Source organism: Pinus tabuliformis, chromosome 4_2, assembly GCF_031772625.1.
Source record: "Pinus tabuliformis cultivar Carrire ecotype Pingquan chromosome 4_2, CPIR1, whole genome shotgun sequence".
Taxonomy (NCBI): Eukaryota; Viridiplantae; Streptophyta; class Pinopsida; order Pinales; family Pinaceae; genus Pinus; species Pinus tabuliformis.
This window is the reverse complement of record NC_142304.1, coordinates 803894072-803966160: the sequence shown is the minus strand read 5'-3', so window position 1 is coordinate 803966160 and position 72089 is coordinate 803894072. Positions and strand designations below refer to the sequence as shown.

The 72089-nt window shown below is 36.1% G+C and overlaps 1 long non-coding RNA gene across 2 annotated transcripts; it reads right to left on the bottom strand.

Annotated features, from left to right (window-relative positions):
• Positions 1 to 46707: 46707 nt before the first annotated feature.
• LOC149172114 (uncharacterized) lies at positions 46708 to 65090 on the bottom strand. 2 transcript variants are annotated; one of them, XR_016259607.1, is made up of 2 exons: positions 64983 to 65090; positions 46708 to 47078 (listed from the first exon to the last, which is right to left on the bottom strand). It is a non-coding gene; the product is annotated as an uncharacterized LOC149172114 (long non-coding RNA). The 2 variants fall into 2 exon arrangements; XR_016259608.1 differs by lacking the exon at positions 64983 to 65090 and adding an exon at positions 47269 to 47311.
• Between the last annotated feature and the right edge of the window lie 6999 nt (positions 65091 to 72089).

Below are 72089 nucleotides of genomic sequence, written 5' to 3'. Positions count from 1 at the left end.
CTATTTGCAATTCTGGTAACTTGAACAGCTATGGAGACCCCTATTGCACTAAACATTAAGCCCATCAATGCACCTCACCAAGAACTAGCATGGAAAGCCCTGGGAGACATGGACTACCAAATGCTGGATTGGTTTCCCATGGGAACCAAGTATAATGTGCTAATGCTGAATGAACTAAAAGCCCAGCACCTCAGTGGAGCAGATATCTTGGGGATTTGGGAGTCAAATTTGCCCATATACAACCTTCCCCAAGTCAATCCAATGCCAGAGCTCATTTACAGCTGCCAGGAATGCTATGACCCCAGCCAAAGAGCAGTCATGAGCCCCACAGGCTTAGTTCTGTTCCAGATCACCCCAGAGAGCATAAACCAGATGCTGCGCTTCAATACAGCCAAGAAGTTGACCCCTCTATCTATGCAGAATCTGATAAACAGAGGGAGCAAGCTGTCCAGTGACCAGATTGTCAAAATCAACCAACTGTTTGTCACACCGGGCTCTGAAACAGTCAGAACCCCTCCTATTGGGTACCACTATCTAAATGAGTTGGGCAGAATGTTGGTGGACCTAATTAGCTATGTCCTAGGGTTCAGGGGGTTGGAAGATGTAGATGAAAGTATAATGGCAATGCTGTCTATATTTGCCCCTGGTAAGCCTCCAGCTGTGCAGTATGATTATGCAACTTACATAGCAGAGAAAATCCATGAGCAGTTCATGAATTTGAAAAGGGAGAGACTGTTCAGGTACACCTCCTATATATATCATTTATTCCTTTTCTACCAGCCAGCTACCTTCTCTGTTCCTTTGAGGCCACTCAATGCCCAGGGAATCCCAAGATCAGTTGTTTTCTGGACCTCTGTTTTTCATTCTACCTCAGTATCACCCTATACATACTGTGAGTTTATTGATTTATTTGTTCATCCAGCCCTAACAGTTCTGCAAGGTACTCCTCCTCCTAGATTAACCGATGATATGAAGAGGATTCTACATTTGAACAAATCTTATAATATTGGCAACTGGTACTTCTACCAGAACCACACAGTCATTAGGATATATGGCTGTGAATTGAACCCATTTAGGTTGCCAAGGTATGTCCCCATGAGGCTTTTTGCCTTAGAATATTTCAGGCAGTTTGGGAACTCAGATTACCTTCACTTTCAGAGTAGAAACAAGAAGTCACAATTGAAGGTAAGAAACCAGCTAGGTTCCTTCCTATATAACAGGAAAGAGGAAGGGTGGAAAGAGGCACACAGCATACTGGAAGGCCTCAGATTGCAGACCAGTTTTGAATGGATCCCCTATGACCCCAATCATTCTATCTCCCTCAGAAGAATTAGATACAAATTGGGCAACTATGCACATAAAAGACAACCTGAAATTGAACAGTATGCCAATGCACTAGATTGGAAAGAGGGTACACTAGTAGAACAAGTCACTGAGGTAGAATTACTTGAGAAAGAAGCTAGGAATGTGCAAAAAGAAGCTGACTTGGAAACTTGTGGACAGGTGCCCCTCTCCTACAGAAAGCAAATTGGAACAGCTGCTAAATCTTCAGCAGTACAGCAGCCAACTACTGAGAAGACACCCCAGGCAGCAAGCAAAGACAAAGGAAAACAGGTGGAACAGCCACCTATATTGACAGAAGAACAAGTTGACACCTTGCTACAGCAGCAAGAAGAAATGGAAGAGCAAGAACTGGGGCAGCAACAAGGAGAAGCACAGTCCAGTGAACAGCAGCCCTTGCAGCAGGAAAAGGGGACAGATTTACCTAGTAACACTGAGCAGCAGCCCCGAACAGAGGTGCCTCCCAGGACAGACACCAATATAGACACCTCAGTCCTCCAAACACCACAGAAGGAGGACTTGACCAGGAAAAGGGAGAGAGAGACCCCCCAGACCTCATCCTTCATCAGAGGAGAGAAGAGACAAAGACTGAATGACTCCCAAGAGGAGGACATAGCAGTAAGGCAAGCCATGGGCATGGGCCCACCCAGTGGAGAACTTTCGGCCAGCTCATCTCAGCGTGGACATGACATGACTATGGGAGGAGAGGTCAGCTCCTCCGGTCAACATAGAGAAGAGCAGTCAAGTATAAAGCAGCAGTTCATTGACATCAAGAGGAGGAGTGATCCCATAAAAGTGCAGCTCTATGATCACTTGTTAAAACTAGCTCCTAGCAACCAACAGAGACTCATGTCTGCTTTCGATGTGAGCGAAGGCAAAATGATAATGAGCCACTTCATGCCCACAACGTTGCATCCTCAGACCACCTCGGACTATCTAAGAACCAACATGGAGGTTCTTGCCAAAGACATACACCCTATGGACAAGATTGAATTACATAAGCAAACCGGTGAAATGGTGTATGCCTCCCTGGCAGATGAGACATTGGAGAATTATAAACTAAAGAGCAGCCTGGATAACACAGCTTCTCAGCTGGAGTTGGAAAGAGCATCATCACAAGCCAAGGACAATAGGATCAAGTCCTTGGAAGAGGTAATTATAGAGATAGGGCATGATCCTAAAGATGTCAAAGGCATCCAAGAACTTCTGAAGATAAGGGATGCAGACATGGCAGCCCTAAGAAAGAAAATCAAACTCCCGGCCACCATCCATCCACAAACAGATGAAGTTGCCCAGCAACGGCAAGAAAAGGATACTACAGACCTGCTGGTATCCCTATACAAAGAGCTGGTTAGGACTCAAGACCAGCTAGGACAAACTGAAGCTGCAAAGGCAGCACTACAAGAAGCACTGAAGCAAAGAGAACAGGGCCAACCCTCCCAGCCTCCTCCTGTGATAATAAATCTTGAGGAAGTCCCTCCAAAGACTACTCCTCCTCCTCAGCAAACAGAAGCTACAGCACCAACTACAGCGCCATCCACAGCAGCAACAACTACAACATCAGAACAGGCTGCTAGTTTAGACATGCAAAAGCTGCAAGCTGAGATCCAAGTCATGGAATCTCAAATGAAAGAGCTGGATGAGCTTAAGAAAACCTTGACTAAGGTAAATGAAAGGTTTGACAAAAGCAAACAGAATGAGGCAGCCAAGGACAGAGAGGTAAAAGCTCTTAAGAGGAGAATTGCTGAACTGGAGAAAGAGCTTGCACTAGAAAAAGTGACAGCTCAAATGAAAGCAGTGCTATGGAGCAACATTGGGCGGTCCATTGCCAACCAGTGGCAATATATTGAGACCATGGATGAGCAAATGGTGCTCATCACTAAGGCAAACAAAGAAATACAGAGAGCCAGGGCAAGCCTTGGACACATGCCAGAAGCTGCTACTAGGATGATCAATATTCTGAACCATAAGACTAGCTCTCAATTAACTGTCATGGGAATCACTAACAGGACAGAAGCAATTGCTGTAGCAAAGAGAGTCATTACATTGAGGAGCTTAGTTGGAACACTGGAGAGGAGGACACAGGATATGCAAACTGAAATCAATAGATTCCTGGAAAAATTCGTGACACTGCAGAACAGAGGCCTCCCCAGCATCTTAAGCAGTGTAGGAAGACTGCTCACCCTGGACAATTACAACAAGAGGATTGATGCCCATGCAGTGGCAGAGATTGCACAACCACCCAGCACTTCAGCAGAGCCAGGGCCAGCCACAGGGCAGAGTATGTATGACAGGGTAGAGAACCTGTTTTTCCTCATGAATGAAGTCGAGCATCTGTTTGATACACCACCTAACTTCTTCAAATACACAGAAGCAGATGAAACTCTAGGGGCAATCTTAGCACACCAACTACCCACACAGGATGTCTGGAGGAATTTGACACAGACAGTTTTGTCAAGCCAGAATCAGTAGCGCTAATTCTCCAGGCAAATGAGCATACATGCGCAAGCACAATTTTGAAGGAAAATATCTACAGGGAAGAGGCAGAAGCTGAGCCAACTCAGCAGGACCATTGATTCACCACAAGCAACAGTCACAATCTCAGGTGACAAGTCCAAGACACAGCGTACAAAGCATTGAAGACAGATTTTCCAGCATTTACTCAGAAAATCTTGACCGACTTAGCTGTCTCCAAAGGCTAAAATATCTTCTGACAGAGCATTAAAATGCCTGTACTCTGTAATCAATGCTGCATTAAATTTTGGCCATAATATCTTAAGTAGTTGGTAAGAAAGTAAAATCTGAGATAACTCAGGACTCAGATATTTTGTAAATGACCGCAAGTATATATTCACCCTTCACAGCAGTTGAAGGGGTTGTTGTTATTTTCTTTTGAAGAGCTCTAGCTCGTTGTAACATTTTCAGAGAATTAATACAAAGGAAGAATGGAATTTCCAAGGCTTGGTGTTCTTTGATGTATTGTGGTGAAAGATGAATGTTACAGGATTCCAGGGTGTTGCATAAAACAACAAGTATTCTCAAATCTCTTCATTATGTTTTTTTGAGTCTTTTGTTCTCTTTTGTTGTTCAAATGTTTTACACTTGATAGCAAGGTGAAAGGATAGTCCCAGGATTTAACCATGTTTACCCTGGACTCAAACTGAGCTATTATACATGTTTTCCTCAGATACAGTGACAGAATTGTACTTCTTAATTGCTGCATTTCGAAACTGTGTCTTCTACTGTGACAGTCATTCTCAGGGATTCAATCTTTGCCCCTAAGACCTCTGTTTTCTCCTCTTAAAGCTGTCTGTTGGGAACATGTAGATAAAAAGTGGAAATTCTTAAATGCTTTCACTGTTTGTGTTACCTGTTTCCAGTCATTTAATCAAAAAACCTGTTCTATTAAGCACTCGAATGGCCCTGTAAGTCCCATCTTTCATCTCAAAGTTTCAAACACATATAGCCACAGACTCCATTGCCCAATGGTACTCAACCTCTCTGAAAACTACATCACTGAAATCTGAAAGGAGTTTCATCAACCAAAAACATGAACATAACCTATGCCCAATACCTAGCCTAAAACACTATCATTGTAGATACAAACTCATAAAGAGAGAGCCCTCTCTGATCACAGTTTGGCTAGAAACAGTGATCCAAAGACTGGTTAGTGGTTACCCCGGCCGTATTCCCTTGGGAGTCATAGGGAACAACCTGGGTGATAACAAGATCAATCACTCCGTCAGTTGACGGTAGGTTGGGAGAAAGTTTACGGTAACCAGTTGGAAATTCTTGCTGTGGAACAGTAAGGTTTTCCAACAATGTTGAGGCTTCATCCATGTGAGGGCAAATGTGAGTTTGATGACTCCCTTTGCATAACTTACAAGGAAACCTAACTTTACCCTTTTTCCCAGGAACCTGACTATCACTGGTTGATGGATCAATGGAAAGTTGATGAGATTTTTCTGACCATACTTCCAAGACCTTTGGAATGCCAGGACAATTGACAAGGAAGTGGTCACCCTTACAAAGCCTGCAAGGGTATTTGGGTTTACGATGCATGTCGGAATTTTCCTCAACACAACTAACACTTACAACCGTGGTTGGTTGGTTGACTTCTTTCTTATCTTGCTTCTTCTTCTTCTTCTTCTTCTTCCCTTTCTTCTTCTTCTTAGCCTCCTGGTTACTAGCATCAAGGCTTTTACCAGGCGAAGAGGAAGAAATGGAGGAAGAAAAATTAGGCGAAGAAGGTAAAGGGTCAACAGAAGGTTGGTGATGTTGAGATGGTGAACTCTGTTGAGGTGAAGCATCCAGTTGAGGTGGAACAATTGGAGTATTCTGGGCCAACGAAGTTGAAAATAACCATATCGGTAAACCTATTGTAAATCCAGGTAATGACAAAGTAGCCATATAAGGAGGATCAACATTTCCAAAGTAAGGAAAAGTACTAGGATTCTCATTAGGAGGGGTTCCTAGGTTGATAAATTCCGGAACATTTGCCATTATATTCAACTTCAGTGAATTTTATTAACAATTTAAAACTAAAAATAACAATTCACAATTCACACCTAACAATTAAAATTCACAATTCACACCTATGGTCTCTAAAAGTAAAAACAAACAAATTAACACGCGCTATCAAATCTAGGGGTCAAACCACACACAAACAGTAAGCTCTCCGGACCGAAAACACTAGTTGGTGATTAAGCTCAACCTCGCAGAATCCAGTACAGAAATAGTGGGTGGAACAGTTACCCCGACAACCTGCTTAATGAATATACTAGACCAAGTTCCTCCACTTTAACCGTCTTGAGTGAAGTGAACCCCCCAGAAAATCCAAGTGAGTATAGCCGACGTCTGCTCAAGGTACAGTGGGATCTTCCCTCCACCGTCACCTTGGGTAGAATCCTAAGATAATGGTCACTAAGGTTACCAACAACAACAAATGCACCTGGGGGAACAGTCTACACTCCGACAGCATGCAAGGGGAGAGTATCAAGCTCAATCCCCTTGCCGGCTCCTTGACAATAATCCAAGGTTTACCGACAAGTGACCCCTGGCTCCTCGACAATGGTTAATCCGAGGTTTACCGTTTGTAATACGTGCGTGTCTGGCATCATTCCCAACGAGGGAGGATTGATCCCCTCACTGGTTCGGACACGAGCTCGTGCTTCTCCTTTAAGAGGAGCTTTCCCAGAGTACAAATGAGACAATTGGATTTATCCTACCACAAGATGAGCTACTTGTTTGGTTTTGCTGTCTTGGAGAGTTAATTACTCTCCTACTCCAAGACACTAGCCTAAGCTATGTTGGTGTTTCAGAGCCCTAGAAATGTAAAAATTACTAGATGAATTTTAATTAAGCGTTGTGTTATTAAGTCTGTTATTACTCAAATGGGTAAATGGATACGAAACCAATGGTGTTATGACCCGACTCAACTGAATGCAATCGAATATGATAATGTAATCTTTTCAATTCGATGAATCCTAACTAAAGTAAGGAGAGAGTTTCCATTCACTTCCAACAATGCAAAAAATTGATCACTAAGAGAAAATATAACAAATTCTCTAATGCACTAATTTTATCAAGAAAAACTAATGCAAATCAATTCCAAACCATTTTTTTATTTTTATTTTTGTGTAAATTCAAATCAAAGAAAACTGATCTAAATCTACGATTGATTTTTCAGAATGTAAACTATGCAATGGTAATCTAAGCACAATTCACTTGAAAAGTATGCAAATGTAATCTATGCACATTTTTCATTCATATTCTGAAAATGAGAATTCTAATTATGCAAATGTGATCTATGCAAGAGAATTCTCAAACACAAGACGATTCTAATGTGATCTAAGAACCAATCAAGTGCAAGTTGAGAAAATTGGGTGAGAGTTCCAAAGATCAAAACATAAAAACACTCAAAGGCGATTAACACTCATACACAATTTAGCCCCCCCCGGCGAATGAGGGGGAAATTTTTTTGCAAAAACGAAAGCAAAAAGATGCAAAATTGTGAAAGGACTGAGAGAAACCTCCAAGTAATGACCAAAGGAAATCAAATCAAGAATTTCTCAAAAAAGAGACTCAAAACACCCAATTGATGAAAGCTTAAAGCAGGAATGCCAATGAAACAAGCTTAGGTGAAGATCTTTGACAGGAGACTAATGGATCTGGGCAGTAAAAACTAAGAAAAAGCAAAATCTAAGAGAAAAAATGCAAAAAATGGAATTTTCTTAAATTTTAGCAGGGGACGCAGGCAACTGGTTAAGCCAGGTGCGAGCCCGCTCTGTGCACACAGAGGCAGTGCGTCCAGGGACGCACTGTGCAATACTCAGAGGGTGCGTCCTACTGGAAAATTCAAGAAAAACCAAAATAAATCTAATCCTAAGCTAACCCACCCAAAGACAAAGTCACAGAGCCAAAAACCAGAAAAATAAACCAATTTTCTCAGAGCAAAGTTCATACAAAGGAAAAGACTTTTCACATCAATGGAGTCCCCAGTGGAGTCGCCAATTTGTCACACGGAATCAGTCAAAAGTGCGGACACAAACGACCTTCCTAGAAGTCTAAGACATTCTAATGACAAACAAGACAAACTAGAACTATCCTTCTCTAAACATGCATTGTGATATGAGAAATCAAGTGTTTCGTTCTTACCTTTGTCCAAACGCTGTTGTAGAAGTCCAAGCTTTGTTGATCTGGATGAGTTCCTCCTTTTCTCCAAAACCTGCAATCACCAACAGTCAAACAATTAAATAGCACCTGATTATAACATAAAACAAAGCATATTCAACATATAGACCAAGGAGTACATGAAATAACCCATAAACAACAAGTTATTGAGAAGAATGGACCAATTTGCATTAAAGGTAATCAAAAGGAACCATTACAACCTGAGCCTTGGTGTTGTGCAAGCTCCTTCCAGGGTCCACAAGAGTCTTCCTCTACTTTGACAAAGCTCACCCACTTCCAAATAGAACAAGCAAAGATGGCAATCTCTCCTCACAAGCTTCTAAATGGGAGTCCTAATTCCTGCAGCATTTACCCTTAGAAATGTATAGCTTTCAACCTCCCCTCCTTCTGGCCCAATGCCTGTATTTATAGTACTCAAGAGGAGGTTAATCAGGTCCACCATCAATGGGATAGTCCCCTCTTTGGATGGGATCACTCCCTTATTGATGGGATAAGTTCCTCTTTGATAGGAGTGCATGAACCATCTGGAGGAGCCCAATACACGTCGAACAACCTTCTAGAATGCTCTAGAAATGACCACAAGTGACTTTTTAAAGATGAAACTTGCGCATTTTAACCTTTTCAGGGGGACGCACCTGCCCCTTTACATACAGAGCATCCAAAGACGCAGCTTTTGTGAACATTGGGTGCGTCCCCGCAGGTAAGGTTGAGAGAACCTGCGTCCCCAGAGATAAATACATTTAGAAAGACTTTCTCTCTTTTTGGGAGTTTGACATGGAGAGCAGAGGCATAAGACTTGCCTAAGAGGGTAGTATGACTATTGATAGAGCCATCCTAACTGTAAATAGTCATGGTGACATTTTTTAGTGTAACAGATTGCCCCCTAAAGTGCGAAGCCTGGAATAGATTAGGGTTTTGTATTATCTAGGAAGGGTGAAGCGCTTTATCATTTCAAGGATTATCTCGTGGAGAGCCTGGTCAGAACCTGCAATTTTCAACACAAAATACATGTATAAGATTATATCATCACTGAGGTAGGCATTCCCATACTCAGATCAAAACTTTAACTAACAGACTAACTACTCTGATACAGGAATGATCTTGCAGTACATCACAATCATAGACTTTTGTAGACACAGTATGGATGCAGCCATCTGTTTATGATTAGTCTACTTAGATAATGAATACAAAACTCCTCGCAGCCTGGATGGTGGAAACTAGATCCAGGGTCTTCATCTCTACTTCCCGAATTGGTACGACTCTAGCCATGCGAATAAATGAGTTGATGTCGAACATGGTAGAAACCACTTGATTACCAGTCGATGATGTAAACTGTTAACAAGCGTGAGAGAGACCACCAGTAATGTCAATGGTTCTCAAAGTACCCAGTACAATCCATGAGATGTGAATGAATGAGTTGATGTCGAACATTTCACGGAATCCTTCGATCGAAAGTCAATGATGTAAACTGACGTCAAAGGCGAGAAACCTGCCATTGATGCATGCAGACTTCAAGGTACTGACGATTTCTAAGTCATCTCTCTAGATAATGTGCTGATGTCGATAGAAAGTGACCCGTTGCAGGCAAGCCTGCAACACGAAATCATTGTTCAAGTTGAAGAAATGTTGCTGTAAGGACTGACTCAGGGATGGTCAAATGGATGACAAGTATTTTGCAGATGAAAGTTTTGCTTGCAGACCTCTTGAACACATAATGACACGACAGATGGCTTGGTGTTGAATAACTCAAAGTTAATCCCCGGAACCCGGTTAAAGACTTTCAAAGTGGTTTGATCAACTGTGAGGTAAAAGATTTCCCAACCCAGGTGAATGAAAAGTGTCGTGTTCAAGAGTGGTAATAAAGTTTCTTTTGAGACAAAAGGTAACAAACAGGCTCATTCTTCTCTCTTTTCCCCCACCATTTCTGGCAAGTACCTCTTTATTTTTAACAAGCTTGAGGAGGATAACATATGCTTGATTATAAGCTCATCCTTCGGATGAGTCCAACCTAGTTTTGATACGAACCCTAGGAAGGAGTGGTTCGTTCCTGTTTGTAATTGAACAGGTCCTTTACTGTGAAATGTTTAACGAGCCCAGTATAGGAGAAACTCGATGTTTTTCAATTTTTAGAGAGTCTGAAAAACTTAAGAAGACTCCAAGTTGAACTTTTTCGTAGATTTGTGTCCCTCAAGCCCGAAAAAGTATAAAATAATACCTGGGGGAACCGCTTGATCTTGCGACCAAGGAGTACTTTCATAGTTAGTGTCTTTGACCTGAAAAGTAAAAAGCGATCAAGGACACGTCGTTTTATTTCCAATATCGAATTTGAAACGACAAAAATCCGGTAATCTTTTCCTGTTTTTACGGTCAGAAAAGGGCTATAAGGGGACCGTCTTTTTAGTTCCGTTTTAACGAGTTTAAAAAGAAAAACTCGGCAATCTTTTCATGTTTTAGGAGTCTGAAAAGGGCTTAAAAGAGAACTCCAAGGTTTCACTTTTTCGTAAGTTTTAACAAGTTCGAAAAAATGATAAAAATGTACTCATGGTTTTCATTTTTTCGTAAGTTTTAACGAGTTCGAAAAAATGATAAAAATGTACTCATATGGCCGACTTTCAATTTAATTTACGAGCAGGACAAGACGGAAAGAACTCGGCATTTTCATTTGTTTTACGAGAATGAAAGATAGCAAAATAATCTTGGTATTTTCATGAGTTTAATGAGTCTTGAAAATAACTGAAATTGACTCGAAATAGGTTTCATTTTTACAAAAGCTTGAAACAGATAAAAACTATGCTTCAAAGTAGTTTCATTTTTACACAAGCTTGAAACAGAGAGAAAACTGTGCTTGATGCCCCGTAAGCATAACTGCTAGAGCGCATCCATCCAGGCTGCGAGGAGTTTTGTATTCATTATCTAAGTAGACTAATCATAAACAGATGGCTGCGTCCATACTGTGTCTACAAAAGTCTATGATTGTGATGTACTGCAAGATCATTCCTGTATCAGAGTAGTTAGTCTGTTAGTTAAAGTTTTGATATGAGTATGGGAATGCCTACCTCAGTGATGATATAATCTTATACATGTATTTTGTGTTGAAAATTGCAGGTTCTGACCAGGCTCTCCACGAGATAATCCTTGAAATGATAAAGCGCTTCACCCTTCCTAGATAATACAAAACCCTAATCTATTCCAGGCTTCGCACTTTAGGGGGTAATCTGTTACACTAAAAAATGTCACCATGACTATTTACAGTTAGGATGGCTCTATCAATAGTCATACTACCTTCTTAGGCAAGTCTTATGCCTCTGCTCTCCATGTCAAACTCCCAAAAAGAGAGAAAGTCTTTCTAAATGTATTTATCTCTGGGGACGCAGGTTCTCTCAACCTTACCTGCGGGGACGCACCTAATGTTCACAAAAGCTGCGTCTTTGGACGCTCTGTATGTAAAGGGGCAGGTGCGTCCCCCTGAAAAGGTTAAAATGCGCAAGTTTCATCTTTAGAAAGTCACTTGTGGTCATTTCTAGAGCATTCTAGAAGGTTGTTTGACGTGTATTGGGCGCCTCCAGATGGTTCATGCACTCCTATCGAAGAGGAACTTATCCCATCAATAAGGGAGTGATCCCATCCAAAGAGGGGACTATCCCATTGATGGTGGACCTGATTAACCTCCTCTTGAGTACTATAAATACAGGCATTGGGCCAGAAGGAGGGGAGGTTGAAAGCTATACATTTCTAAGGGTAAATGCTGCAGGAATTAGGACTCCCATTTAGAAGCTTGTGAGGAGAGATTGCCATCTTTGCTTGTTCTATTTGGAAGTGGGTGAGCTTTGTCAAAGTAGAGGAAGACTCTTGTGGACCCTGGAAGGAGCTTGCACAACACCAAGGCTCAGGTTGTAATGGTTCCTTTTGATTACCTTTAATGAAAATTGGTCCATTCTTCTCAATAACTTGTTGTTTATGGGTTATTTCATGTACTCCTTGGTCTATATGTTGAATATGCTTTGTTTTATGTTATAATCAGGTGCTATTTAATTGTTTGACTGTTGGTGATTGCAGGTTTTGGAGAAAAGGAGGAACTCATCCAGATCAACAAAGCTTGGACTTCTACAACAGCGTTTGGACAAAGGTAAGAACGAAACACTTGATTTCTCATATCACAATGCATGTTTAGAGAAGGATAGTTCTAGTTTGTCTTGTTTGTCATTAGAATGTCTTAGACTTCTAGGAAGGTCGTTTGTGTCCGCACTTTTGACTGATTCCGTGTGACAGTGGCTCGATTAACGCAACACTTACCAGTGCCGATTGCCGATGGCAATGCCTTTTTCGCATCGGAGGAATCGAGGATGGTTCAATTAACGCAACACTTACCAATGCCGATTGCCGATAGCGATGCCTTTATCGCATCAGAGGAATGGGGAATGCTTTATAGGTGATGTGCTTTGTCTTTCCCCGATATCCGATAGCGATTTCCCTTTTCGGATCGGAATTAGTCAATGTGCCTTTACTTATGTTTCTTTTGTTATTGCGATATGCGATCGCTTTATCGCAATAATAAAAGCTTTATAATTTTTTTTTTTTTTAAAGGCGCTTTTCTCATTGCTTTCAAAAGGGAAATCATATTTCAATTGGACTTTTATGAGGGTTTTTTCCTAATAATAAGTAAATACCAATTTATTCACATATCTAATCTTAAAAGGGACCCATTTCCTATTATGATTTCAAAAGAAAATTTTTATGAAATGGGGGGTTGTTGTACAACACAACACACCCATAGGCTTGAGTGTAATTTGTTGAGGCGATAGTATTGGAACTTGTTCTATGGAAAAAGACCAAGATGGAACTATATCCAAAGTTTTTCAACTTTCCCTCTCTTTCTTTAGACAACTGTTCTTTCATATTGACCAACACTCCCTCACTCCAATTGAAGAATGTTGGCTCCAAACACTCCACACCGTACTAAACGTATGATATGTTAGCTACATGAAGTGTTGAGCTACCTGCCAATATATAAATGATGAATAAGATTGTTCTTAAAGGAAAATGGGTTAAATATTTTATGCTAATATTTCCATCGCTAGTTGGCTTGGATCAATGTTTGCAGTAAGTAGTGATATAATATTTCATCGTTTCTCCACCCCTTCTCCAACCTAGGAGAGGGATGGGGTCACCCCTCCTGGATAAAACTATCAAAAAATATATGTCCTCTACTATTATCTCAAGCATATGTTCCCCAAATATTAATTCGTGTTCTTGAACATCCCATGCATGAACAAGATATGCCAGTAATTCCATCTTCTGCCCCATACCAAGAAGCCAAAAAAATTCAACAATCCATAGTTTTTTAATGCCTGGATGGTAGCAGGCTCATTAGCTGCATGTAAATCTTATTCTTCATGTTTTCTGTCTCTCCAGATAAATGCGATATTGTGCTAACGAATTCCTGAAACATCAAGAAGAGACACATTAGGATCCTTTCCGTGCAAGGAAACTCAAAATTTTTGAAGGGAAACTGGCAATTTTTTTTTTGGATTTGTAGCCAACCCACTGCCTGTGGTTTTTCTCCTACATGATAGAGATATAAAGCAACTATTGGTCAAACATGAAAAATATCTTCATGAAAAAATCAATAATTTATGTCTAGGAAACATCAAAAACACAAAAAAATTGTAAAACTTTCAAAAATTCAAATGGTCAAACTATCTCACCTATAACATCCCATTGCTCTCCTTCAGGAAGTAAGAGCTTAGGTTTGTCGCGGAAATCCATCCCTACATATAGATAATAATTGGTCATAATTAACTGTCTACGTAGTCATCCAAATAAGGATGGCGAGAAATTGATCACTGACGTACCTGCATGTCAAGACATATGATCTATACACCTCCTCATCCATGGTACCCTCGCATCCATCAGCTCGAGTGTAATCTGTTGAGGCAGTAGTAATGGAACTCGTTCTATGGAAAAAGAGACCAATATGGAACTATATCCAAAGTTTTTCAAATTTCCCTCTCTTTCTTTAGACAACTGTTCTTTCATATTGACCAACACTCCCTCACTCCAGTTGAAGAATGTTGGCTCCAAACACTCCACACCATACTACATGTATGATATGTTAGCTACATGAAGTGTTGAGCTACCCGCCAATCTGTAAATGATGAATAATATTGTTCTTAAAGCAAAATGGGTTAAATATTTTATTCTAATATTTCCATCTCTAGTTGGCTTGGATCGAGGTTTGCAGTAAGTAGTGATATAATATTTCATCATTTCTCCACCCCTTCTCCAACCTAGGAGAGAGATGGGGGAACCCCTCCTAGATAATCCTGTCAAAAAATATATGTCCTCTACTGTTATCTCGAGCATATGATCCCCAACTATGAATCATGTGCTTGAACATCCCATGCATCAACAAGATATGCTAGTAATTCCATTTGTTGCCTCCTACCAGGAAGCCAAAACAAATTCGACAATCCATAGTCTTTTAGTGCCTGGATGGTAGCACATGTAAATATTGTTCTTCATGCTATCTTTCTCTCTAGATAAAGGGAATATTTTGCTAAGGAATACCTGAAACATCAAGAAGAGACACATTAGGATCCTTTACATGCAAGGAAACTCAAAATTTTTGAAGGGAAACTGGCAATATTTTTTTTGATTTGGAGCCAACACACCACCTGTGGTTTTTTTCCTGCACGATAGATATATAAAGCACCTAGCGGTCGAACATGCCCAATATATTCATGAAAAAATAAAAAATTTAAGTCTTGGAAATATCAAAAACACAAAAATATTGTAAAACTTTCAAAAATTCAAATGGTCAAAATATCTCACCTATAACATCCCATTGCTCTCCCTCAGGAAGTGCAAGCTCAGGTTTGTGGTGGAAATGCATCCTTGCATATAGATAATCATTGATCATAATGAACTATCTATGTAGCCATCTAGAGAAGGATGGTGAGAAACTGATAACCGACGGACTTGCATGTCAGGACATATAATCTATACACCTCCTCATCCGTGGTACCATCACATCCATAGGCTCGAGTGTAATTTGTTGAGGCGGTAGTAATGGAACTTGTTCTATGGAAAAAGAGACCAAGATGGAACTATATCCAAAGTTTTTCAACTTTCCCTCTCTTGCTTTAGACAACTGTTCTTTCATATTGACCAAAACTCACTCACTCCAGTTGAGGAAGGCTCCAAACACTCCACACCGTACGACATGTATGATATGTTAGCTACATGAAGTGTTGAGCTACCTGCCAATCTGTAAATGATGAATAAGATCGTTCTTAAATGAAAATGGGTTAAATATTTTATTCAAATATTTCCATCTCTAGTTGCCTTGGATCGAGGTTTGTTGTAAGTAGTGATAGAATATTTCATCGTTTCTCCACCCCTTCTCCAACCTAGGAGAGAGATGAGGGCACCTGTCTTGGATAAACCTGTCAAAAAATATATGTCCTCTACTATTATCTCGAGCTTATTTTCCCCAAATATGAATTCATGTGCTTGAACATCCCATGCATGAACAAGATATGCTAGTAATTCCATCTACTGCATCATACCAGGAAACCAAAAAAAATTCGACAATCCATAATCTTTTAGTGCCTAGATGGTAGTAGGATCATTAGCTGCATGTAAATCTTGTTCTTCGCGTTCTCTTTATCTCCAGATGAAGGCCATATTGTGCTAATGAATACCTGAAACAACAAGAAGAGACTCATTAGGATCCTTTCCATGTAAGGAAAGTCAAAATTTTTGAAGGGAAATTGGATTTTATTTTTGGATTTGCAACCAACCAACCCCCAAGAGGAGAGATAGTGTGTTGCACCCCTCCCCTGCAGTATACCTTCACTTAGGTGAAACACACCTTTCAACCCTCTAGGCCCGTGTTGGTCCTAGGGTTAGTTTTCTAAACCCCATGGCCCTAAAAAAATTCCTAAAACTTGCATGAAAACACAAAATGGGATCGTGAATTGAAAGAGAAAGGTATTAGCTCTTACCTGTAATTGACAATGATTGAAATGATCCACTAGATTGAGCACAATCAACTGTAGAATATCGGGGGAAAAAGCTACTCAGAACTCTCATTATTGAAGTTAAATGTGAAATGGTAAATATGAATAGTCATTTTGAATATGTATGATTCTTTATTCCATTATTTTATTCACATTTAATGTTTTGACCTAGTAACAACCCATTTTTACCATGAAACATGTATTTTTAATCCTTTTTTTGATGTTTTAAGCCAATCGACAACTATTTGGTGGATTTTGTTGTGTTTTGAACATATTATTTTGACCGAGGAGCACAATTTTATCACTTTTTAGGGCTCCGTAAACCTATGAAAAAGGAACCCCCTGGAGTCATCTTTCAAATCTTTTTAGACTCCCAAATAATGAAAAAATTGTTGAGCACTTATCTTTTCAAACTCATTAAAGTAAATGAAAATATGTCTACTTATTATAATATTAACCCTTTTCCAAACTGAAATAAACTACTTAAAAAAACGAAATAACTTAGTCGAACATGGTTAAGAGGTTCTCTTGGGTATTATTTTTTGCCTTTTTTTACCTAAGACACTATCTATGAAAAGGAACATTTGGACTTTTCTTTTTCACCTCCTTTTCAAACTCTCTAAACATGAAAAAGATGTTGAGTTATGCCTTCACTGGAATCGTTAAAACATCAAACAATGATGTACTCATTGTTCATGATGGAACCAAACCACTCCTTCTATGGGTTCATTAAATATTCTCAGATGGATTCTCTTATGCAACCAACTCACAAAATAGAAGAAGAAATAAATCAATGACTTCAAAATCAACCTCTTTGAGGGGGAAACCTCCTTTACATTACACAAATGAACAATTCTTGGATGATACAAATGAAGAGACCTCCTTTCTAAATATAGGTGTATAAGGGGTCACACATTTATCAGAGCCTACATAACAATAATATTGTGAGGGCACAACAATAACAATAGTGGGCTACTATGGGGCACAATAATAACAATATGGGGACTACATGGTCCAACAATACAATAAGGGGGTTGCAATAATAACAAAAATGGGCTACACTAGTAGTATAGGGACCTAACATGCCCCTCTCCTTCAAAAAAAGTGTTGTACTCAATGCTTGAGTAGTTGTGGATGCTTCTGTATAAAATTCTCGTCCTCCCATGTGGAATCATCAGCGGGTAAGTTCTTCCACTTGATGAGATACTATGAAATTGACCGATTTCGTAACTATCAAGTTCTTGTTTCCATGACTACTTCAGGTTCCAATATGATTTTTCCTTCCTCGTCAAGTTCCAGAAATATTGTTTGAACTGGGAGCTTGTCACCTATAACCTTATTTAATCACGAAACATGGAAAATTGAGTGCACTCAGGAAGATGCAGGAAGCTCCAATTTGTATGCCATAGTACCAATCTTTTGCAATGCCTTGTAAGGACCATAATACTTTGGTGATAATGTATTATCCCTCTTAGCTTGCTTGAGGGACATTTTTTTGTATGGTTGTAGCCGTAAAAATACCTAGTTGCCTATAACAAAACTTCTTTCGCTCCGATGTTGATTTGCCTATTGTTTCATTTGATTCTGTACCAAACTGAGGTTATCCTTTAAGAGTTGGAGAACTTTTTGTTGATGCTTTATGTGATCTTCCATCGCTTGAAACTTAGAATTTTCTCTTAAAGATGACGTGATGGATGGTGTATGATATCCATAAAGTGCAAAAAATAGGGCAATTTTTGCTGAAGCGTTATACCACCATTTAACTAGATGTAACCACTTGACCCATTGTGTTTTTTTATCAGATACAAAGTAACAAAGATATCCTTCCAAACATTTGTTCACTATCTCTGTTTGTCCATCTATCTTGAGAGTTTGAGGAGTGGTAATTCTTGCCAATGCACTACAAGATATGGTCAGATTCATTTCTTCTTTCTTTGGGGTTGGTCCCTAGCGTATATCCTCTTCTTTTGACATTTCTTGATCCTTTTCTTCCTCCTCTTCACAATCTATGTAAAATAATTTCTTCTCAGCACACTTATGACCTTTAGTGTATTTTCTATCACAACTGCAACATAGCCCTTTTTCTCTTTCTTCTTCCAATTTTTGTGGTGTCAACCTTGTAGGTTGTGGAAGGCTAGGAGAAACAACACTTCCATATTTATAGTTGTGAGTGGTAGGAGTCCTTGTTGCCATAATTTTGCTTTCAATTTTTCTTGCGAGCCTAAATGCCTTCTCCAATGAATCACGTTCCCAAAGACGAACCTCATGTTGAATGCTATCCTTTAAAGTCCCTATGAAGACATCAATCCTCTTCTTCTCTGGAATATAATTTACCCTTATATTCAATTTTTGGATGTCCTCAATGTGATCTTCCATTGAACCATTTTGTTTGAGACTTATCAATTGGCTAAAGAAGGTGTTTCTCTTTGCATCCTCATAATGTGCTATCATTTCCTCCGTGAAAATTGACCAGGTGACAAGTGGTTTATGAGAACAAAGCCCTCTATACTATAAAAAATTATTCGGTTATAAAGATAAAGATTCCATAAATACATTTTGTAACAATTTCAGATCATGTAGATCAAAATATTGTTCCATTTGTAGTATCCAAGTTACCAGATCCTTGCCATCAAACTTCCTCATATCTCTTTTTCTTGTTTTTAGGATAAACGACCATAACTCTGTAATTTCATATCTCCATTTTTTAAAATTTTGTCTTGTGGTAGCCCCCCGAGTCCTCTTTCCAACCCCATAGGTCTTATCTAGATTGGATTCTTTAAGAAAGAGTTATGCCCAATCTCCCACGATGACGTGATTATAGACAAGTTTAGTAGAGTGAACTTGTATGAAGTGACACGTGTCATTGTTTCGAACTTAAGCCCTAAAAACAATACCCAACAAACTACAATCCATCCTCTTTCTATCAATTTTTACGAAATTTGAATCTGATTCTCAGAGAGAAAGTTATAATGTTTTTCCCAAGGTAACCAGTTTGAGATGGAATTCAGGATCCTGACAACACCCTAACTTCCTTGAATCATATCTTCGAAAAAATAGTGAGACAAGATCTTAAATTTGGACACAAGATTCATCACGATTTCAGATTAAATGGGTTTGAATTTCATATTTTGAAACTTCGTAGAAAACAAGTTATAGAAAAAATTACATGATGACCTGTTTTAAGCAACAAAACCCTAGAATCCAAAGCTTTGATACCAAATGTTATGCAACTAGCTCACAAAATAGAAGAAGAAATAGACCAACTACTTCAAAATTAACCTATTCAAGGGGGAAACCTACTTTACATTACACAATTGAACAATTCTTGGATGATACAAATGAAGATACCTCCTTTCTATATATATGAGTCTAAGGGGTCACAATATAATCAGAGCCTACATAACAATAATATTGTAAGGGCACAACAATAACAATATTGGGCTTCTACGGGGCACTATAATAAAAATATGGGGACTACATGGGCAAAAAAATACAATAAGGGGGTTGCACTAATAACAATAAGGGGCTATACTAGCAGCATGGGAGCTAACAGATTCATCCAAATAATGAACTCATAGATCAAGCATATGTTATCCTCCTCAAGCTTGTTAAAAAATAAAGAGGTACTGACCAGTATTTTTGGGGAAAATGGGAAAATAGGTTACTCCTGTTAGCGCTTGAAATTTTACCTCAGGCTGAGAAAGGTAAACCTCAAGGCAACATCAAACCACTTAGCCTCGTAGCTAGCCCTACGGGGCGGGAGAGGGCTCTCTCCGGTCTATCTCGATAAAGATCTTCAATGGGTGAGATAACCAATAGGGTAACACTGATTTTAGGCTAGTAAACTGATCAAAAGGGTTGATTTGGGATTTTTAGGGTTTTTGGTGGCAAATTGAGGAGTAGCAATTTTGGGTGCGGGGATAGGACACAGTTTCTGCAGGGGGTTCTTTGGGGCGAGATAGGATACAGTATTGATGCCTTAGATTGAGGTGAATGGATGAGAAAGGCAGGTGAGGAGCTAAGGAGAGCAAACAATAACTTTGAATTCTCCTTAAACAGTAGAAAACATTGAAATTAAACAAACTTAAAAGCAGAGCATGACAGTCATGAATTCTACTTTAACACTTCATTTGTTTAATGTGCAGAAGGAAAAGAAAGGAAATGATTCACATAACACACTTACAAGTACATAGAGAAACACACCATCAATACATGTAACCACAAGAATCCCAAAAAGGACTGCAAAACCCTGGTCATCCTTAGCCAAAAATTGCAGAGATACAGTGAATAATACAATGATAGCTTCTCCCTCAAGAGTCCAACCATGAAAATGAGCAAGAAAGTACATAATATAGATAATCTAACCTCTTTCCCTGCCTCCATGGGTCGAGCTCACTATCCTAGGATCTGTTTCAACCACTTCTAAACTAAGCACTACAAACTAGGCAGTCAAAACAACTTGCCTCTATAAGCTAGGAAACCAATTCATTCATTTAATTTTCACCTTTTTCATGAATGAATCTTCTAGAAGAGGTACATAAGAGTAAAAGTGTCAATAAAGTACATTAATTACATCAAATAGGACAATAATCTACCCCAAAAAGTCAAACAGGGTCAAACTGCGTTTTTCTGAGCTGTACACTGAAATCTGGAGAAGTTTGCCTGACGGGTCGCGCACATTTGGGACCACATTTGGGGAACTTCCAGGTGGCCAAATTGAGCAAGAGTAGGCTTGTTGGAAAGGTCTGTGAGTCTACTTTCCAAACCAACTAGAATTTCTGAATTTGGTGGTCATTTTCCCCTCCAAAATTGCAATCTCCCAAGACTGCTTTCTGCAACTAAAAAATGTGGCAGAAAGTCATTTTTTGCTCCTTTTTTGACCTTCTGGAGGCCCAAAACTTCATAAAATCTCAAGTCCATTGATGAGCATATGTAACTTCTCATGAAAAAACTGGAAATGCTGAGTTTTTGCAAAATGGAGTTGCCAGGATGAAGGGTCGCGCAGGGGGTGAGACCCGTTAATGGAGAAAACCTGTAATTGCCTGAAAAAACCAAAATTTACCCAAAATGCTCAAATTTTTTTGGGATTTGTGCTGTGGCTGGGCTATTTAGTGCCTTGGTCCTTTAGTGAAGCCTCGGCTAAGATATGGAGGGGATCGGGCCTCTTTCTCCTTTTTTGTGCCTTGGCCAACCGCCTTTGGAACATCTTCATCTTCGCCTTGCATACGTGAATCCGCGCCCAATAATGATTTTTGATGTTCCTGAGCAAGTTCTTATCTTGGTTGGCCTTAGCCAGCAACCTCTCCAAATGAGCATTGACCCGAAGAAGCATAGCCTCGCTCAAAAATCTGCTGTTTTAACTGTTTTGAAATGCTTGCAAAATTTAGCAACTTGTGGTTCCTTGGCAGCTTGCTGGTAACTTTCTGTGGAGGAAACCCTGATGGGTCGTGCGCCCTCAACGGGTCGCGCTTGTGTAATTTTTACACTATTGGAGGTGCCCTGACGGGTCGCGCGGCAGGCTCAACGGGTCGCGCTTTTGCAGGAGGCTTCTGGAGGCCTTCCCGGTGTCAGAATCAGGTGCAGGATAGCTCGTTGGAAAGGTATTTGAGTCTAATTTCCAAACAAACTGGAATTTTTAAATTTAGAGTTCATTTTCCCTATAAAAGATCAAATCTCCCAAGACTGGTCAAAAAGTGCCAAATGAGGTTGCCTCAAGGAAGAGTGCTGTTGCAGTCAACTTTTGAATGCCTTCCTCAACCCCAAATTTAGCTCATGATAGCTCATTGGAAAGAAATTTGTGTCTAGTTATCATTTTACCCGTAAAGAAAATAATTTGGCCAACCAATCTAGGAGAAAAATTGATTTTCCCAAGGTCACTTCAGAGGTGTCTTTGATTCTCCTGAGGCAACGATATTCTTGACATTTCTCTCAAAATATGACACCTGTGCAAAAAGTGAAAGAGGTTTTTCTTCCTTGGAATGTTTTGGATAGAAACCTCTCTCAGTTTCCCAAAATTCATCTTTTATTTCTCTAAAACATCTTTTGAGGGAAACTTATTTCGATGTGTGGAACAGGGGATTTTGCCGAAATGAAGCGGAATGAAGGGGATAAGAGGCTTCTAAATTCTTGGAGAAATTTTTGGAAGTAGGGTGGGATGTTAGGAATCAGGGGAAAGTGGAATATAAGAGATTGAGTGAGGGGAAGGGGTCCAAAAGGGCAAAACACAGGCCCAACCTAGAAAATTGCCAGGTTGTAGCTAGAAACTAGGGTTTGTGCAAAAATGAGGAATTTGGGGGATCTCAGTGATGGAAAGTGTTTGATAAGGTACTTTAAGGATAGGGGAAGGTGTATGAACATCTGGATACACGTTTTGCCGATGATTTGACTGTCCAAGAGAAATTGGCTTTCAAAACCCTAGGAGAGGGAAATGACCTTGCCTGGGCGCAACCGAAGCATAAACAAGATGTACAATGACTCATTAGACACTGAGATGATAATGAAAATCCTATGAATGATGATAGAATAAGCTGAATAGTGACATAGATGGGCATTTGGGCAACTTTGAAAAGAGTGGGAGCAAACCCTAGACCTAATGCCTAGTGACCAAATTTTGCTTGAAAACTCTTTGAAATGACAAAATTTGACTTGGAAACTCTGAGACCACTTTGCAAGAGCATATTTGATCACTGGAGGAAGGCTGGAAAGACTGAAACTAACATTGGCTCCAATGGGGATGGTAGCTCCTTGGAGGTGCCAAGAACCGCAGACCTTTGGGAGAGCAGACCAGTGCCTTTCAATCATTGGGCAATGGAGTCATTATTTGACAAACAATACAAGACTTTGACTCATTTATTGACTGAAACTTGATTCAAACCGACTCAATTATGAAACCTACATGACGGAAAACTGACTCACAAATGACTCATGACTGACTTAACTAAAACAAGAACTTACAAAGCTTATTGACGGGCAGCAGTCCATCAAGATTTGAAATCATGATGACAACCACCTGTGTTTCTTACAAGACAATATACATCAAACTATATCAAAATGCCAATGCAACCAATCAAGCAGATGCCTTCTTGACTGATTCTCCTGATTAGATCTTCTGGTCAAAAATACAAACCTATCACTGGGCATCCAAAAACATAGTTGACCATGATCTCCTTCATCACTGAATACTGCAATAATCACCTTCACTGCTGACTGTAACAAATCTGCCATTGGATCTTGAAAAACATGAAGATTTGCCACTATCACCTCCTGCTGAAAGATCAAGGTGTCCTTTGTTTCAAATTCTGATCTGCCTTCATCATATGCTTCAGTAAAAGTATGCTCATGGGCTTGAAAAAACTCCGAACAAATGGATGAGCAGATCTCTTCTTGGAAAAACATTTCAGCACATGAAACATATGAAGAATCTGAAAGGTAATCCTGTATGCTTGACAATATGGTAGGTCATCTTCATATGATATCACAACCAAATTATCAAGTTCCTTATTACATTCTTCAATATTATCAAGCACAATATTATCATTTACATCGTCTACCACAAATTCACTCAAAGAAACTTTTTCACTTGCTTGAGCAAAGATCTCACCTTGCTGTCCATAAGCAGACTGAATGACCTCCTCATGAAGACTCTGTTCTGATGAAATGGGAGCACTTAAATTTGTAACTTTGTTTTCTTCATGCCAAATGATCTCAACAGCCAAGTTTTTCTTTATAGGATTCGGCACAAGGTATTCTTGGTCATCACAATCTGAATGTAGTTCTGAAGTAGCTGACTTGACTGCATCACATGAACCTTAACTACCCTGCACGCTATCTTCTTCTGTGGGCAGATCTGAAATAGAACCCTCTCTTTCATCATTTTCAGCCATATGGCCATCTTCAAGCTACTGATCTTGATTCTGCTGCACAATTTCCTGATCATCTTGATGGGTATCCACTAGGTTCTCTTCATGTCGCTGAAATGGATTCTCATACAAAGCCTCCATGATCTCAACATCCATAAAATTATCATCTTCATAATATTTCTCAAGGCTTTCAATAAAACTATAAGCATGCTTACAACAATCATGAACCAAATTTAATGATGGATAAGAGTCCTTATATCGTTCAATGAACATAGCATGAAAATTCTTTAAACAGTAAATACAAGCAGGCGGAAAACTTTCATACCATGATTGGGCATCACCTTCCAGAGTGGCCAAGAATATCTTCATCAAGCAATCTTTAGGAAAAACAACCTTCAACTTGCGAATATGCATGTGAAATCTAACTAGATGTAATGAAGCATCCTTCTTACCATCATCATTAAATATAGGCAGATTCCTTGACCAATCCACCTTTGGAATTTTATTTGGAAAACCTGGAATGTGATCTCGGCTCAAGGGAGCATATCTTCTTGCGATCCGATCCATCTTGAAAAGCTCAAAGCTACTGATCTCTCTGCAGTGAAGTCACCATGAAGCATTGATCTCTGGAGTTTTCAGTGAAGGAGTCGCTAGTGAATGATTTCAGCCTTGTCAGTGTCTGATCGTTGTCCACTATCAATAATCAGATCTGAACGTGATACATGTACTGGGGTGAAATGCAAATGAAGTGCTGTATTCACAAGCTCACGGAGATGGACTGAAGCAGCGTTTATCTACTTCCGCTTATGCAAAGCAAAAGCATTTCAAAGGCTACCTGGCATAACTTCAGGCTCCGTCTAAGACTTATGAAGCAAACACATCAATCAACAGACAAATTGTTCTCCCCAGTATGGTCGCCAATATGTTAGCGCTTGAAATTTCACCTCAGGCTGAGAAAGGTAAACCTCAAGGCAACATCAAACCACTTAGCCTCGTAGCTAGCCCTACGGGGCGGGAGAGGGCTCTCTCCGGTCTATCTTGATAAAGATCTTCAATGGGCGAGATAACCAATAGGGTAACACTGATTTTAGGCTAGTAAACTGATCAAAAGGGTTGATTTGGGATTTTTAGGGTTTTTGGTGGCAAATTGAGGAGTAGCAATTTTGGGTGCGGGGATAGGACACAGTTTCTGCAGGGGGTTCTTTGGGGCGAGATAGGATACAATATTGATGCCTTAGATTGAGGTGAATGGATGAGAAAGATAGGTGAGGAGCTAAGGAGAGCAAACAATAACTTTGAATTCTCCTTAAACAGTAGAAAACATTGAAATTAAACAAACTTAAAAGCAGAGCATGACAGTCATGAATTCTACTTTAACACTTCATTTGTTTAATGTGCAGAAGGAAAAGAAAGGAAATGATTCACATAACACACTTACAAGTACATAGAGAAACACACCATCAATACATGTAACCACAAGAATCCCAAAAAGGACTGCAAAACCCTGGTCTTCCTTAGCAAAAAATTGCAGAGATACAGTGAATAATACAATGATAGCTTCTCCCTCAAGAGTCCAACCATGAAAATGAGCAAGAAAGTACATAATATAGATAATCTAACCTCTTTCCCTGCCTCCATGGGTCGAGCTCACTATCCTAGGAGCTGTTTCAACCACTTCTAAACTAAGCACTACAAACTAGGCAGTCAAAACAACTTGCCTCTATAAGTTAGGAAACCAATTCATTCATTTAATTTTCACCTTTTTCATGAATGAATCTTCTAGAAGAGGTACATAAGAGTAAAAGTGTCAATAAAGTACATTAATTACATCAAATAGGATGATAATCTACCCCAAAAAGTCAAACAGGGTCAAACTGCGTTTTTCTGAGTTGTACACTGAAATCTGGAGAAGTTTGCCTGACGGGTCGCGCGCCTTTGGGACCACATTTGGGGCACTTCCAGGTGGCCAAATTGAGCAAGAGTAGGCTTTTTGGAAAGGTCTGTGAGTCTACTTTCCAACCCAACTGGAATTTCTGAATTTGGTGGTCATGTGCCCCTCCAAAATTGCAATCTCCCAAGACTGCTTTCTGCAACTCAAAAATGTGGCAGAAAGTCATTTTTTGCTCCTTTTTTGACCTTCTGGAGGCCCAAAACTTCATAAAATCTCAAGTCCATTGATGAGCATATGTAACTTCTCATGAAAAAACTGGAAATGCTGAGTTTTTGCAAAATGGAGTTGCCAGGATGAAGGGTCGCGCAGGGGGTGAGACCCGTTAATGGAGAAAACCTGTAATTGCCTGAAAAAACCGAAATTTACCCAAAATGCTCAAATTTTTTTGGGATTTGTGCTGTGGCTGGGCTATTTAGTGCCTTGGTCCTTTAGTGAAGCCCCGGCCAAGATATGGAGGGGATCGGGCCTCTTTCTCCTTTTTTGTGCCTTGGCCAACGCCTTTGGAACATCTTCATCTTCGCCTTGCATACGTGAATCCGCGCCCAATAATGATTTTTGATGTTCCTGAGCAAGTTCTTATCTTGGTTGGCCTTAGCCAGCAACCTCTCCAAATGAGAATTGACCCGAAGAAGCATAGCCTCTCGCTCAAAAATCTGTTGTTTTAACTATTTTGAAATACTTGCAAAATTTAGCAACTTGTGGTTCCTTGGCAGCTTGCTGGTAACTTTCTGTGGAGGAAACCCTGATGGGTCGCGCGCACTGCCCAACGGGTCGTGCACCCTCAATGGGTTGCGCGCCCTCAACGGGTCGCGCGGCAGGCTCAACGGGTCGCGCTTTTGCAGGAGGCTTTTGGAGGCCTTCTCGGTGTCAGAATCAGGTGCAGGATAGCTCGTTGGAAAGGTCTTTGAGTCTACTTTCTAACCCAACTAGAATTTTTCAATTTGGAGTTCATTTTCCCTGTAAAAGATCAAATCTCCCAAGACTGGTCAAAAAGTGCCAAATGAGGCTGCCTCAAGGAAGAGTGCTGTTGCAGTCAACTTTTGAATGCCTTCCTCAACCCCAAATTTAGCTCATGATAGCTCATTGGAAAGATATTTGTGTCTAGTTATAATTTTACCCATAAAGAAAATCATTTGGCCAACCAATCTAGGAGAAAGCTTGATTTTCCCAAGGTCACTTCAGAGGTGTCTTTGATTCTCCTGAGGCAACGATATTCTTGACATTTCTCTCAAACCATGACACCTGTTCAAAAAGTGAAAGAGGTTTTTCTTCCTTGGAATTTTTTGGACAGAAACCTCTCTCAGTTTCCCAAAATCCATCTTTTATTTCTCTAAAACATCTTTTGAGTGAAACTTATTTCGATGTGTGGAACAGGGGATTTTGCCGAAATGAAGCGGAATGAAGGGGATAAGAGGCTTCTAAATTCTTGGGGAAATTTTTGGAAGTAGGGAGGGATGTTAGGAATCAGGGGAAAGTGGAATATAAGAGATTGAGTGAGGGGAAGGGGTCCAAAAGGGCAAAACACAGGCCCAACCTAGAAAATTGCCAGGTTGTAGCTAGAAACTAGGGTTTGTGCAAAAATGAGGAATTTGGGGGATCTCAGTGATGGAAAGTGTTTTATAAGGTACTTTAAGGATAGGGGAAGGTGTATGAACATCTGGATACATGTTTTGCCAAAGATTTGACTGTCCAAGAGAAATTGGCTTTCAAAACCCTAGGAGAGGGAAATGACCTTGCCTGGGTGCAACTGAAGCATGAACAAGATGTACAATGACTCATTAGACACTGAGATGATAATAAAAATCCTATGAATTATGATAGAATCAGCTGAATAGTGACATAGATGGGCATTTGGGCAACTTTGAAAAGAGTGGGAGCAAACCCTAGACCTAATGCCTAGTGACCAAATTTTGCTTGAAAACTCTTTGAAATGACAAAATTTGACTTGGAAACTCTGAGACCACTTTGCAAGAGCATATTTGATCACTGGAGGAAGGCTGGAAAGACTGACACTAACATTGGCTCCAATGGGGATGGTAGCTCCTTGGAGGTGCCAAGAACCGCAGACCTTTGGGAGAGCAGACCAGTGCCTTTCAATCATTGGGCAATGGAGTCATTATTTGACAAACAATACAAGACTTTGACTCATTTATTGACTGAAACTTGATTCAAACCGACTCAATTATGAAACCTACATGACGGAAAACTGACTCACAAATGACTCATGACTGACTTAACTAAAACAAGAACTTACAAAGCTTATTGACGGGCAGCAGTCCATCAAGATTTGAAATCATGATGACAACCACCTGTGTTTCTTACAAGACAATATACATCAAACTATATCAAAATGCCAATGCAACCAATCAAGCAAATGCCTTCTTGACTGATTCTCCTGATTAGATCTTCTGGTCAACAATACAAACCTATCACTGGGCATCCAAAAACATAGTTGACCATGGTCTCCTTCATCACTGAATACTGCAATAATCACCTTCACTGCTGACTGTAACAAATCTGCCATTGGATCTTGAAAAACATGAAGATTTTCCACTACCACCTCCTGCTGAAAGATCAAGGTGTCCTTTGTTTCAAATTCTGATCTGCCTTCATCATATGCTTCAGTAAAAGTATGCTCATGGGCTTGAAAAAACTCCGAACAAATGGATGAGCAGATCTCTTCTTGGAAAAACATTTCAGCACATGAAACATATGAAGAATCTGAAAGGTAATCCTGTATGCTTGACAATATGGTAGGTCATCTTCATATGATATCACAACCAAATTATCAAGTTCCTTATTACATTCTTCAATATTATCAAGCACAATATTATCATTTACATCGTCTACCACAAATTCACTCAAAGAAACTTTTTCACTTGCTTGAGCAAAGATCTCACCTTGCTGTCCATAAGCAGACTGAATGACCTCCTCATGAAGACTCCGTTCTGATGAAATGGGAGCACTTAAATTTGTAACTTTGTTTTCTTCATGCCAAATGTTCTCAACAGCCAAGTTTTTCTTTATAGGATTCGGCACAAGGTATTCTTGGTCATCACAATCTGAATGTAGTTTTGAAGTAGCTAACTTGAATGCATCACATGAATCTTAACTACCCTGCACGCTATCTTCTTCTGTGGGCAGATCTGAAATAGAACCCTCTCTTTCATCATTTTCAGCCATATGGCCATCTTCAAGCTGCTGATCTTGATTCTGTTGCACAATTTCCTGATCATCTTGATGGGTATCCACTAGGTTCTCTTCATGTCGCTGAAATGGATTCTCATACAAAGCCTCCATGATCTCAACATCCATAAAATTATCATCTTCATAATATTTCTCAAGGCTTTCAATAAAAATATAAGCATGCTTACAACAGTCATGAACCAAATTTAATGATGGATAAGAGTCCTTATATCGTTCAATGAACATAGCATGAAAATTCTTTAAATAGTAAATACAAGCAGGCAGCAAACTTTCATACCATGATTGGGCTTCACCTTCCAGAGTGGCCAAGAATATCTTCATCAAGCAATCTTCAGGAAAAACAACCTTCAACTTGCGAATATGCATGTGAAATCTAACTAGATGTAATGAAGCATCCTTCTTACCATCATCATTAAATATAGGCAGATTCCTTGACCAATCTACCTTTGGAATTTTATTTGGAAAACCTGGAATGTGATCTCGGCTCAAGGGAGCATATCTTCTTGCGATCCGATCCATCTTGAAAAGCTCAAAGCTACTGATCTCTCTGCAGTGAAGTCACCATGAAGCATTGATCTCTGGAGTTTTCAGTGAAGGAGTCGCTAGTGAATGATTTCAGCCTTGTCAGTGTTTGATCGTTGTCCACTATCAACAATCAGATCTGAACGTGATACATGTACTGGGGTGAAATGCAAATGAAGTGCTGTATTCACAAGCTCACGGAGATGGACTGAAGCAACGTTTATCTACTTCCGCTTATGCAAAGCAAAAGTGTTTCGAAGGCTACCTGGCATAACTTCAGGCTCCGTCTAAGACTTATGAAGCAAACACATCAATCAACAGACAATTTGTTCTCCCCAGTATGGTCGCCAATATGTTAGTGCTTGAAATTTCACCTCAGGCTGAGAAAGGTAAACCTCAAGGCAACATCAAACCACTTAGCCTCGTAGCTAGCCCTACGGGGCGGGAGAGGGCTCTCTCCGGTCTATCTCGATAAAGATCTTCAATGGGCGAGATAACCAATAGGGTAACACTGATTTTAGGCTAGTAAACTGATCAAAAGGGTTGATTTGGGATTTTTAGGGTTTTTGGTGGCAAATTGAGGAGTAGCAATTTTGGGTGCGGGGATAGGACACAGTTTCTGCAAGGGGTTCTTTGGGGCGAGATAGGATACAGTATTGATGCCTTAGATTGAGGTGAATGGATGAGAAAGACAGGTGAGGAGCTAAGGAGAGCAAACAATAACTTTGAATTCTCCTTAAACAGTAGAAAACATTGAAATTAAACAAACTTAAAAGCAGAGCATGACAGTCATGAATTCTACTTTAACACTTCATTTGTTTAATGTGCAGAAGGAAAAGAAAGGAAATGATTCACATAACACACTTACAAGTACATAGAGAAACACACCATCAATACATGTAACCACAAGAATCCCAAAAAGCACTGCAAAACCCTGGTCTTCCTTAGCCAAAAATTGCAGAGATACAGTGAATAATACAATGATAGCTTCTCCCTCAAGAGTCCAACCATGAAAATGAGCAAGAAAGTACATAATATAGATCATCTAACCTCTTTCCCTGCCTCCATGGGTCGAGCTCACTATCCTAGGAGCTGTTTCAACCACTTCTAAACTAAGCACTACAAACTAGGCAGTCAAAACAACTTGCCTCTATAAGTTAGGAAACCAATTCATTCATTTAATTTTCACCTTTTTCATGAATGAATCTTCTAGAAGAGGTACATAAGAGTAAAAGTGTCAATAAAGTACATTAATTACATCAAATAGGATAATAATCTACCCCAAAAAGTCAAACAGGGTCAAACTGCGTTTTTCTGAGCTGTACACTGAAATCTGGAGAAGTTTGCCCGACGGGTCGCGCGCCTTTGGGGCCACATTTGGGGCACTTCCAGGTGGCCAAATTGAGCAAGAGTAGGCTTGTTGGAAATTTCTGTGAGTCTACTTTCCAACCCAACTGGAATTTTTGAATTTGGTGGTCATTTGCCCCTCCAAAATTGCAATCTCCCAAGACTGCTTTCTGCAACTCAAAAATGTGGCAGAAAGTCATTTTTTGCTCCTTTTTTGACCTTCTGGAGGCCCAAAACTTCATAAAATCTCAAGTCCATTGATGAGCATATGTAACTTCTCATGAAAAACTGGAAATGCTGAGTTTTTGCAAAATGGAGTTGCCAGGATGAAGGGTCGCGCAGGGGGTGAGACCCGTTAATGGAGAAAACTTGTAATTGCCTGAAAAAACCAAAATTTACCCAAAATGCTCAAATTTTTTTGGGATTTGTGCTGTGGCTGGGCTATTTATTGCCTTGGTCCTTTAGTGAAGCCTCGGCCAAGATATGGAGGGGATCGGGCCTCTTTCTCCTTTTTTGTGCCTTGGCCAACCGCCTTTGGAACATCTTCATTTTCGCCTTGCATACGTGCATCCACGCCCAATAATGATTTTTGATGTTCCTAAGCAAGTTATTATCTTGGTTGGCCTTAACCAGCAACCTCTCCAAATGAGCATTGACCCGAAGAAGCATAGCCTCTTGCTCAAAAATCTGCTGTTTTAACTGTTTTGAAATACTTGCAAAATTTAGCAACTTGTGGTTCCTTGGCAGCTTGCTGGTAACTTTTTGTGGAGGAAACCCTGATGGGTTGTGCGCACTGCGCGCACCCTCAACGGGTCGCGCCTGTGTAATTTTTACACTGCTGGAGGTGCCCTGACGGGTCGCGCGCCCTCAACGGGTCGCGCGCTAGGCTCAACGGGTCACGCTTTTGCAGGAGGATTCTGGAGGCCTTCCCGGTGTCAGAATCAGGTGCAGGATATCTCGTTGGAAAGGTATTTGAGTCTAATTTCCAACACAACTGGAAGTTTTCAATTTGGAGTTCATTTACCCTGTCAAAAATGAAATCTCCCAAGACTGGTCAAAAAGTTCCAAATGAGGCTGCCTCAAGGAAGAGTGCTGTTGCAGTCAATTTTTGAATGCCTTCCTCAACCCAAAATTTAGCTCATGATAGCTCATTGGAAAGATATTTGTGTCTAGTTAGCATTTTACCCATCAAGAAAATCATTTGGCCAACCAATCTAGGAGAAAACTTGATTTTCCCAAGGTCACTTTAGAGGTGTCTTTGATTCTCCTGAGGCAACGATATTATTGACATTTCTCTCAAACCATGCCACCTGTGAAAAAAGTGAAAGAGGTTTTTCTTCCTTGGCATGGTTTGGACAGAAACCTCTCTCAGTTTCAAAAAATGCATCTTTTAGTTCTCTAAAACATCTTTTGAGTGAAACTTATTTCGATGTGTTGAACAGGGGATTTTGCCGAAATGAAGCGGAATGAAGGGGATAAGAGGCTTCTAAATTCTTGGGGAAATTTTTGGAAGTAGGGTGGGATGTTAGGAATTAGGGGAAAGTGGAATATCAGAGATTGAGTGAGGGGAAGGGGTCCAAAAGGGCAAAACACAGGCCCAACCTAGAAAATTGCCAGGTTGTAGCTAGAAACTAGGGTTTGTTCAAAAATGAGGAATTTGGGGGATCTCAATGATGGAAAGTGTTTGATAAGGTACTTTAAGGATAGGGGAAGGTGTATGAACATCTGGATACAAGTTTTGCCGATGATTTGACTGTCCAAGAGAAATTGGCTTTCAAAACCCTAGGAGAGGGAAATGACCTTGCCTGGGCACAACTGAAGCATGAACAAGATGTACAATGACTCATTAGACACTGAGATGATAATGAAAACCCTATGAATGATGATAGACTCATCTGAATAGTGACATAGATGGGCATTTGGTCAACTTTGAAAAGAGTGGGAGCAAACCCTAGACCTAATGCCTAGTGACCAAATTTTGCTTGAAAACTCTTTGAAATGACAAAATTTGACTTGGAAACTCTGAGACCACTTTGTAAGAGCATATTTGATCACTGGAGGAAGGCTGGAAAGACTGACACTAACAACTCCATTTTGTTAATGGCAATGAGTCTCTCTTGAACACGACACTCTTCCACTTCATCTCCGTGGTTGTTGGGTTTGGAAATCTGCTTGTCTTTCAGTTTATCATACTGTTTCAAAGCCTCCATTTTTTGTTTTGGGTCAATGATACCAAATCCATTCAGTGTTTCCGTTGTGTTCAAGAGAATTTATTTAATTAATTTCTACCACGATACTCTTAATCCTTCATTCCATGTCTGCCTTTCCTGATCCAGTTCCTTATCAACATCATTTTGATCATTCTATCTCAAATCACCACACTTGTTTCATGTCGTTGATGGGAGATACATTAAGGCCCTCCTGTGATGGGTCGCTTCCTATTGAAATCAACTCATTATCTAGGAATTTGACTTAGAAAAAACCCTTGGTACCTTGGTGCATGCATACATCAATGGCAAGTTTCCTCATTCTTAGCGACATGTTTACATCATTGTCCTTCGATCGAAAGATTCAGTGTGGTGTTTGACATCTCATTTATTCACACAATACATATTGTACTAGAGTAGCTTGAGAGCCATTAACATCATCGATGTTTTATCTCATGTCTGTTAATGACTTACATCATTGGTTGGCAATTAGATGGTATCTACCATGTTTGAATCCAACTCCTTTATTCCCATGGTTAGAATCATACATTGGTTGGTTGTGTGAATAGAAGACCCCATATATAGTTTCATCCATCCAGGACACGATTTTAGGAGTAATAGAATATCACAATGTATGATGGCCATGATCATAGAGACAATCATTTGGTCATGGGTCCACCATCATTCATCCGTGGACATGTCTTTTGATCATTTTACATGCAATGTTAGCTTATGAGTTGAGTATGGGTAAGCCTCCCTCAACAAAGATGTCATGATGTAAATGTATTGTAACATATGATGATATCATTAATTATTCTTGATCCCGACTTGTCACAAGGTAAAGCACTTCTGTCATCAGCTAAAATTTATGAGTTTTCACTTTAGCGGGTAATCTTTTATAGGTCATTTTGTCACATCTGATCAATATGCCTTCAACTGGATCAATCAACATCTTTTGACCCCTTTTTCATCATCCTTCCACAAATCCCTAAGAATGACTCATCTAATCCCTGCTTTTCTCCCTGAAAGCACCTCATTTCAGTCATTTTAAGGACCAATGAACTCGGTCTCTTACTAGTCAGTGTTGACTACCAGGTTTCCATACTCTGCACCTGCTCTAATCACCAACAAGTTTCTCAGTATTGGGGGTGCGCTTATTCTAGAAATTCAGGAAAAAGAGAAAGAATATTGAAGCTTACTCTTCTAGAATATTCTAGGATCTGTTGTAACCATTTACCTCAGATAAAAGTCTCGAATCCTATCCTATCATAACTTGTATTTTTCATCCTTTATCCCTTGGGATCATCCTCCCATCAAGAGTGGATCTCAAGCCCAGATTGGTAAAAACACAAGAATTCATGGACTACCTCCTTCACCTATATATTATTTCCAACCATAGGCAAGGAGTTGGATTTTGGAGAGTGATTCTACCCTTATGCTACTATTGTGAGATATATATTTCCATGCATTAGGGTGATTAAAGGTGAAATTTGTGACAAGGAAAGGACAATTCAACTTGGAGGATCTCTTCTACAAGATCAACGCCTATTTTGGTTGTAACTCACTCCATTTCCATTAATGCAAAGAGTTTTTTGTTTTCCTATATTGGATGTTATGGTTTCATATATTTCAATACCATGTTGATCTATTGAATAAAGTGATTAGATGATGCTGCATAGATTGTTGGGTGTGGAGTTTGATTATCTTCCGTATTCAAAGGTTTCAGCCGGATATATACCCCAGGAAGACTGTACACCCCTCCACGCAGGGGGGGGGGGGGGGAACTTGTCCCCCTCACGGGGGTCCGGGTGCCAGCGGTCCCCTGGTGGGGATTCGGGGGCACCGCCCTCGAAGCAAAAAATAGATGTAAAATTTCCTTGTAAAAGTCTAGTAATTTCTAGTCAATTTGGGCCGTTCATTAGGTGGATGATTTGACAATAGAAGTTATGTTTAATTTAGAGTTTTTTTCCCTAGAAGTCAACCCCTCACTATATATGAGAGAATTTTATTGCGTCTATGTATATCTGTATTCTGAGTGAGGAAGAGAGAGGATATTGAGAGTGAAGAGTGCGTTACAAGGGATCTACTATAAATTGTATCTCTTCAGTTTGATGGATAATATAATAAAAGAAGGACTGGTTGTTTCTCCGTGGACGTAGCCCAAACTGGGTGAACCACGTATATCTGTGTCTCTCTTGTTTTATGCGTTTATATTTATGAAATATTTTATGTGTTCCATTGCTTTATAATATATAATTTTCTAACAATTGGTATCAGAGCCGAAGGTCTATTTGGCTGATAAACTTGCAGGAGATAAGGGTTCCTGGTTTGAGTGGGAGAAATGGCGGAAGATGGTAGGTTTAGGGTTGAAAAAATCAACAGCCAAAACTACTAGCTATGGAAGATGTAGATGGAATATTATCTGTATCAGAGAGATCTATACCTACCATTGAGCGGAAAGACAAAGAAGTCGTGACTATGACAAACACAGAATGAGATATTCTCGACAGAAAGGCACTTGGAACAATATGGCTATGCCTAGCAGTGTCGGTAGCGTTTAATATTTCAAAGGAAATGACAACACAGGGTTTAATGTCGATTGGCCAAACTATATGAAAAACCCTCGGCCTCAAATAAGGTATTTCTTATGAAGCATTTATTTAATATGAAGATGTCAGAAGGTGGATCTGTTGCAGACCATTTAAATTATTTTAATACAGCTACAAGTCAGTTAAGTTCTGTAGGGGTAAATTTTGATGATGAAGTTAGGGCTGTGTTATTTCTGTGCTCATTGCCAAAATGTTGGAATGGTTTAGTTATGGCCATTAGTAACTCTGTCTCTGGATCTAGTACTTTAAAGTTTGATGATGTTGTCGGTGCAATCCTTAGTGAGGAAATGCAATGGAAATGCTTTGGTGAGACATCAGGTAATGCTTTGACTGCAGATACTAGGAGAAGAAAAATGGAAAGAGGAAAGAGCTCAGGATATCACAGTAAGTCAAGAAAAGACAGATCCAAGTCTAGATTAGGGATAGTGTGCTGGAAATGCGGGAAGAAAGGACACCTGAAGAATCATGAAGCAAATGTGACAGGTGAGGTGATACAAGATGCTTTGATTCTTTCTTTTGAAAATATCACTGATTCTTGGGTGGTAGATTCAGGGGCCTCATTCCATGCCACACTTGATAGGAAATATTTTCATGACTATGTTCAAGGAGATTTTGGACAAGTCTGTTTGGGTGATGATAAACCCTGTAAAATTGTTGGAATGGGTAAGGTTCTTGTAAAAAAGCAGAATGGAAACCAATGGCTACTAAAGGAGGTAAGGCATGTTCCAAATTTGAAGAAAAATCTGATTTCAACAGGGCAGTTAGGAGGTAAAGGTTGTGTAACTACTTTCACAAATAAAACCTGGAAGGTCACTAAAGGATCCCTAGTAATAGTGAAAGGAGAAAAGGTTGGTACATTGTATTTATGCAATGGTATTTCTCATTCTGTTAATGCTTTAACCTCTACAGGAGAAGATACGACATTGTGGCATCATAGGCTCGGGCACATGAGTGAGAGGGGATGCAGATTCTTCACACAAGAAATTTTTTGCCAGGTTTGAAGCATGTTGATTTAAAATTCTATGAGAATTGTGTTTATGGAAAACATAAGAGAGTTAGTTTCCTTAGAGTTGGGAAAGAAAAGAAGAGCGAAAAATTAGAGCTTATACATATAGATGTATGGGGACCTGCTCATGTATCATCTCTTGGTGGCTCTCATTATTATGTTACTTTTATTGATGATGCAACCAGAAAAACCTGGATTTATTGTATTCGAAATAAATCTGATGTATTTGATACTTTCAAGAAATGGAAACCTTTGGTTGAAAATGAGACAGGGAAAAGGTTGAAGTGTCTTAGAACAGATAATGGAGGTGAATATTGCAGCGAAGAGTTTGATAAGTACTGTTCAGAGAATGGAATTCGCAGAGAAAAGATAGTTCCAGGAACACCACAAGAAAATGGTGTGTCAGAAAGGATGAACATGACAATCATGGAGCGTGCAAGGTGCATGAGATTGAATGGAGGATTGCCTTTACAATTTTGGGCAGATGCTATAGATATTGCTGTTTATCTAATAAAAAGAGGGCCTTCAAGTTCCTTGGATGGTGGTATTCCAGAGGAGGCATGGACAGGTAAAAAGGTAAACTACTCATTTTTAAAGATTTTTGGTTGTGAATCCTTTGCCCACATTAATAAAGAAAATAGAACAAAGCTTGAGGCAAAATCAAAGAAATGTACCTTTATTGGATATGGTGTTAATGATTTTGGTTATCGCTTATATGATTATGAAAATCACAAAATGGTTAGAAGCAGAGATGTAATATTCAATGAAAAGGTCTTGTATAAGAATTAGTTGCAGGAAAAGAAACAAGAAAAAGAAAACAGAGAATACATAGTGCTTGACGATATCATAGGAAAAGTGATGGTGCCTAAAAATCATAATGATCAATAGCCAGAACAACAACCACAACAGCAACAAGCACTTCAAAAACCTGAAAGTGGTGTTAGAAGATCTACCAGGATAAGTAGACCCCCTAAACGATACTCTCCTTCATTATATTATGTATTGTTGACTGATTCTGGTGAACCAGAATGTTATGAAGAAGCAGTGCAGGTAGAAACCAGGAAGAAGTGGGAGAAAGCCATGAAAGAAGAGATGGACTCCTTAGCACATAACCAGACTTGGGACTTAGTCAGGTTGCCTGCAGGTAAAACAACATTGCAAAATAAATGGGTTTACAGGCTGAAGGAAGAAGATGGAGGAAAACAAAGGTACAAAGCTAGACTTGTGGTGAAGGGGTTTGCACAGAAGAAAGGTATTGATTTTGATGAAATATTTTCTCCTGTTGTGAAAATGACTTCAATCAAAACTATTCTAAGTCTAGTAGCAGCTGAAGATTTGCATCTTGAGCAGTTAGATGTAAAGACAACCTTTCTCCATGGGGATTTGGAGGAAGAGATATATATGCAACAGCCACAAGGATATGAGGTAAAAGGGAAGGAGAAACTAGTGTGCAGGTTGAAGAAGAGCTTGTATGGCTTAAAACAGGCTCCAAGGCAGTGGTATCTAAAATTTGATAGGTTTATGTCTGAACAAGGTTATACTAGATGTCACTCTGATCATTGTGTTTATCTCAAAAGGCAAAATGATGGCAACTATATTATATTGTTATTGTATGTAGATGAGATGCTTGTTGCAGGTTCTAACATGCAGGAAATAAATGTGCTCAAAAGGAAATTGGCAAACTCATTTGCAATGAAGGATTTGGGTACTGCAAAACAAATCCTTGGTATGAGAATAACTAGAGACAGGAAGAATCACAAATTAACATTGTCTCAAAGTGAGTACATAGAAAAGGTGTTGAAAAGGTTTAATATGCAGAATGCAAAGCCAGTTAGTATACCTGGCTAGCCATTTCAAATTAAGTAAGGAGGCGTGTCCCAAGACTCGAGAAGAAATGGATCATATGTCTAAAGTTCCATATGCATCAGCAGTTGGAAGCTTAATGTATGTAATGGTTTGCACAAGGCCTGATATTGCACATGCAGTGGGAGTTGTAAGCAGGTACATGAACAATCCAGGAAAAGAACATTGGATGGCAGTGAAGTGGATTCTCAGGTATTTGAGAGGTACCACAAATCAAGCATTATGCTTTGGTGGTTCAAACATTGCTCTACAGGGATATGTTGATGCAAATATGGCAGGTGACAGAGATAGTAGGAGGAGCACTATAGGATATGTATTTACTGTAGGTGGAACAACTGTCAGTTGGGTTTCAAAAATCCAAAGTGTTGTTGCACTTTCAACAATAGAAGTAGAGTATGTTGCTGCCACAGAGGCTAGTAAAGATATGATTTGGTTACAAAGGTTTCTGGATGAATTGGGTAAGAAGCAGGAGTTGGGCAGGTTATATAGTGACAGCTAGAGTGCCATACATCTTGCAAAAAACTCTACATTTTATTCCAGGGCTAAACATATATAGCTCAAGTACCATTTCATACGGTCAGCATTTGAAGATGGACAGTTGAAGTTGGAAAAGATACACACTAGCTAGAATCCTGCAGATATGTTAACAAAAGTTATAACCAGGGAGAAACTGAGAATTTGCTCAGTTTCAATTGGTCTTTCAAGTATGATGAAGAAGATGAGAAACAACCAGGTCCAAAGTGGAGTCATTGTCTAGCAAATGAAGTAGTGGTGGAGTTGCTATAATCAGTCTCCAAGTGGGAGATTGTTGGGTGTGGAGCCTAAAAAATGACTGTACACCCCTCCACGCGGGGGGGGGGGGGGGGGGGGGGCTTGTCCCCCTTGCGAGGGTTTGGGGGGGTAAATCCCCCCCGGTTGGGGGGTCCGGGGGCAACGCCCCTGAAGCTAAAAATAGATGTAAAATTGCCTTGTAAAAGTCTAGTAATTTCTAGTCAATCTGGGCCGTTCATTAGGTGGATGATCTGATGGTAGAAGTTATGTTTAATTTAGGGTTTTTGCCCTAGAAGGAAACCCCTCACTATATATGAGGGAATTGTATTGTGTTTATGTATATCTGTATTCTAAGTGAGGAAGAGAGAGGAGATTGAGAGCGAAGAGGGTGTTACAGTGGATCTGCTGTAGGTTGTATCTCTTCAGTTTGTTGGATAATATAATAAAAGAAGGATTGGCTGTTTCTCCATGGACGTAGCCCAAACTGGGTGAACCACGTATATCTGTGTCTCTCTTGTTTTATGCATTTTCTGTGTTTATATTTCTGCAATATTTTATGTGTTCATTGCTTTGTAATATATAATTTTCTAACATAGATTACGTGGATCGTTGGCTTGTGTTATCTAACTATGCAGGTTCTAATTATAGCGATCAAAGCTAGGATTGGAGCATTCAATCCAAAGAAGCAACGAAGCATATAACAGATTCTAGGTAGGCTTCATCCTGTTATCTATTTACTTTAAGGAAAACATTAGTCCCTTTTTATTTCTTTTGTTTTAAGTCATTCCACCAGGCCTAGGGATGATACTTCTGTCCGTAGTCGTAGATTCTGCACAACATACTTAATAGTACATTTTATCAATTTCTAAAAACATCATGAAATTATGATACAATAAATTATTTTTCTAAAGTTGAAATCATAATTTCATTATAATACATTAAAATATTTGTTTTAATTTTCAAATCATTCTAAAAAACCTTCATATTTCATTTCGAAACAGTCAATGCTAAATTACTCTTTGCAATTAAGTTGTAGATAAAATAGAAATACTGTGAAGGAAGTGCAACAAAAATGGTGAGCAGAGAAATTAAGTGTGGACAAGTTTGTTAAGTAGTAGGAATTATATTGAATCATGCTTTTTCTTTCCTCCATAACATGCATAAAGATAGGATAATTTCATGAATAACTATATTGTTATTGATTACTCTGACATTGTTATGACTAACATTGTTGTTGATCCCTAAAAAGCTTTCATTTTTTTATTTATTTTTTTCCATTTTAAACATTTGATCATTATGTTGTGCAATATGACAAATTGATTCACTACCAAAAAAAGAAAAATAAACACAGATCCATAAAACTTTTAGGATCATTACATACTCAATAGCTACTAACTATGAGGGATAGTTATGGAACAACATTCTTTGTTGTTGAGTTTGATGACGGTGGAAGATGAAATTCATAGTGTACATGTTTCTCCATATGAGCCAATATGCCTTCAAAGAAAGTTAGTTTTTCCTGTAAACACTTCTGACCCCTCTATATATTTTCGAATCTGCTACATCTGCCACTAGTTGCATTGAATATTATTCATGAACAAGATAATCACATTATGGTCATCATATTTGTTTCTTAGGAGTCATTCAACAAGCATTTTGAGATATGCAAGCTCATTACTAATGTTTCATTGATCAAATGAATAATCATTAACATCAAACTTGTTGACATGGCTATTATATATAACCTCCCCCTGACCAATGCTTTGCAGGTGACTCGACTTGACTTTTCTCGTTCACCAAATCCACACCTCACTCATCCTCATCTACATGGCATCTTGTATTTTACCAGAGGACATAAAAGACTTGAATACAATAAGATGCAGACTAATGAAAGATTTCGCATTAAACATAATAATGTGTCAATGAATAACAATGACAACCTAGTTAGACTTGCATTACAATGAATCAAGACCAGGTCATATAATAAACTACTAAGAATAAGAATAAATATTGAAGCCAGATCACAGAAACATTTACCCTTACTTTGTCATCCAATTCGAAAATATTAGAATTAATTTCCATGCATTACATTTATCTATATCGCTTTATTCAATTCATTGGATATACCCTACATCACTGTAAATCGCCACTCATTTAGCTCTTGGTTTGATGTAGGTGTTAAATATTATTCTGCCGATATTTTCACAAACCATTTTTTTCCCTAATTTCAAAATATTTACGTAACTTACTTTGAAAAATTGTCTATTTTCATTTCTTATTAATGTAAGCATCTATTCAAAAAAATGACATTGTATAATGATTATTTCTTTTTAACAAATCGATTGATATTATAAAATATTTTTAGTGTTTATTCAACAAATGCATGCATAAACATTGCCCAATGACTAATTTCCATTCCGGTAAGGTAGATGGATGTGCATAAAGAAATATGTGTAGCATAACCTTCATTCATTTTTTTTTACACTGTTGTATGTGCTACCCATCCGCACATACTCGCTTTATGGATTTCACATTACTGAATATTAAAAATTTAATTAAGGCTAATAATGAAATTGTTATGCCTCACCTTAAAGCATTGCATAGTTCACACTCTATCATTAATAGAAAAATTAGTAAACGCTATCTATAATACATGCAATAATATGAAAGTCCATAATTCATGCAATTTGGACAAAACATATAATGATTTTAACATTACTCTGCTACAAATACTTATGGTTTCAATAATACCTGATATTAATATCTCAAAATATATTTGTTAACCATGAAATTAAATATTAATTAGGTTTTTACAATTTCTTGATTATGTATCCATTCACAAATAAATGAAAACAATATATTGTATAATATTTGATTACATGTTGATTCATCGAATAAATGACGAAAAGACTAATTTATAATATCGATAAACACATTCTTCTTAATATGTTTACGACCAATAATCATTATACATGTGCAGACTACAAAGATGCAGAATAAGTTTTCATTGCACAAAATAAATATGCCAATATAACTATACGAAGGAGACCCACACATCGTTTCAATTTGCTATGAGGCATATTAGTTGCGAAAACCTTTGCATATACATGAATCCACTAAATAAATGCTGAAAAGATTATTTTATGATAACGATAGATACAATTTTATTGATATGCTTGTAGTGAGCAATATTACACAATGCATCAAAGTAAATTCTATTAAGCTTTTGAGTGATAACATAACTATGTATTAACTTTTTGAATACATATTAATAGGGCATTGTCTACCGAGGCGACAATAGAAATATAATCCTTTGAGCATTTGATTCAATTCCATGATGGTGGAAATGGATTCAAAACCATCAAGAAACCTTAGGGTACCCAAAATATTGAAGTTAATAGTCATAGCTAAGATTTCCAAAAATTTATACTATGTTTTCTCAAAATCCTACCCAAATTTCCATAGTTTTTTGGGAACATTTGTGGCCTCATTACACTATGACTATCAATAGAAATACTAAGCATTAATTAATTCTTCAATGCTAAGTGTGAATTGATCTACATCACAATCATTATCTTCCACTCCAAGTTTCCGCATCTTTGGAAACATTTCCATCTCGACACAATTTTTGCATATATGGTTTCTCTACACACTTGTCCTTTCTCACATGCTCTAGTACTAAATGCTTTCAAAAGTTTGTACGTTACATGTTATCATTAGAATTATTCTGTAATACAATATATTATAAACACTAATGTTTACTAGTAATCCTTGCTTTCACACTAATTCTTCGATTAATAAAGAGACATAACCTTAATAACATATCATGTTTAATGCATTTGATAATGTTAAGAGCCTTATAATCGAAACTGTGCAAAGGGAGAATGCATGCACAAGTACAAAACAATGCAGAAGCATTGTACAGACAAAGAATCCATGTGCAAGTGTGAAAGAGTGTCATACACTTGTATTTATTATTAACAAATTTAATCTAATGTTGGAAAACTCATTATGCACAGATTTATGTGGGGAATGATTTCATTTTGTAGAGAGCTTTCATTATATGGAGTTCTCTCCGCAATCCAATTTTTTTTAATAATTAATTACCAGTATTCAAAACATAGAGATAAAGATTATTTAGTATTAAAATATTAACAATAATATATAATAGTAATGATGTAGAAAGATAATGCATACAGAAATGTGGAACGTCACAACACACTTGTATTTGTTATTAACAAATGCTTGTGCGAATAGCCTTCATTGTGTAGAGATATTTGTGGGAAGAGATTTCACTGTGTCTTGACCACTTTGATGACTGATTTGTTAATTGTTTTTTGTTGCCTAAATATGAATTAATTAGTATTAAAAAATTACCAATATTATATAATAATAATGATGCAGGAGAAATGTGTGGAGAGACATTGAAAACAAGACAAATGAAGAACTTTGTGCAAAAAACTTGTATTGTGCAAAGAGATTTCATTATGCGAAGAATTTTGTGCATATAGATTTCTTTATGTGGAGTTTTCTCCATACTCTGTGTAACCTTTAAACAATTAATTAATGATAGAGTGTGGAAACACGCTGACAACAAGACAAGTGGATAACTTTATTCAGAGAGATTTGTATTCATTCTGCAGATATTTTTGTGCCGACATATTTCATTATATGGATTATTTAGTATTAAAATATTACCAATAACATATAATAATAATAATGCACAAGAACTGTGTGGAGAGACACTGACAAAAAGACAAGTGGAGAGCTTTGTGTGGAAAGCTTGCATTGCATGGAGGGGTTTGTGGAGGGAGATTTCATTGTGAGGAGAGTTTTGTGCAGAGAGTTTTGTGTGGAGATATTTCATTGTGCGGAATTTTATTCACACTCCACACAACTTGCATTGCATGGAGGGGTTTGTGGAGGGAGATTTCATTGTGAGGAGAGTTTTGTGCGGAGAGTTTTGTGTGGAGATATTTCATTGTGCGGAGTTTTCTTCGCACTCCACACAACTTTTTATAAATTATTTACTGATAGAGACGTGAAATATGTTGCAAGTATTACTCTTGTTCAATGATATTTTGAATAAATACAAATTCTAATAACCTTTTTCTTTTGTAAGCTTGACAAGACAACATCTTCACCATGTCCAATATATTACCTCGATTGGGGTAGGGAATTGAACCGATGGCTTCACATCAAGGAGTGTCTTAACAAAACACCCGATCACCATTTATCCAAGAGTCTGTGGATTAAATCCTAATAAATTTTTGAAAACACAATAATTTTCATAAAATGATGGAAGTAACCTAATCAACCTATTTTTTTTTAAGGTGATGGTTATAGAAATCTAACCGTTTTTATTTTTGTTTTAAGATAATAAAAATTTAACCGTTTTTATTTTTATTTTAAGATAATAATTAATTGTTCTTATGATTGGTATTATTTTATGTGGTAAAGTTTTTTTAACTTATAAAAATTAATTATGTGTGTGTGTGTGTGTGTGTATGTATAGATTTATTTTAACCTTGGATTTATGAAGCATTGACTTGGATCAAATTTCTTAATGTGTAATTTTTTGAGAGTGCAAGACTTGAAAAAATGTTTACACTTTATGAGTTTGGATTCCTCTCAATGATTAATAATTCTAGGCTTAAGATGGATCATTGATCATCCTTTATATGTGTGGATGTGTGTGTCTGCACTATGTGTCAACTCCTTGGTAACCATAAAAAGAATTCCACATCTCCTTCAATTTGAGCAACACACCAATAAAATATTTTAACCATAAGATTTTTAATTTTTAATTACTTTATATACTTATTCATAGTTGATATTGAAATATTTCACTTAGCATGGACATTGAAATATTTTATTTATTATGGTTCATATTGTTCATATTAAAATGTTTTGTTGTTTTTAATATATTTTAAAATAAATGTTTCTCTCATATTGAAAAGTATAAAGCATGTAACCATGGAATAAGAATCTCTCTTTATATCCATACATTGAATTTAAGAATTATTTTATTTTTAATTGTTTTATATACTATATACATAGTTGATATTGAAATATTTCACTAACATGGACATTGAAATATTTTATTTATGGTCCACATTGTTTATATTAAGATGTTTTGTTGTTTTTAGTATATTTTAAATAAATGTTTCCCTCATAAAAGTAGAAAGCATGTATCTATGGAATAAGAACATTCTCTCTGTGCATCCATACATTGAATTTCTTTTTGTTATTAATATCATTTTAAAATTCTACATGTCAACTCAGTATTAACCATTGAAAGAATTACACATCTCCCTCATATGCTCTATTAGAAAGTACTAATAGAATAACAAATTTCTCTCTCTCATATAATTGAAATATTTTACCTAATACACATATTAAAATACACATTTCTAGAATACTAAGAAGTAATTGAAATATTTTATTTTAAAATTTTAAATCTCTAAATATCAAGTTGATTTTAAAATATTTTACATAAAGTAAGTATTAAAATATGTTATTTTATGTCAAAATTAAAAAATGTATTTCTTTCAAATTATATACTGAAATATGAAAATTACACATGTTAATTATACTAGAAAGTAAAAACATACCAAAAACAAATTACATTAAATTTTTTTCTCATATATAATGTTGATATAAAATTATGCTACATAGTTTTTTGTTATTAATATATATTTTTTTAAATATCATATATCAATTGTTATTAATATATATTTTTTTAATATCATATATCAATTTTATATTGAATATGAAATGAATTTTACCTTTCTTTTAAAATAAGCTATATAAATCTTCATATTGAATAGTGGAAAAATCACAATTCTCTTTATAATAAATATAAATAAAATTAAAAATTATTTTTTATCAATTACTTTATTTCATTTCTATATAAAGTTGATATCTCTCCCACTAACACAAAATATACTATTTATTTATTCTAGTTTTTAAAAGATTATATAAATAATAAAACATTATTATTAACTGCAAAACTGATAATGGTTCGTTAACATTTATGATCCCTACTGGTTAGAATATTTGCTTTGACTTAGTGAAAAACAATCACATATACAGTAAATACTGGATTATAATTGAATTTAACAAAAGACACTCTTCCTTTAATTACCGTTATACTTCACATTGAATTAAACATAAATAAATCTCTTCCCTTAAATGCCCATTTCTAATTTACAGAGGGCTGTGTATAATAACATACATGCTCATGCTCTGGGTTATGAAAAATAAAATACATGCTCACGCTATTCCATAACTTCTAATCTACACAGGGCTATAAATGGTATATTCCATAATTTATGATAAAATAATTTCCTACGGTAAAAAATTATAAGTAGAATTGTATTAAGAACTTACTGTTATGCCTTATAATCATACTATGCCATTATCGCTACAAAGATATATATCAAAACTATAATGTACTAATTAATTAATTATTTAACCTACTTAAGGACCAGGTGCAGTTTTCGCAGAATCCTCTTCTACCGATTTCTTCTTCTTTTTCATGCGGAAAAAGCAGAAGCAGACGCAACAGGGCCACTCACTTAAAAGCTTCATTCTCCCAGTAAAATATCTATTATCTGAGATCTATGATATTAATTGTTCTGGTAATCTCCACCACGAGCGAATGAAATATTCCCGTGCTCTGAAAATACGTAACAGAAGAAATTAGAGTATGCCGATCTAAGCTGCCAGAACAGACTCAACAAATAAAAAAACAAGTAATAGATTGAGATCGCAGCATTCAAAGATGTGTCAAAGAGATCATAGCCAAGCTTGTAAGAAAATATTGTACAGATTATTATTCAGCTCCGTTCAAGATTGGAGTACAAGACCTGTAGAAACTAAACCTCCTACTCCATTGTTAGACCACATCCTCTAAACAAACTATATTCTTATAATAACCATGGTCACATTTATCCACCATGAAAACTGGATCTCTTGGGCTTCAATCCATCTTCCTTATCAATCATAATAGAAAAGTAGATGCCAACAGAAGTGCTGAAAAGATTGAAACACTATGTCTGGTATAATATCAAAGCTAACTTGTACCAGAGTAGACTTGGTCATGGATATTTGGAATTGTACGAGGTAGCATAGGAATCTAACCTAGGAATACTATTGGATTGCTTTCGCTGTTGATACAATTATGTTGCTTGATATTCGTTTTTTTTTTTTTCATTTTAATAATTTAATTTTATTCTTCTATTAAAGATTTTTCATTTCCGATCATAACTATAATAGAGAACAAATGTACTAGGCACACCAGCATAAAGGGAAAAGGATTAGTGGAATATGATTTCAGCATAGGGAAAGGAACTATTTGAATATGATTTGAACATAGAACAAGGAATTATTAGCATATGAATTAAACAAACGAAAAGTGATATTTTTTTAATGTAATCAGTGTGGGGATTTTAGTATTTTAATTTTAATTTTGAATGAAATTATAAAATAAATTATTTTTTGTTCGTGTGATTAGACATTGTGAATATGAGATTTATATTATTTTTATGATTCAATATATTAATTTTATTTACATAAAGTTTGTGATACAGCTAAGGCATTTGGCAATTTTATAAATTTGATCAGTAAGAATTAACCACTCCATAACTCTATGAGAACCAAAGAATAAAGATAAAGATTTTTATTTTAAAATATTCAGGTTCATTCTATTTTGAGAGAGTTTAATGACTAAGCATAAGTATAGGCCAATCAAGCAAAGTAACTTGAAGGATTAAAAAAGAAAGTCTAATATCACTTAATCCCTTAAGTTTTGGTTAATATAATACATATTCTAATCAATTAATTTGGAAAAATATGTTAATAGGCATGTCATAAGGCATATAAAGATTTTGATGAAGGAAACATTAGGGAATTTACCTAAGTCTATTAACAAATGGGCATTGCATATACCATCCATTCTCTTGTTTTATTACTTTAAAGCAGTGTATTAGATTTAGGTTTGAAGAAAGAAAAATGAGGCAAAAATGTGTAATTTTTTCACCTAAATTTATTCTATAACACTCATTCAACACTTGGTTCATTTGGTTTGGTTAGGGTCAAAGACATTTTCTTTGGTCATTTAAATAGTGAAGTGGTGATTTTCTATTGGTTATTTTTGTGAAGTGGTCATTCTCTACTGATTGTTAGTGATGTTATGTATCTCTAATATATTTTGATAATGAGGAATCAGTAAGGAACAATCTCTTGTTATTTTTCTTTGTTAATTTTTTTTGTTGGATGCTAAGTGGAGTTTATTTGTATTTAGATGATTTGTATCTTTTTGGTTTTTTTCTAATTGGTTAACTATACAAAATGGGAGATGGATTTGTGCATTCTACCAAAATTTAATAATCTCAATAAATTACATATATAATGATAATATAATCTTGATACTCTCTTTGCCAACTTCAATTGGTAGTCACAAACATCAATATACCTCTTGAGACTCTATGATAATAGATATTTAATGCAAAAAAAATAAATCCAAAGCTTAAAAGAAAACCACTCATAATTCAACACAACAATTACTAACATCCTTAAATAATCTCAATCTAGCACGATGAATATAGGGAAATTAAAGAAAAGCACACAATTTATTAGCTATTTGAAAATATAAACTTAATGAATATGAAATTGTAAATATTAACCTAAGTGAAAATAAAGCAAGTCCAACTTTAATTAATTTTAATTTTAATTATTATTTTTTCACTAATCAATTTTTATTTTAAATAATTTTTTTTATTGATTTTATATTTATAGTAGGGTCACAAAATTTTTACTTAAGGATTTAGATTATTTTTTAAATGTATTGATGCATATTCTCTCAGCTACCGGAATTAACCAATATATTTTACTTTTGTGATGTCACCATACTTGCATGTGAGAGACTATAAAAAACCACATGTGCATCAAGAAGAGGAAACATAATTACAACCATCAAATCAAAGAACACACAGAAGGTTCACATAGTGTGGGTTAAGTCTCCAGTCCTGGTGTCAAGAGTGAGAAGTTACTTCATTAGTTGTTGCAAGAAGATGATGATTACATGATGTAATTTTACATTAAAGAGGTCAAAATTTGGATTTTGTGGACAATAAATTTTTTGAAAATAGAAAACTATTGACAATAGAGGATTTCATACATCATATCTCAACCTCATTAAAGTGAATCTAATCCTTGTTCCATTGCTACTTTCAAGTCCTGAGTTTTCTATTACTCATTTCTTTTAGTGAATCTAATTCTTGTTTCCATGCTGCACTTGACTACTGAGTTTTCTATTAATGTTTTTTTTGCTCATTTTTTTTGCATTTCTATTAGTCATTTCTTTCGGGGATTTTTTTTGCATTTGAATAGTTAAAACTGACTATGTTGTTTCCTTGTATCACATTTTGAAGTAATATTCCAATTTATTTAATAATATTTTGTTATAATATTAGGTTACTTTTCATCATTTTTAATATATATAAAAATTAGCTTATATAATAATATTTATTTTGAAAAATTAAATAACTAAAAATATATATTTTAAAAAATTGAAAAAATATATATTTTAGAATAATTAAAAATATATATTATTTTATTTATTAAAATATAAATAAAATTTAGAATGTAACTAGAGAATCAATATTTACAATTTAAATATAATTAAATTTTTTAATATACATATGCATAAGTTAAAAATGGGTAAATAACAAACTATTTTTCTAATAACTTAATCAAATCCAAAATACATAAATTAAATTTATTCCCCACAAATAACGGTTTTTAATCTTGAAATGATCCAACTTTTATGTCTACTTGTAGAAGACTTTCATAAACATTGATCTCTATTTGTAGTTTCATAAACAATACAAAATTATGAACCAACATGGAAAAATTATATCCTTATTTATCACTTAATTTTATACCTCATGTATATAAAGTCAATATATATATATAGTTATATTTCACAATCATATTAATATATATATGATTGAAGAATTGAGTAATAATTCAAATATATATATATATGAGATTGAATAATTGAGTAAATAATTCAAATTTATATAATCATCAAATGTTTAAAAGAGAATATAATAATAAATATTTTATTTCAATTTTTTTTTTCCAAAATAAATATGAATAAAATTTATTTTATATAGAAATTTAAAATTTTCCATCTTATTTATCATATATGCAAATTTTTTATATAGTAAGTTTGTTAGAGTCTTATTTTAGCAATATGATTTATCCAGATTTAGATATGGTGGTGAACGTAGCTAAAATAGATATATGCAATTATTGAATTGTTTTTTATATGTAAGTCAGAACTAACTTTGTAAAATCTTCTAACTACTTGATGTGTAAATAAATAGTGTCAAACATTAATATGCTATATCTTAATATTGATATTGAGAAGAAATTTGAAACCAAAATTACAGTTTGTAGACTCTAAAAAAAATAGATTAATTTTTTTTAATTTAATATATCGATTGTTTAGAGAGCATTCTTCCTGATTAATCACATTGAAAGGATTAGGTCGACCTTTGGAACAAATTAATGTGGTTCATCCTCAAGACAAGGTAAGAAATCAATTGATCTGAGAGAATAAATTGCAAGGATGCATCATTGTTCACCTTTAGTACCTGTTGGTGAAATAAAATTATTTAGTTAAAAACTAGCCCTGAAAGTGGATGGCTGATTCCCTGAATATTCAGGGATTATGGGAGTGGTAAAAAAAATTAACCGAGTCCATGTTCCATAATATTCGAAGAATTAGCAACTAGTTGTTATGTAATAAATAATTATTTATTCTTGAAACTATTGGAATTTATTAATTAAATAATAATATAATCTACAATCCTTTTAATGTGATTAATCAGCAAAGCCGCTCTTTAAATTATAGATCACAAAAACCTTAGATCTAACATATCAATTGTTATTTACTTAATTATAGAAATTAAAAATACAAATTTTCCCCTTAAAAATCCTAAAACCTAAACCTAAATTGCTAAATTTAAAAAACCATAGACATATTCTTGCACCTTTTGAGACCATTACTAGTAATATTTATTAGGATTGTAGAAGCACCGTCCACGATCATAATCAATTGTGACGCAGAATCGATCTTCCACTGCCACTGTATTTGTTCGAACTGTATCCATTTTCTTCGACATGGGCGCTGGGCACGGACGGTTGGTTGTCTCTTATGGGGGCGGCGGAGGGTATGGAGGAGATGGCGGGTGGGATGGAGAAATGTCTGGTGTTAGATTGCGGAGCTCAGATGGCACAGTATTTTTGGTGGGAAAGGATATGGCATCGCAGTCTCAAACTATAAAAAAATGTTGATGGAGGAGGCCGGGACTGAGACACCCATTGCTCTCGCTAATGTTTCAAGCGATATTTTTGTTGATTTTATCGAATATTGGAATCACCATAAACAGCATACACGCTCTCAGCTGACCCAACAGGAAGCCGAAAATCGGGAAGTGGAATACCTGAAACAGAAATATAAGGAGCCCATCCATCTGGATTCAAGAACCCTAATTTCTTGGATTCAAGACTCTTTTTGACGTGGCCTGTCGGGCTATTTGCGAGGTGATGAATGAGGAGATTCCAGAAAGGCTTTTTGAGCTGCTCAACGTTCAGGAGAGAGGATATGAGCGATGAAGTCCATCCACCAGAGTAAAGAAGGATAATATTAGATCTCTGGTCATCCGTATGTTTAATTAAAAAGGAAAACGTATGCCGAGATTAAAAAACAGTTTATGTTATTAAAAATTTAATTATTTAAAAATTTAAAATTTTAATTTTGCGTTAAGGAAATTTAAAAATAAAAATATAGAAATGGACATTAATCAGCATAAATTTATCTATCTAATATGATTAAAGAGGAATCATATATTACAAAATATAGTGTGTTATTTTTTATTATTTAAATTTTATTTTTAATTCTAAATTGAATATATATAAATAATTAATTTTATTTATTACCAGGTGTGGTAAATAATTGTGAGATTTATTTTTATTTAAGTTATAATAAAAAAAATGTTTGTAAGTATGTGTTTTATATTTTTTTAAGGCAGGAAACTTTTTGTTTTGAGATATTGCCAGATTAATGTTTAATAATATTTTATTAAAAAAATTAAAACATTTTTTTTATTATAAAAATGCAAATTTACTTTACAAATGAGTTTTATAATGATTTAGAATTTGTTTGTTTCATTTAGAAATAATGAAAATAATCCTTCACTCTTATAAGTTGGTTATTAAAATATGAAAAAAAATGTATTTGTTAAGTTTTATAATGATTTAGTTTTTTTTGTTTCATTTAGAAATAATGAAAATAATTCTTCACTATTATGAGTTAGTTATTAAAATATGGAAAAAAAATATTTGTTAAGTTAATGATGTATTTATAAAAAAAACAACAAATATCTTTTTATTATTTTTGGAATATCTACTAACATTGAGGAGGAAGGTGAACTAGATCATTTGCTTAGTTAATGATGAAATTTATTAAAAAAAATCAACAAAACCTTTTATATTATCTTTGGAATATTCACGAGGTTCACTTGAGGAGGAAGGTGAACTAGATAAATATTAGGCATATGTAACAAGTAAGAAAGGAAAAATCAAGGGAACATGAGGTTTTGAAGACTCATAAAAAAAAGTTCATTAAAATGAACACCTTGCTTAATGATGACACTTGGCTACTTGATGAAACAAACAATTTGTAAGATTTACAATTTTCATTATAACCAATGAAAATATTTTTGTGAGACTTGGGTCTTATTTTTAATTTCAACTACACCATTTTGTTGAGTTGTAAAAGCAATAATGTTTTGATGTTTAATATCATAGTTAAGTATGCAAGAAATTATTTTTTAATGAATTCCCCTTCATTATCAATTCTCAATATCTTAATACTTTTAGTATATCCATTTCCAATTATGGGTTGAAATTCTTAAAATTTAACAAAAGTTTTACTTTTGAGTTTTAAATAATAAACCCATGTTTTCTACTATAATCATCAATAAAAGTAAGAAAATAGATAGCATGAGATACAAAAGAAATTTCAAGTGGGCCACATATATGAAAACTATATGGTTGTTTGTAGATTTAGTATGTATTCACTTAACTTTATACTTGTGGGCTACTTGACTTGGCTAAGGAACTATGAGATCTCTTTTTATTTGAGTTATTTATTTATTGTTCATTGTTGTGATCATAGATCCTTCCCTTATCCTTGGAATATTTAAGAGGATCACTTGAAGATAAAGGTGCAATCAATCCATATTAGGCATAGAGCATGAAGAACGGGTAATTGAGATTGATATGGAAGTAACAAGTGAGGATGTCAAAGTGAAGGGGATCTGAGGTTTCGAAGAATCAAAAGAAGAAGAAAGTTCATTAAACTAAACATATTGTGAAATGATGACGCCTTGGGTAGATATATCAATTAAATTGTAAGCTTTAGAATCTTCATTAAAATAATCATTGAAAATACTTTTGTGAGACTTCGGTTCCAACTTTTTTCATTTGTCATGTTCCACATTTTCACTGCTTAAACATTTCTCTTCTTCATCGACAATTTGATTGGATTCAGGTTTCATCAACATCTTTTGTAGCAATTTTAGTTCTTCTTCACATTTCATCAATGTTTTACAGTCTCTTTTAGAAATCATTTCAAGAGACTGGTCTTCATCCTTGCATGAAACACAATCAATGTACTTTCCATCATCTGTAACACATCATGTATCCACACACCAATTGTTAGAGTTAAACCCAACATAATTGTTATCTTCCATTGACAATTCAGTCATTCATTGTGGATCTTCTGAACATTTTGTGGCGTTGTCTATGGGAATCGAACCCACGCTTATATAAACAGATTTCATTTCAGCATCATCATTGTCCTCACCAAGAATTGGTCTTGGTTCTGGTTCACAAATGCATACATTCATCTGAGTTATCTAGAGTTTTTCCGCCTCCCTTAATAAAATTTTCAACTTGTGATTTTATATTTTTGCAATTAACTACTTGATTGGCCATCTAGCTATCCTCTTCATTATCCATCCATGTTTTTGACTGTATAACAGCTCCATAAACACGTCATAGTGCTTTCAACTCAACGATCTCTTTTTTGAACTCTTCATTATGTACGCCAACTGTTATGGCATCATTGTGACTATCCATAGTCATCTTCATCTCCTTCTTCCCTTGCATAAGATCCTTTGTACTCTTCTTTCTTTGTTGCAAACAACTTCAATATCCCTTGTCTTTACAATACATTGATTAGACTTTGGGTGTCAAGTATAACAGAAAATGCATTGTTTTATACAATATATAAATATCTTCTTCATGACTTAACTATACATGACTCTTAAGTATTCATACATTTTCTTCCTTATTACATTTAGAAATTAATTCTTTAATTTCTAATCAATGCATATTATTCCATGCATAGTCAACATTACCTTTGACAAGAAACACCACACTACTTCCTATTTTGGTTTGAATGGCATTTTAGACTTCATTACACAATTTCTTCATGTAAAACTATGTACATTCTTTCTTCCATCCATGAGCTAGGATTTCAACATTAATTTTGCAATTTTCCTTTAAATATTTTATCTCACTTCTACATAAGCACTTGCGGCCATGATTTTATTTTGACCCAAACAAACTTCACAAACCATCAATTTCGCAATAAAAATCTCACCACCACTAAGTCTTTCTGATCCAATATTAGTTACCTCTCAAATTAAACACACCTTATCACTCCATCTAATACTTTCACATGCTTTATATTAAAATAATTTAACATTTTATAAAATCACTCTATAAAAAATGATTTACACGTTTATTTTTTAAAGCCTATAATTTAAGCATGTAAAAGCATTATATAACTTCTTTAATCATAAAGGCTTGTCTTTGACTTGGATGTACACAAACCACGCAGGTCACAATTTCACAAAGACCTCAAATAACATTTTCCACAAAAATTATAATAACGTTTTCAATTTTTACTCGCTTAACCTTGGAACTGTGGGTTATGGCCCCATTGTGTTTTAGTTTTTTTGGCTCTAAATGAATTGGTCAACTTCAAGCCACATGTTGGTGGCTATAATTGTCCTAGTTTTTGGTCTCTATCTGATCCAAAACACACCACTTTAATCTATGTTTTAACCCTAAAGGCCTATCTATTCCTGTATTTTTTCTCAATTGCAAAAATTCTTACACTCCTCTTATGTTTTTCATATTCAAAGGTTATATATGTACTTAATCATTAAAATACAGATTTTATATCCTAAAATGTCTTTGCAACTAATATATTCCTTTCCTAAGTAATTCGATGGAACCAAAGTGTTAATCTATGTGAAAGATTGGGTTGGTACAGGAATCACGCTTATACCGGTCAGTGTTCCTACACTTTCGAGGCAGTTGTCAATTCTTTGTTTGACTCATCGCTTACAGATGAGACAACTCAGTAGACCACACAAATTTCATGCTTAGAGATCAATTTCCTTGCTGGGCTCGGCATTTAGAGAAGAAGGAAAGATATGAAGGCTGGACTTCGACTACAAAACCCCTGTTTAAACTTTTTACGAACAACCAAAGGCCTAATATATCATGCTACTATATTTTTTGTTGTAGCCAAGAGCTGAAGTATGTATTTAATAGGGTTTCTCTATAGATGTTAGGGAGTGATGTTATATTAAACTTTTTCTACCATTTTTAATCTCTGAATATCACCATTTCTGGGCTGGATCGGGGATCCACAATGTGGATTTTCTCTTTTTGAAACTTAATACAAAGGAACATGCCAGTTGTGAAGTTCTTTGTCTCGATATCGTTGTGGTGCTCCATTTGAGTGCTTGAAGTTTTCCATTTCGTTACAGGGAAATGAGCTAGTTTGTTAAGGCCCAACCAACCCAGCTCGTTCTCCCTCCGTTAAAGGTGCGATAGATTTATTTTTATGCAAGGTTAATGAATTAGATCATGTTTGGATTCTTTTATAGCTGATGGAATTTAATTTCTTGCAAGTTGCGTGATCTGGAACTAGGTGTGTGCGTGGTTCATTTGCATTCACTTTTATTTCCTTCCATTATTTCTTTCAAATGTGTGCTGCCTTTTTCTTTACAAAGAAAATGTACATCTGGCTTCCTACACTGGTGTGTTTTTGTTTTAGCAAGTTGGAAGTTTCCTTTATTCATTGCAGCCAGTTATTCGTATTTCTGCAGGTCTATTATTCTTTTTGCAAATAGTGTTTGGCTTTTTAGTGAAGCATATTCCAATATTCAAGTTCATATTTAGATTTGATTAATGCCAATAATATTTCACTAAAATATTGTTACATTATTTGGGTTTGTACCTGCACTTGTTGCTAGACTTAATATTGAATTTATCAGAAGGATTCCTTGAGTTAAAATGATTATTTGTATAACGTTGCAGATCTAATTTATTCAATGAACAATCATTTAAGGAAATGAAAGCAATTTTCATTTCCGAGCAGGCGATTAGTCAATAATTCATTTTTCTTATAGATGTTCACTTTACAGTTCCATTTTCACCTTGCATTTATTTTCTTAGTTAACACACTTTTATTTCTTGCAACTGATTTGGAAACCAAGTATAGGAACTCTGGTTTCCTAGTACAAGAACCTCTATTCTAGTAAAGGAAGCTTTGTTCTAGTACAAGAATTGACATTCCGAGTACAGGAATAGAGTGCTCTAGTACAAAGGCTCAAAGCTCTTGTATGCATGTCAAGATCTTTAGTAAGGGCCCAATATACATACTTCCAGTATAGAAGCTTCACTCTAGTACAGGAACAACGTTCTAGTATAGGAACCTTGTTGCGGTATAGGAACGACAACTTGGTATAGGAAGGAAAATCTTGAGGAAGACAGACATCCTGATTAGTTGGATCATTCTTTTGTCTTACAACCATACTGAAGAGAATCTCAAATAGTTATTTTATCGATTCAGATTGTTCATGACGAATTGAGAGTTTCCTTTATTTGAATTTCTACAAAGCACATTCTTTTCATTCAGCACCAGAGTTTTCTTGGTATTCATTGTCGTGTGATCTTTCCTTTCAATTCTGCAATTTGTAATCAAAGAAGTAGGAATACATATATTTATGATGTTGAGGAATGATGCTACATTGCCCTATCTTACTCTATGATGATATGCTTGGTTCTCACAGATGTTGATTGATGCATGAAAATATATGTTGCTATTCTTTTATGAACATGGATTGAGGCTCTTCTTACTAAGGGAAAGAGCAAGTTGGCCTTGATGAGGTCAAGAGGATGAGTTCAGAGAAGATCTCTATGGAAAATCTTATGTTGCATACTTGGTCATAGGTTGATGATATTAAAGCTCCAATGTCTTATCTTGCAAATTGATGATGAAAATGTGCATGTTGTTGTTCATGTTGCTACTGACAGATGCTTATGGTGCAGATCCTATATGGTGTATGATAGTTGTTGATGATTATCATGGTATTATTGAGGTTTTTTTTTTTTTTATTTATTTATTTATAAATTCCATATTGGTCACTTGATGTAAAGGTCATGTAAATACCTATGTGATAAATCATTGTAAGATTCAGTCATGTATGGACTATTTTAGTTAAGTCATATAACCCCACCTTTTTTGGCATGTGATGTAGTTTGTAACCCCACTGTTTTGGGTGATCAATGTAAGCATGAGTCATTATTGATAGGAAATGGCATGTTTGGTTGAGTCATAGAGACATGTACTTCTTTTTATTTCTTCAGAAAATTCAGCATGTGCTCAGGGGGAGCATGGTCAATATTAAGTATTCATACTCAACAGATCAGATCTACAATGGTCATGTCAATAGAGGGAGACAAGCCTTCATTCAACATTGGTCAGCCCTTTTCCCTTGATGTTAAAGGGGGAGAGAATGTTGGCGCTTAGAGAATGCTTGGTATACTTACAAATGTGTTCATAGGTACCTCCAGGTGGTGCTGACGAAACCCCAAAGTGGTTGCCATCAATTCCAAAGGAGGAGATTTTTGGCATTATGACAAATGTGTTGTCCTTGATGACAACCTACTTAATAAACATGTCAACATGATGGTAGCAGGATGAGTATTCAGGCCAATACAAATGTGACAAAATGATTGGACAAAGGAATAACAGTTGAGAGACAGAGGAATGATGAAGGTGATGTTTTGATAGGTAAACATGTGTTCTATGAAGAAAAGCCACGTACACATGCAAGTATGAAGAAGAAAATGCTTGTATAGTTTCCACACCATGGTATTTTAAATACCAAGGGTGTTTACCATGGTATTGACCCATAGTATTCAACCCAACAATGGATATTTGATCCCGTCTAAGAAACCATTGACATTACTAAGGATTTTACCTATGGTATTGGATCAAGCCTAAGTTATATAAGGATATTAAGATCAAAGTGTTTGGCTATGCAAGTAATGAATATTTCATGAATGGTTAGACGTAAAGTAAGTGTGCATGTAATGGGCTATTAATGAATTGTTTGGTTAGAAACTAAGCATGCACCATCGAATTTGAGGATGGATGAAATCCAATAGATATGAAATGACTATATTGATAATGGATTGATTTGATATGTAATATTTATGACTGACACATGTTTTATTATGTATGTCAAGGGATGGGTTTGTTCTGAAGGTCTGATGTGCAACGAAGCCTTAAGTCAAAAATGGCATATCTTTACGTGGGTTTGATAACCTGAAAGGCACGTATATATGCAGGTTTAATGTTGGTAATTCGTGTGTTGATTATGTAGATCTATACATAGGTTTGATTCCTGAAGAGCGAATATACACACAGAATTGTTTTGTGGAAATCACGTATATAAGCTAGGGTTTTGCAGAATAATATGTTTGACGACTCTAATCAGTCTTGTTGTGTTTTTGTTGTCTGTCAATGAAGTCTTACTTGATGATTTAAGTTTAATAGTGATGATTGAGGTTGAAGTGATTGATTGAAGAGTGATGATGCTGCCAGTTGTATGTGATTGAAGATCCATTATGGTTCTCTGATTATTTTCGAATAATTCAGTGGTTCAGGGTGTAACTCAGTGTTTGTTTCAAAATGACAATGATTCAGTTTTAGGGTTCAAATTTTTGAGATATGTACATAGGTATGCTTCAAGGAAGTCACATATACACATAGTTTTTCTAAAGTAGCATATATATTCTAACATTTTATTAATCAGGGTGTTCAGTTGGTTCAATGAGATGATGCAGTGTTTAGGTTTAGTATTGGTATTCTAGTTACAGTGATCTAATTGCTTTAGTTGTTTGAGAATAAGTTGATTGATTTGGGTATCAATTGGTTCAATGATTGGTTGATTCAGTTGGTTAAATGATTGAATGATTTTTTGGAGTGATTAGGTTTAGTTTTGATATTTGGTATTGGGCTTAAATAATGGTAAATGGGTGGAGTCTGAAAATTTGATGAAAAGTGGCCTACAAGTTGTGATGTTTTGTATTAGGTGGATCTAGTGTGAAAATTTTTGAAACGTGGTCCACGATGGTGCTGTGGGTGGGATCCTTCAGTAAGGGAGTTGAAGCTTCCTTCCAATGGTAGCTAGTAAATTAGTTCAGGGGGTAAGAGCTCCCTTGCGGTGGGTGTTGATAAATGAATTTAGGGGGTTGGATCTCCCTTCTAGTGGGTGCTGGAGAATGAGAAAAGGTTGTAGCCTTCTGCAGGTGGGTCTCTGCGTGCAGGTATGATTATGCGCCAACACAAGATTGTAAAAAGGTTTTCTTAATAATGAAAGAAGACAGAGATGACCTCAGCGGTGGTTTTCTCCCACATTCGGTTTCCACCTAATATCTTGGTGTTCATGTGTGTCTCTTATGTGTGATGGTTTATTGTTTTCTCACTACACATAGTTACTGTTCAACAAATGCTTAATGCGTTTCCGATACACTGGTTCAAGACAAACAAATGATGAATTAATTGAAAAGTAAGTTAACTAGATATACGTTAGTTGTCTGCATAACATTCGTGTATATACGTATTTCTATTATAGTAAAGTCACGTACATAAAGAAGAATAAGAAAATAAAAGTTTAAGTGAGTTTTAAATATTGATTCGCCCCTCCCCCCTCTCAGTGTTTTTCCCAACATTAAAGAGAGAGAGGAATGAATCCATTAAGAGTGAGAGAGAGAGAGAGTAACATATGAATTAATTGAGGGGAGTTACATATGACATGACTGAGTCTCATGATTTATAGACTTGAATTTATTTTAATAATAATAATAATAATAATGATAAAGTCGAAATTGAACTATTAAAATTGATTGATGATCAAAAGGGATTTTCCATCAGCAATACTTGATTACCAATTGATGCAAGGTGATTTACTATTTTTGGCAATTCATACTTCAGACTTTCTATTTTTTATAAATTCTATTTTTAGAGTTTCTATTTTTAGAAATTCTATTTTTAGATTTTCTATTTTAGAAATTATATTTTTAGACTTTCTATTTTTAGAAATTCAAATTTTTAGACTTTCAATTTTTACACTTTCAATTTTTAGAAATTTATCCCCGATTTGCCAATTTTCAACATTGAATTCAAAATTTGAGATTTTAGTTAGATTGTGCAAAGTGAGATTTTCCCATTTAAAACTTGCTTAGTTAGACAAACCATAATTATCTTTGTCAGCTTTCTTTTCACATTCATAATTGCATATGCCTTCCTATATCTTTTATGTACTTTCAACTATGAGATATCCTATTATTTGTAGCCATCATACTCTTAGGTGTACTTTACTTACTAGATATTACACCCACCACCCACCACACATGGGTGACATCAGAGGCATCATCGAACAAACTAGCAATATGGCTACAAAGATGAGCTTCTCTAGCTCAGCTTAGAGAACACTTCGGGATTTATTCAAATAGAGATATTAGATGGAACGGTATTGCGCAGTGCAGTAGAATAGTCGATACTAGAATGGGTACTGCTCGTAGCGCATGAAACAGTCAGTGAGTTGAACCTGAGCACCGATGGCATTGTTGCAAATGCCCTCGATGCGGACGCTGAGGTCAATAAGGCAGGCCTGGCAATCAGACTGAGAACGTCCCCCATTGCAGATTCAAACTCACCTCGCCTGCAACACTACCCACGACGACAACTAGTACCATTACAGATAATGGAAGGCCAAATGACCCGACCGCCATGGCTGCCAAAAACGAAATAATCTCACGTCTAATAAACCCTTCAAATGGCAAACCTTACTGGGATGCTTATCAGTCTGTGCCTCCATTTTATAGGCCTCGCGGCACATGGTTCCGTGGGTAGGATAACCTCCGTCACGTAAACGATGATGTCGGATAATGTCACGCGTCGTGAGTGGAGAGAAACAAACAAAAGCTTCATTTCGTCCACCGTCATCAGAGGAGGGGGATATGTTACATGCTTCGAGTATTGTCTTTAAATAAATTATAATCTTCTATATTCCGTTCGTACTATATGTTTTTGTCAAACATGCCAATTCACGCATAAAATAAAATAAGTTATGTGCAGTAATTAGGCATGAAATTTCAAATTTATTTTGCCATTCAAGTGAAAATATAAGACATTTATTTGTTTGTCACCTTTATCATTTTACATTTTATGCAGATTTGAAAGTGTGAAAATCTTTTACATTTTTATATAAAAATTTCACTATCAATCAAAATAAAAATCTAATTCAAGAAATATTCCTCGAGAAATTCGTCAGGTTCCCAAGTACTTAATTTGTAAAATAATCAATATTTTTTTCCCTAAGTAATAATAAATAAATAAATAAATAAATATATATATATATATATATATATATATATATATTTAGATTTTAGTGTTCAAACCCTCTATTTTGGGTATTGCTGGAGCAGGTTGCGGATTATACCATCGGAATGTTGAAGTTAGATTAAAAACCAGAATTGCTACACGATACCAGGAAGCTGGAGGGTCTTATTGTATGGCATTGAAATAATGACTTAATTAATACCATACTAACCACATTACTAATACCATACTAACGACATTGAAACAATTAGTTATATTTAACTAATAACATACCAACAAGGCCGCACCAGAAACTCTGAATCTGTCTTGCAAGGTATAAGGTGAACACTTATCCATGCTCTGATTTATGATGTGTATCACATGGATTTAAGTTTTCATCCGACAGCACGCCATAATTGAAGTGTAATTTTAATATATCCTTGTCAAATAAAGGCTGCAGCAGAAAATACCTGCTACCACCCATCAAATTCCAGGCCTACATGTATTACCCACCATGATAGCAATAATGAAGACGGTAATAATATTATTGAATGGCATAGTGTGTTCGTAGTTACTAAGTATATGGCCTAATACATAAATATGTATATATTTCAAATGAATACAATATTTATTATCTTAATATACATCATCTAAATATATATTGTAGTGATTTATTTTATTAAAATATTGGTTTAATAATAAAATTTAGAACGTGTATTAAATATTGATTAATTTATTACAGTAGATTTTTTTGAAGTCTTATAACTATTAATTATATAAATTGAATGAGATCCTTAAGGTAAGTTTTTTTTAATAAAAATATTAATTTATTTTAAAGTATTATTAATTTGTTTTTAAGATAGACATATTAAGCATTATATTATATATAAAAAAGTAAGATAACAAGTTTATATGTTATTCATTCGTTATTAGAGAAATTAGACAAATCACATTGTAAAATTGACTTAATTGACTTAGAATTTCATAATGGTAATAGAAGCTACTACAGGGCTATATGCTATATGGTATTGTTAATTTTGCAACTAGGGTCAAATTCCATATTGGACAGCTTAGATTCCATACTAACATGGATATTGAAATATTTTATTTATGGTCCACATTGTTTATATTAAGATGTTTTGTTGTTTTTAGTATATTTTTAAATAAATGTTTCCCTCATAAAAGTAGAAAGCATGTATCTATGGAATAAGAACATTCTCTCTGTGCATCCATACATTGAATTTCTTTTTGTTATTAATATCATTTTAAAATTCTACATGTCAACTCAGTATTAACCATTGAAAGAATTACACATCTCCCTCATATGCTCTATTAGAAAGTACTAATAGAATAACAAATTTCTCTCTCTCATATAATTGAAATATTTTACCTAATACACATATTAAAATACAGATTTCTAGCATACTAAGAAGTAATTGAAATATTTTATTTTAAAATTTTAAATCTCTAAATATCAAGTTGATTTATAATATTTTACATAAAATAAGTATTAAAATATGTTATTTTATGTCAAAATTAAAAAATGTATTTGGTTCAAATTATATACTGAAATATGAAAATTACACATGTTAATTATACTAAAAAGTAAAAACATACCAAAAACAAATTACATTAAATTTTTTTCTCATTTATAATGTTGATATAAAATTATGTTACATAGTTCTTTTGTTATTAATATTTTTTTTAAAGATTATATATAAATTTTATATTGAATATGAAATGAATTTTACTTTTCTTTTAAAATAAAGTATAAATCTTCATATTGAGTAGTGGAAAAATCACAATTCTCTTTATAATAAATATAAATAAAATTAAAAATTAATTTTTATCAATTACTTTATTTCTATATAGAGTTGATATCTCTCCCACTAACACAAAATATACTATTTATTTATTCTAGTTTTTAAAAGATTATATAAATAATAAAACATTATTATTAACTGTAAAACTGATAATGGTTCGTTAACATTTACGATCCCTACTGGTTAGAATATTTGCTTTGACTTAGTGAAAAACAATCACATATACAGTAAATACTGGATTATAATTGAATTTAACAAAAGACACTCTTCCTTTAATTACCGTTATACTTCACATTGAATTAAACATAAATAAATCTCTTCCCTTAAATGCCCATTTCTAATTTACAGAGGGTTGTGTATAACAAAATACATGCTCATGCTCTGGGTTATGAAAAATAAAATACATGCTCACGCTATTCCATAATTTCTAATCTACACAGGGCTATAAATGGTATATTCCATAATTTATGATAAAATAATTTCCTACGGTAAAAAATTATAAGTAGAATTGTATTAAGAACTTACTGTTATGCCTTATAATCATACTATGCCATTATCGCTACAAAGATATATATCAAAACTATAATGTACTAATTAATTAATTATTTAACCTACTTAAGGACCAGGTGCAGTTTTCGCAGAATCCTCTTCTACCGATTTCCTCTTCTTTTTCATGCGGAAAAAGCAGAAGCAGACGCAACAGGGCCACTCACTTAAAAGCTTCATTCTCCCAGTAAAATATCTATTATCTGAGATCTATGATATTAATTGTTCTGGTAATCGCCACCACGAGCGAATGAAATATTCCCGTGCTCTGAAAATACGTAACAGAAGAAATTAGAGTATGCCGATCTAAGCTGCCAGAAAAGACTCAACAAATAAAAAAACAAGTAATAGATTGAGGTCACAGCATTCAAAGATCTATAACCATGCATGCGTCAAAGAGATCACAGCCAAGCTTGTAAGAAAATATTGTACAGATTATTATACAGCTGTGTTCAAGATTGGAATACAAGACCTGTAGAAACTAAACCTCCTACTCAATTGTTAGACCACATCCTCTAAACAAACTATATTCTTATAATAACCATGGTCACATTTATCAACCATGAAAACTGAATCTCTTGGGCTTCAATCCATCTTCCTTATCAATCATAATAGAAAAGTAGATGCCAACAGTAGCGCTGAAAAGATTGAAAAACTATGTCTGGTATAATATCAAAGCTAACTTGTAACAGAGTAGACTTGGTCATGGATATTTGGAATTGTACGAGGTAGCAGAGGAATCTAACCTAGGAATACTATTTGATTGCTTTCGCTGTTGATACAATTATGTGGCTTGATATTCGTTTTTCTTCATTTTAATTTAATTTAATTTAATTTTATTCTTTTATTAAAGAGTTTTCATCTTTTTTAATCATAACTATAATAGAGAATAAGTGTACTAGGCACACCAGCATAAAGGGAAAAGGATTAGTAGAATATGATTTCAGCATATGGAAAGGAATTATTTGAATATGATTTGAACATAGAACAAGGAATTATTAGCATATGAATTAAACAAGCGAAAAGGGATTTTTTTTTTTAATGTAATCAGTGTTGGGATTTTAGTTTTTTTATTTTTTATTTTGAATGAAATTGTAAAATAAATTATTTTTCAGTTTTGGGATTAGATATTGTGAATATGAGATTTATATTATTTTTATGACTCAATAATTAATTTTATTTACATAAAGTTTGTAATACAAAGTATTTGGCAATTTTATAAATTTGATGAGGAAGAATTAAGGATTCCAATTCCTTAACTCTATGACAACAAAAAAATTAAGAGAAAGTTTTTTATTTTAAAATATTGAGCTTCATCCTATTTTGAGACAGTTTAATGACTGAGCATAAGTATACGCAAATCAAGCAAAGTAACTTGAAGGATTAAAAAAGAAAGTCAATTATCACATAATCCCTTAAGTTTTGATTAATAGAACCCATATTCTAATCAATTAATTTGGAAAAGTATGTTTATGGGCATGTCACAAGGTATATAAAGATTTTGATCGAGAAAACATGAGGGCATTTACCTAAGTCTATTAACAAATGGACATTGCATATACCATCCATTCTCTTGTTTTATTACTTTAAATTAGTGTATTAGATGTGTATTAGATTTAGGTTTGAAGAAAGAAAATTAAGGTAAAAGTGTGTAATTTTTAGTATCTAAATTCTATAATATCATTCAAGGCTTGGTTCATTTGATTTGGTTGGGCATGGAATAGTTGGAACCTAGTTTTTTTATTGGTTTCTTTGTTAATTTATATCATGGATTGGTTGGTCACTAATTTCATACAAGCTATTACATTCCTAGGGTTAAAGGCATTTTCTTTGGTCATTTAAATAGTGAAATGGTGATTTTATATTGGTTATTTTTGTGAAGTGGTCATTCTCTACTGATTTTTAGCAATGTTTTGTATTTCTAATATATTTTGATAACGAGGAATCAGTAAGGAACAATCTCTTGTTATTTTTCTTTGTTAATGTTTTTTGTTGAATGCTAAGTGGAGTTTATTTGTATTTAGATGATTTGTATCTTTTTCTTTCTTTCTAGGTTAACTATACAAAATGGGAGTTAGATTTGTGGATTCTACCAAAATTTAATAATATCAATGAATTACATATATAATGATAATATAATCTCGATACTCTCTTTGCTCTTTGCCAACTTCAACTCATAGTCACAAACATCAATATACCTCTTGGGACTCTATGATAATAGATATTTAATGCAACAAAAGAAAAAAATCAAAAGCTTAAAAGAAAACCACTCATAACTCAACACAACAATTACTAACATCCTTAATACTCTCAATCTACCACGATGAATATAGGGAAATTAAAGAAAAACACACAATTTATTAGCTATTTGAAAATATAAACTTAATGAATATCAAATTGTAAATTGTTGGCTTGTTGAGGCCTGACCTAGGTTCAAAGGTGATTTAACCAAACAAATCCTGGTACTACTGGCCCTTTCAGCAACAGTGTGCGGAGTGCGGACTAAGGTCTCACTCGAGGTAGTATGGGAGGGTGCTAGAACCAGGTTTCCGCACCCTGGAGATGTCTGATGGTTTCAAGTAGTCCGCGATTCGACCCGACGCACACGTTGCTATGCGCACTTACTCATTCCTCGCAGCCTACGATGCTGCCTTTGCGCAACCCTACTCAGGGGCCGAACAATGTTATTACCCAAGTCCTTACTAGTAATCCAATATTAATTGATTAAGTTACCTTATTTGTATGCTTTCAGTTATACTTAGCAATATTTACAATTCATACAAGTGTGCGCAGTAAAGAAACAGTATATTCGCAAATGATATCAAACATATAATAACTCAGACAGATACACAGAATTTGTAAGAAAACCTTTCTTTATTAATCTCTTCTCTGATTACAGACTCGACTTCACCCTGTGCACTCAGTTGCAGGGATCCGTGCACTCAAATGCGGACTCTGCTAGGCCTCTGCGCACTCAACTACACAACCTTCTCCTACTCTACGACCCAAAGACACACTTCGCATTGTGACTCAATCACTTAGACTTCTCATTCTTCTCTTTTATTATCTATCTCCTCTCTACACTTAGAGTCTCACTCTATTTATACAATCCCATGGTCAATGGACCATGGGTAGGTCTATCTAGCCGACATTACATTACAAAACTAGAGCGGACAACCCTATGACTCTATTATCCTTTCGCGCCCTGCACCCACAATTCGCGAAGCTTTACAACAAGATCAACTCAAAACTTGGGCTTTGAGCCCCAAAACATGCCGTGGGGGGGATTCCATGCCCAACAGGCCCCCAACACAAACATTGTGACTCGCCCTCGAGTCACTCTGTCAGCGTGACGATCCTTGTGCAGAGTCCCTCCAACTATTCTCGAATGGTACTGATATCCACAACGCATTGAACTACTGCTTGCTGAACCTGCTGCATCTGTTCTTCTGAGACCTCTATGTCCGGCGTGCCTCCCTACATCTACACTTGTTGTGGCCACAACCACCACCCTATGAAGACCTGCCCTAGTGGCAAATTTGAATGGGTCCCCTAGACGTTTGACCTTTCGTTTCTAACTGGAGTTGTTGCATGGAATTATGTCTTCTAAGCTGAATGATCACGCCCCCTTTATAAATCTCTACGGAATGACTTGTTTATAACCCAGTCTAGCCCTTCATTCATGTTCTTTCATCGAGACTTTTCTCAATCCTCATAAACATTCATGGTACTCTATGCTTGCACATATAACCAACCCCCACTCTTTACTATGGGTGTATATGGACTCAACCCTCAAAACCTTCTATCGCATCCTTATTTCTATATCAATGCTTTGATAATAGAAATACTATACAAATATGCATAACTTACCCTTTTCGCACTTCCTCAGTCTTTACACATCTCTCGATGCATGCCTTCATCGCTTATCACAATTGCTTGTCCATGCCTTCATCGCTTATCGCAATCGCTTGTCCATGCCTCCATTGCATATCACTTTTCGCATTGGCAAAGGCTAAAGGTCCATCTCCCATGAAAAACTATGATGCGATCAAGTCTCCAATCGCATCACATCTCACAATCGGCGCTCTCAACCAGTACATAGGCCCAAGATTCAAACATCTCGTGATATGGCAGACCCGCTGGGATCATTAACCACAACATATATATTTTCAGGTCCGGCTTATCGCATATAACAATCGGTGGAACCCAAGGTTTTTACATAAGGCGCTCTGTGACATTGGCGGACCCGCCGGAATTATTAACCATAACGCATATACTTTTCAGGTCCGGCCTATCGCAAATCGCAATTAGCGGAACCCAAGGTTTATACGTAAGGCGTGATGCAATATGGCGGACCCGCTGGGACTATTAAGCACAACATATATATTTTTCGGGTCTGCTTCCCCCAATCACAAATCACAATCAGTAGTCGATGACAGTAAAGCGACATGAGATATGCGAAGGGGCGATCGGTGGACTCAACGATAATTATAGACCCGGGTGCATAATATTTGAAGTCTGGCCTTATGGTTCAGCTGTAGGTTTTCTTGTGTATTCCCATGTGTCCCAATATAGTGTTGTGGTTCGGGTCTTTTAAAGGAAAATCTGATAAAATGAATGGTCCAGGTTCAACGGCTTATTAATTTTGGTTGCTTTGCATTGTGAGATTAAATGGAAACTGTGACTAAAGGAAAAGTTTGTTTGTGGGCATGTCTGTCATATTTCTCATAATCATAGCTAATATGAACTATTTCTGCAGGTGAGGGCTCAGAGAAGAAAGGCAAGTTCGAGTGGACCTGATAACAAATAAATGCGATTTATATCAAGATGACACCTCTACACCACCGATGTCAATATTGCAAAGGCATACTCTGCAAAAAAAGGGTACGAACTGCCATAGTGCATAATGGAGGCACGCTCTATGTTCAGTGGAAGCACTCATGACAGCGTTGATCCATCAAGATGTTATTACCTCTAGATACACCTTAAATCATGCCAGATGTGGGATGATGAGCGCAGTCTCTTCAGGTTCATTCAGGAAATAATAGGGAATAACGTCCACTCCATACAAGTGCAAAGAGATGATACACAGTCACACTCTTTTAATCAACATCCTTTCATTTCCCCTAGAAAATAAAAACACCCCAGCAAATGTAGCCTCAATGTGTTGGCAGTTTGACGGACCGTTCTACATCCGTATATTTTAATTTGTATATTGAATAATCCAGGAAGATGGAGGGTCAAGGGGATACAGAGGGTCAATTTTTTCCTGCATAAGTATTACCCCCGGATATGGAAGGGGGACTTTTTTTTGGGCAGAATAGCTTTTGATTTATTGTGCTAATAAAGAAGACTATTTGGGTCAAGAAGGAGCCTATTTTCAAATTTATTTTCCTCTTCTTTCATGTGTTTAGAATCAGGGTGTTGTTGCTGGCATAAATATAAATGTCTTTTGTTTGTGCATATTGATAACGATATACCTTATTCCTAGTCTTGGTTATTTGAATGTAATTCTTCATCATGGTTAACTCATGAGCGGTCCCCAATTCAAAACTATATTAAACATCAGTTGCAAGTTTATTTGTAGGAACAGAAATGTGCATTCTTGTATGAATAATCAGATTGCAATTAAGCTTTAATACAACCTTCTTCATCTTTGAACTCAGTAATTAATTCATTTGGACTTGGAATCTATATATGATGTTTAATCTCTTTTATTATGCTCCTACAAGATAGATTAGAATAGTTAAGATTAGTATAAGTAGGTAGAATTAGTATAGATAGGACTTAATATATATAGGTTAGTTGTTTCTTTTGTTGATTTAACTGAAGTCTTCCTCTGGGGAGCAATCTTTCAACACCTATAATAGTTTACGGGATCCTTTAAAACCCATTGGAACTAGCCACTCCAAATGAAAGAAGATCTAATTGGGACCTGCAATCAGGTTAGTTCCCCTTGTTGGCATAGCGAAAATTCGCCACATCAACATGCGTGCATCCCCTATATGTGCGTGAGCTTTCCTTCGATATGCGTCGTGATTGTGAATGATCCAGGTGGATCCAGAAAGACACACAAGACAAAGAGGGTTTATGAACGCTCAAAAATCAAAGTGTTCAGAATGATGTCAACCCAGGACCAAAGCGTAGATCTCACTATCCTAATCGTGGAGTTGTGAACGAAAATTCAATCCGAGTTCAGATGATGAAGTTATCACGAAAAGAGTTTGCCTTTGTTCCTTTGAAAATGAGGCATTTTGCCCTAAAAATGGACTTAAAGCCTTTAAAATGAAAATCGCAATCGGAGGGTCCAAAGGGGCAGATTAAAGGCTGGCAGGATGAACCCTCGATCAGCGATCTCCAACTAATCGTAATCAAGGGCAGGCAATCGGCGATATCTGGACTTTAGAACCAGCGATAGAGTGATTGCCGATATTGGTGTTGGCGATCGGCGTCATCGTATGCCAAGGTATCGGTGAAGAACCCCAAGCCGTAGCGATAGCGATATGCGATGTGATCTCAGTCATTGGATTAGAAACTGATCAAGAGCCAGGATTAAATCGGCGGTCGGGAGATCAGTGATCCCAGATACTAAGGGGTGATGCGATAGCGACATGCAATGCAATATGGACTGTTTGATTAAGGAACAGATCAACAGTCCAGATCTAATCGACATATCGACGATCGGCGGATCGACATATCGATGATCCCCCAATATATAGGGCCATTGGCATCAGAGATATGCGATTGCGATATAATGCAGAATCGACGGGTTTATAAGCCCAATTTCATGGAATTTGAAGTCTGGTTTTTTGGATTTTTCAATGTTTTCTGTGTATATTGGGTTTTAACAGAAAAAAGGCTATTCTAAGGTTTTTGTTGTGCCCACCAATCCTTCTATGCAAACGGCTTCTATTATCAACAAAAAAGATCCCATTTTAAGTGCCCTTTGTCATAAAAAAACGTGTTATAAAACACGATGAATGCAGAGAGTCGAGGCTAAAGAGAGAGCCAGAGAGCCTATGTGCTAGAGTGCCCGAGAGCTTGAAGTATTAGAGAGCCAATGAGGAGGCTGTGCCCGATGGAGAGCCACAGCACGAGAGGGCCTGATAGCCAGAGATAGCTAGACAGTGCCGCAGGTTTACTCAAAGAAGCTTGGAAGCCAAAGAGCTTGAAAGTGAGAGCGCCAAGAGCTGCATAGCCACATGGCTTGATCAAGGTAGCACGGGAAGGTGAGCCAAAGAACCAGAGGGTCAAGCAGAGCTGCAGAACTACAGTGACATAGCCAGAGCGCTATAGAGCCATATAGCCAGAGAGCTACAGAGCTCGAGAAGTCCAAAACAGTCTTTTTCTTACCATCGATGCTGTGAGATCGATGGTCGAGCAAGCTTCAACACATTGATAGTTTCTATTTCACATGCCCTTGATTATGGAAGCCAAAAAACAATCGATGCAAGGGAATCCAAAGTCCAAATTGGTAATGGGCCCTGCC